Source organism: Nelumbo lutea, chromosome 8 (genome assembly GCF_056320005.1).
Source record: "Nelumbo lutea isolate HS-2025 chromosome 8, American lotus-T2T, whole genome shotgun sequence".
NCBI lineage: Eukaryota > Viridiplantae > Streptophyta > Magnoliopsida > Proteales > Nelumbonaceae > Nelumbo > Nelumbo lutea.
In genome coordinates this window covers 14,506,900-14,567,847 of record NC_142691.1, presented here as the reverse complement: position 1 = coordinate 14,567,847, position 60,948 = coordinate 14,506,900, and the positions used below count along the sequence as shown (strand labels likewise).

The 60,948-nt window shown below is 37.6% G+C and overlaps 2 protein-coding genes across 12 annotated transcripts; one reads left to right on the top strand and one right to left on the bottom strand.

Moving 5' to 3' along the window:
* The first annotated feature begins 2,873 nt into the window (after positions 1–2,873).
* Positions 2,874–50,576, top strand: EMB1967 (Forkhead-associated (FHA) domain-containing protein). Of its 9 annotated transcripts, none has more exons than XM_088959849.1 (8): positions 2,874–3,333; positions 4,226–4,373; positions 15,466–17,682; positions 17,801–17,855; positions 19,268–19,416; positions 33,287–33,373; positions 48,182–48,310; positions 50,149–50,576. In XM_088959849.1, exons 2-8 carry the CDS (start codon positions 4,305–4,307, stop codon positions 50,281–50,283), a joined length of 2,841 nt encoding a protein of 946 aa, XP_088815975.1. In that variant the 5' UTR covers positions 2,874–3,333; positions 4,226–4,304; the 3' UTR covers positions 50,284–50,576. The 9 variants fall into 9 exon arrangements, 8 of the variants coding, with proteins under 8 accessions (XP_088815975.1, XP_088815976.1, XP_088815980.1 ...); XR_016103809.1 differs by having other exon boundaries at positions 3,083–3,333; positions 33,279–33,373; XM_088959850.1 differs by having other exon boundaries at positions 3,083–3,727.
* Positions 50,577–55,736: 5,160 nt separating this feature from the next.
* On the bottom strand, positions 55,737–60,270 carry LOC148842903 (O-fucosyltransferase family protein). 3 transcript variants are annotated; one of them, XM_088958192.1, is made up of 6 exons: positions 59,887–60,270; positions 59,688–59,782; positions 59,477–59,556; positions 59,293–59,381; positions 57,237–57,458; positions 55,737–56,626 (listed from the first exon to the last, which is right to left on the bottom strand). In XM_088958192.1, the coding sequence occupies exons 1-6, from the start codon at positions 60,012–60,014 to the stop codon at positions 55,894–55,896; spliced, it is 1,347 nt and encodes a 448-aa protein (XP_088814318.1). In that variant the 5' UTR covers positions 60,015–60,270; the 3' UTR covers positions 55,737–55,893. The 3 variants fall into 3 exon arrangements, with proteins under 3 accessions (XP_088814318.1, XP_088814319.1, XP_088814320.1); XM_088958193.1 differs by having other exon boundaries at positions 59,486–59,556; XM_088958194.1 differs by lacking the exon at positions 59,887–60,270 and having other exon boundaries at positions 59,486–59,590.
* Between the last annotated feature and the right edge of the window lie 678 nt (positions 60,271–60,948).

The following is a 60,948-nucleotide window of genomic DNA, read 5'->3' as shown; positions in this document are numbered from 1 at the left end:
TTTCAAGTGTAAAAGATAATGAGAGAGGCAGCCTCATAAGACTGGCTTTTCCATTCTCTTTTCTCTCATCTTCTTCTATTCTCAATAGACTTTGTTCTTCTTTCTCTTCTTTCTTGAATTCTTTTATTGAAGCATAGGGTTATTCATTAAAGTAGTTGTGTTTACACTATTCAATAAAATGGAATGACAAAAATGAAGAACAAACACATTGTAGAGGTGGCAAGGACTCTTATGGTTTATGCTTCTGTTTCCTCGTGTTTTTGGGGTGCTGTTGATCTTATTGATGTTTACTTATTAATTATATGCCTTCTTTTGTTTTAGGATATCAGATACCATTTAATCTTCTTTAGGGGGATATTTTGTATTCCTTTGAGGGGCTTTAGGTGTATTTGTTTTGTCCATATTCATATTCTTGGTTCTCATTGTTTTAATTTTAACCCTAAAGCCAAAAAGTGTTTTCCTTGAATGTGTTCAAACTTTAAGAGGTATTGTTGTTATAATCTATTGCAAGTGAGTTAGTATGTTACCATGGATGTCTCTTCCTTTAAACTCACACATTTCTTTGATAGTGGTTCTCCTCATGAGAATGTCTTTGAGGGAGAAGGTGAGCATCCAATTCCTATTCCTTTTGCCACCTCTAGTTTCTTTACCTACTCCATTACATCCCACCTTACAATTTCTTTATGCGGTAGTGTGAGAGGGTTGGTTCTACTTATGCACTTACATGGGAATCCGTACCACTTTCAATTATTTATCTAAGATTCTAGGTTTGATTTACATAGATCCAAGTATGCCTCTTGTAACTGTAGATGCTTTTGTTTCTAATGATGATACTCATGTACGTAACACTATTGATGCAGATGACCTTGACCTTCGTATTGCTTTCTCATAACATCTCTCTTATATTAGCTTTTCTCCTTTATATTGTGCCTCCTTTTCTTTTCTTTGTTGTTTGTACCTAGGAATATTAGTGAAGTTCTTTTTATGCTTGAGTGGATGACACTATGCAAGAGGAAATTAAAGCCTTGAATAAAAATCAAACATGAGAGATTATTGATCCAAAGTGAACCTTTATACTCATGTACATAGATCCATTGCTTTCTCATATCATCTCTCTTATATTAACTTTTCTCCTTTATATTGTGCCTCCTTTTCTTCTCTTTGTTGTTTGTACCTAGGAATAGTAGTGAAGTTCTTTCTATACTTCAGTGGAGGATGCCTATGCAAGAGGAAATTAAAGCCTTGAATAAAAATCAAACATAGGAGATTATTGATCTAACAACTAAGAAAGAGAAAGTTAGGTGTAGATGGGTGTTCATCGTAAAGTATAAGGTTGATGGGAATAGAAAAGTACAAGGTGAGGCTTGTTAAACAAATGTATAAAGACATATAACGTAGATTACATAGATGCTTTTTGCCTCTGTAGCCAAAATGAGTTCATTCCTAATTCTCTTGTCTCTAGCGTCCACTTATTGTTGACCACTTTTTCAATGTGATGTAAAGAATGTATTTCTTAATGAAGATAGGAGGTGTATATAAATCTTCTAAGTAAGTTTTTATGATGATGTAGGTGAAGGAAAAGTGTGAAGATTAAAGAATTTCTCATGTGGCTTGAAGCAATCATCTAGAGCATATTTTGATAGGAGAGCATTGATTCACTTTGGATACACATAGACTCGGGCAAATCATACTCTTTATGAATAGATGAATGTAATCAATTGTATAGTGTTGATAATATATATTGATGATATTGTAATTATAGAGTGCAACTTAAAAAATAGACAAGCCTAAACTTTTGGGTCTAAACCTTGGTCCAACTTGAGGACAAAAAATCCAAGTCAATCCAGTTAACAAGTTGGGTTGGTCTAGGCGCAAATTGAGCCCGCTTAATTTGCACTCATACGGGTCATTGACCACTAATTAATTAGAAAAAATAGTTTTCTTTTCAACTTGGTATAATTTTTTTTTTTTACTTCCATCATTAACAAAAACAACTCTTATTTATCACATTTATTTTTGTTTAATATGATAAAATACATAATACTAGAGATGTACCTAATGTTTTGTACATTTTTTTTTGTAGTTTTTAATAATTTATCTCTATCTTTTTTAAATTTTTTGTTATTTAATTATGACAATGTCATTTGATTGATTTAACCTAAAAGGTTGAACCACTGGTCCACTGCTGGAATAGGAAAGTGGTTTTGTTTTTAGATCGATTTTAGATTTTGTATTTTATTTTCATCATTAATAAAGAATACTTCTTCTTTATCATACTTATTTTTGTCTATCAAGATAAATATATAATTTTAGAGACATACCTAATTTGTTTGTTACTTTTATACTTTAATCTGTTTTTAAACCTTTATTATTTAGCAGTGAAATCATTTATTGATCCATTTGATTCATATAGTTGAACTATGTACCCCGACATAAACAAAAGGTCTGTTTAGTTTTGATGTTGGATTTGAACACAGATTTGAACACAAGTTTTATATTGTCAAAATTATTGAGCATATATTTAATTAGTAAAATTTGTTTATAGAAAACAAAAATACCTCAAATAGAAAAAAAATCAAGAAGGGAGAATTAATAAAAGGAAATTGACTTTTTGCTTTCTTCAAATAGCGACCGAATGAACAATGACAACTAGTGCACATGGATGGCGTTTGGCGACTGGGCAACAACGTTCAACGATTTGGTGGCAAAAGCTAAGGAGTTAGCTCGGCAATTGCAGCCAAACATATTGGCTTTCTATTTCATCCATCAATCCATGGTGGGTAAATTAGAAGGGCGGAAGGGCCCCCAATCACTATTGATTCATAGATTCTATTTTCTATCTTTAAACCATTTTCTAAATTTTTAAAGATTTTATTGTTCATTTACGACATCACGGATCAACATTTCGACGCAGACGGTTGAACCGATGGCCCGCGACCCGGAGGAAAAGCGGTTTTTTTCGGATCGTTTTTTGAAACACTGCTTTGGATCATTTTTAGAAACAGGGGAGGTTAATGATTTTTTTTCTGAAAACACAGGGTGTTGTTGTGTAATTAAAACTCAAAAGGGATTTTCGTTTTTCATTCACTCGGAGTGCAGGGACAAGGGTTTTTCATTCACTCGGAAAACCTCTTCAACCGGGTATCGAAGTTCAAACTGATAGCTTGTTTGCTGTAAGCTGTAACTCTGGGAGGCGGGAAGCTACCGGCACAGCTCCGTTCTTCCTATCTCTCCTGACATGTTTAACAAACACTGATAACGACCATATAGATCGTTCCTACTCGACGGAGAAGTTTCTTGTGCGTCATCTTGCCGGAACTATTCGAAAAGCCGGTAAGCTCCCTCCTCCCTCCCTTTGTTTCTCTTTCTTCCTTGGTGAGTAACCGAAAGTGAATTGCTATATAAAGCAATATACAGCATTAGAACCATGCACGGATTGTTGCCACAAGGAGAATCAACCATTCTGAGACAAGAACAACACTAACAATCAGCGGCCATGGGGAAATCCACCACGACTGGAATGTCACAAAAGAAACAGACAACCCAGACAAAACAAAAGATAACCAACTATCCGAGAGGTTCTAGATGCTGATAAGGAAGCCAGAAAGAAGAATCCGTACGAGATTTTAGTAATAATGCAGTTAGTCTTAAAGGACATCTTGAATTTAATGCTTTCACAAGTTGTGGTCTTCCCAGATCGTTTGGCATTTCTATCAAGCCAAATATGGTATATAGTACATCAAAAATGCAAATATGGGGATTAAGGCAGGGCTGAGATTACCTTAGAAGTTCCATTTGGCCATTGCCTTTTCAATAGCATTAGTGCTTCATTTCTGTAGCATCTCTCTCCATGGTTGTCAAGGCGACACCGACACCTAGTGTGTATGCTTTCTTTTGTATCTACATGACATCTCTGTCCTGGCATGCATATGCATGTTTTCTTTTGTACCCACCTAACATCTCTCTTCATTTCTGTAGAGCATCTGTATATTGAATCAATCCCTATGGGAAAAATGTTTTGATTATATGATATTTGTATGGTATTTAAACTCTACAGCCCTATCTGGGTCTTCTCCAGCATAAACACATATAAAAGTATATGCATGCCAGGACAGACTCAATGACACAATCTCAGAAAATGCCAAGTTTTTTGTGTTTCAAAAAATTTTCAGAATTTTCATCAATCTTTTTGGATTTTTCTGAATTTTGAATTCCAATGTTTTAGGGCTTGGCTTGATTTTGCCTTTGTATTTGGTGGTTGAGCTGGGGGTGAGATACATAGAGCGAGAATTCAGGTTTTGGACATGGGAGTGCTTGCTCCCATTTCTCATTGGATCCCTGAAGATGATCTATTGTTGAAGAATGCTGTCGAGGTACTTTTCATTGCCTTCTCTTTGGTTTGACTTAAGCATTTCTGTCTTTGTATCCCTAGGAAAGGAAGAAAAGAAAAAGAAAAAAAAGGAAAAGAACAGTCAAAGAAAATAAGATTACGCATTAGCACAAGTATTATGATTTATCCTTAATCTGGGAAAATTGTTTAACTAATGTGGATTTTGTTTTGCAATTCACAAGGGGAAAAAATGCAAAGACAGTGGCATTCATAAGGATTTTTGGAATTGGATTATGGCAACTATTTGTTGTCTAATCAGGCAAGCCTTCTTTGTCCGACAGTGTCAGGACTAGGAGTGAAGGAGAGCCGATGGCTACACAATTTGGTTTTCCTTTTTTTTGTTTGTTTCCATGTGTTTCTGGGGTGTTGAGATACATGTGTATTTCTGGCATCTACACATGTACTGTTTATGTAGGGTTATTGTTCTCTTTTTTCTACTATTAGATAGGGGTGCAACATGGGTTGGCCTGCATTCGACTTTCGTAAATTTTGAATGGGCCCATCCTGAAATCTGGTCCCTGTGTAGTGGAAATTCTCCAAATATTTTGAGAAATTAATAAAATTCTCTTCTTCAGGTTGGGCTCCTGCTATTAGAATATTGATAAAATTCTTTCGGGGTGGTGGAACATTATATGCACAAATCGCTTCCATTTGTGCAACATAAATTTCTCTTCTTCTTAGCATATTACTTAACCTTAACACATTAAACTATGTTACTGATAAAAACACGTCAACTGTATTTCTTAGTAGCAGAGCATAGAAAACAAGAGATCATGTTAAAAGTGTTCTAATGGTTTTGGTGAAGAGGGCTTTCTAGCATCATTAGGCCATATGGATGATCTCAGCAATTGTATGGCCTAACTCCATAAGAGGGTGAAAGAATTGAACTGCCTGACATAGCTCCATCTGTGGAGTTTTCTTTTTTTTGTGCAACTGTTTGAAGCTCTTTAATATTTTTTTGAAGATTTTCTTTGGTGAAATTCAGAAAAATTTCAATCTGATGTTTTGTGATTGCTTCTTAGATTGGAGGTGGCCCTTGATGATTCTATTGGGGATGACCATCTGTGGTCTATTGATTTTGCTGGTAGTTATTCCTGCAAATCCTTTTTTATTTCCCTAGCGGCCACAGTGATTTAAAAGGTGCACCTTAGGCATGCCTGGGCGCTCAGGCAAGGAACATTTTAGGGTATGTGCCTCACCTAGGTCCTGGCACAACATTTTCAAAGGGCGCGTGCCTGGTGCGCCTTGCACTTCAGCCCAGGTGTGTGCCTTTTGAAAATCTGTGCATTTTTTCTGTTTTTCTTTTTTTTTGTTGTGTGTGTGTGTTTAGCAGCTGGGTACTGGAGTGGAGAGAACCTCATATTTGCTAATGTTGCTCATTCATTCATCCTAATAAAAGATATTTTTAAAAGACACTTAAAGTTATAAAACCATTTTCTTATGGGGATTAAGAATTTAAGACCCTGATATGGACTTGTTTGGGCTTTCCTTGAGGGGCTTGATACAAGGGCTGCTTGTAGAATCAAGAATGCATAATGTTTAACATCACGTTAGCTATTTGAAGTAATGTAATTGGGAAAAAAAAATAAAGAGATTAAGAGTTCGCATGCTTAAATATGTTATGCTTGATTTTATTTTTAAATATGTTTTGCATGTTATGTTTATGTATTTAAATTTGCGATAATAGGTTTTAAAAGCATTTATTTTAAAATTTAAGTTTATATTTTTAGTGAATAATGTGTTTAATATTTTTAATATTTTGCATTTTTTATTTTTTGGCAGTTTTTTATTTTTTATTATTTTGCATTTTTGCGCCTTGCTTCAAAAAGGTGCACCCCACCTTGCACCTTGTTCCTTGGGCAAAAAATGACCCTTGTGCTTTTTTTGCGCTTTGCTCTTTTAAAACACTGTGGTCACTGCTTCTTCGCCATCTTTTCTCGTGAAGGAAGTTAGGTGTTCTTCTATTTCCCCAAAAGTTAGTGCCTTCTGTTGGAAGTTTTTCATAGATGCATCACCACATGTGATTTGTTACAAAGGAAAGGACCGTACTGTCTTTTGTTCCCTAGTTGTATCATGTGCAGATTGACTGCCTACCACCTCTTAATCTCCTGCTCATTTGTTTGCTGTATTTGGGAATGGTTTTCTATTCTTTTTGGATGTAGGTGGAACCCCCCTTGATTCATCTATGATGAGATGCATAAATAGATGGGCTGACATGTGGAAATGCATAAAGGGCAGCGGTGATTTGGATAATTTAGGAGGAACGGAATGCAAGAATTTTTTATGAGAAAGAAAGTAGGGAGGTACTAATTGAAACCATCACTTTGCAAGTAGCACAATGGGTGAAGACCCTGGTATTGTTCTTGGATTTCATTGTGGAAGATATCTTTAGATATTAGGGAGTAATAGCACGGTCATCCTCTAAAGAAGATTAGAGTCTTCCAAACTGGGATTGGAGGAGTGATAAGGGATGAGAATGGATACATTTGTGCAATGTTTTCAGGTCCAATAGAAGAAGGTGGTTCAGTAAGAGCAGAACTTTTGGCAGTAGTGTTTCGGGTGCAAAAAGCAAAAGAAATGGGGGTTGAGAGGTTGTTCATTGAAGGTGGTAGTGGGGTGGTTAATGACGGAAAAGATTGTGGTGTGGAATTTCAGGAATAACTTTAGACTGTTCAAATGGCTTTCAAAAGACATGCAATTACAAATCAGATGGGTATGTAGGTTTGCGAATTGTTTGGCTGATGGTTTGGCTAAACAAGGGGTGAATAGACAACAAATATTTTGGGCTCAAATGTAAAAAGGATGATGGGTTGTATCTATAGTGTATATGTTTTCTTTTGTACCCACAACCTCTTGTTGTATCTTTCTTAAATTTAATGAATGAATTACTTCTTTGTTTCTGATAAAAAATGTTTCTTTTTTATTTGTTGATATTAAATATAAAATTTATTAAAGTAGAAATAGAATACACACTGGTGATAAGATGTCCTTGAGGAGAGAAACAGGTACTAAAACAACAATCATCCCCACCCTGAGGAAATATTGTCCATCACATATGACATTCCAAACCATCTAATGGAAGAGACATCCAACATCCTACAAAGGAAGAAGCAGAGAACCCTATTCTTACATTTTACAAACAAAATAACAGAAGCACATAGATGATCCTAAATCACATATACAACATTCCCCAGCTTCAAATAAGACTTATGGTAAACATTTTCACACAACAAGCTCCTCCCAAAAATTGATGAGCATGATGGTAATGAGGGATGCAGAGGTGGAGGAGACTGTAAAACTATATCTTCCGGATGAGTTCATCACAAGAGGAGATCCCTTGGAAGTTCAGGCTGCTGGTCAGACAGGCAAAATTTCTAGGGACCAACTTGAATAGCTCATTCAAATGGGTACTCAAATGCTTTGGCAGACTCATTAATGAGGATAGGGGTTGCAAGGGAACAAATGGTGTGGGGATGTCCAAGGCCAGTTTGTAATTTGTAACGGATCTGTACCTGTATTTTCTGCTCCATGTTTTTTGGAGTCTGCTCTGTTCTCTCTTGGTCTTCTGTCACATATTTGGGTAGTGTGGAGTTTTTAATTAATGAAATATCTGTTATTTATCCAAAAAAAAAAAGAAAAAAAGAAGAAGCTCCTCCCAGAAATAATACTGAAATTCTGCACCTCCTTACCATCTCAAAAAAAAAAAAAAAAGCCCTAAAACTAAACAACCATTCTTGTCCTAAAGGAAATGGGCCTGGGATAAATGTGGACTTTTCCCTGTCTGTTCTTTCTATAACAGACTAACTTAGAATCGTAATACCTCCTTCCCATGGAAAAAAAATCTGGTGTTCTCGTGTTCCCTCTAAGGTTGCCTTTCTGGTATGGACTACTACCCTTGGATGCTTAACCACTGATTTGCTGCTTAGAAGAGGCATGAATGGGATCAAAATGTAGTGAACTTTTTTTTTTTTTTTGAGCAAGAAGAGATTTAGAGATTGGTCTTTAGCTCTACCAGATTTTAAGGGGATCATCAAGTAAGATTTTGATTGTAACTTTTGGGTTTTATTTATCCATAATTGGAACTGAAATCTTTGTAATTTTGTTTCTCACCTTTTGTCTTTTTTTTTTTGTGGTGATTCCTTATCACCCTTTGGATGTACCTTTTGTTTTTATTAATAAACTTTCCTTTTTATTTTATTACTAAAAATGAATGGGATCAGTGAAAGGTGCTGTTTGTGTAGTGAGTATTCTGAATCATCAAATTATATCTTCATTCACTGCAACTTTACTTTTCAGCTTTGGGTGATGGCCCTGCCCGGTTTTGGTTTCAAACTTGCATGCCCAAGCCCAAGTCCTTTCTAGATTTATTCCAGGGGTGGAGGATGAAAGGCTAAGTCATAGAGGAAAAGTTCTGTGGAGCATATTTCCTGCAGCTATTATCTGGACTGTGTGTAGGGATGGCAATTTTCCTCATAAAACCAGGGCCCTGCCCTGCCCCGGATGGGGCAGGTTTTCCCCAATCTTAAACAAAGACAAGGGAAACACTTTTGCCCCAAATCAGGGACGGGATGGGGACGGGGTTTGCATATAATTCCCCGAACCCGCCCTGAACCCGGTGGTAAATTATTAAAATATTCCTAGGTTTAATATTAATTTTTAAAATACCCTCAAATCTATCAAAAAAAAATTTAAAATACGCTCAAATATCCCCAAATTTGAAAAACATAGGATTTCATAATCACATTTCTAAAATACCCCAAAATTCCCATAATCCTATATCTAAAATACCCTTGGAATTTGATGTATTTTAGGTAATTTCTTCAGGGCAGGGAAAATTCGGGGATTCCCTATCCCTAATGGGGGAAGGGTCCCTTACTGCAAACTGATCCTGCAATTGGGGATGGGGCAAAGGATTTTGGCTACGAGGCAGGGACGAGGAGGGGGTGCCCCACCCTGAACCTGCCCTATTGCCATTCTTGTGTGGAAAGAAAGAAACCAAAGAATTTTTGAAAACAAATGTAATGATATAGGAATTGTCAAAAAGAATATTACAGGTCTTTTGTATTCATGGTTAAGCATACCATATGAATTCCAAGGTGTCCAATTGTAGTATATTTTTTGTCCTAAGTAGGCAAGTGGGTGTCTGAAGGGAGAGACATTGAAGAGTGTTATTGAAGATAATAAGTTGGAATGTTAGAGGTCTAGGGAGTGCTAGGAAAAGGAGGGTAATAAAAGATTTGCTCAGGAAAGAAAGTCTAGACATAGTGTTTACAAGAAACAAAAGTAGCAGATGTGGATAGCAGACAGGTGAGAAGTTTGTGGAGCTCAAGAGGGATAGGCTGGTCTTATCTGCCCTCATGGGGGATATTTGGGGATTGGGGGTCTAATGGCAATGTGGAAAAAAGAGGTGGTGGAGCCTATGAAAGAATTAATTGGTCGCTTTTCAATCTCGTTTGAAATTCAAAAGCCTAGGAGATGGCTTTATTTGGGTGTTGTCGAATGTTTATGGCCCTAATAGATATAGAGAGAGGACAACTGTGGGAAGAGCTCTTTGATGTAAGGGGATTATGGAATGGTCTGTGGTGCTTAGGTGGGGATTTTAATATGATTAGATTCATAAACGAGACAGATAATCCCAATCAGTCAGTAATGACTAGCATAGTAGCATGAGGAAGTTTAATGATTTTATTGAAGAATATGTGAGCTTTTGGAGATTCCCTTGCAGCAGGCAGTGTTTACTTGGTCAAACCTACAATTTCCTCCAAGATGCTCTAAATTGGACAAATTAATTTTCAATGCTGTCTGGAATGAACATTGGATAGGATTGTCGACGAGAGCTTTGCCCAGAGTTACATCTGATAATTTGGCCAATTAGTATTGGAACTAAGGATTTCTTGAACGGTTCCAAACCCATTCAGTTCGAAAATATGTGGCTAACATGCCAGATTTCATAAGGAAGATGGAATGAAGTAGTGGATGTTCAATGGAAATGAGTGAAATTCCATAGGAAGTTAAAAAGGCTCAAAGGTAAAATTAAGGGATAGAACAAGGAGCACTTCGGAAAAGTGGAAGAGAGGAAGCTTAGAGTTCTATCTCAAATTGAATATGTGGATGAAAAGGAGGCACATGGTGTGATGACAGAGGAAGATAGGAACTTAAGGTGGTCCCTAAAGGAGTTGGAAGAAATCTTGCTTAGGGAAGAAGATTAGTTGGAAGCAGAAATGGATCAAGGAGGGAGATGACAAAACTGAATTCCTCCATGTAATAGCTAATGGCAGAAGAAGGAAGAACTTTGTGGAGAAAGTAGAAGTGAACGGAAAGGTGGTTGTAGACCAAGAAGAGATAGCTAATTGTTTTGTTTAACCATTTCAGATCAGTTTACAGAAGGCATGACGAAACCAGCTTCATAGTGGCCAAGATTGGACTCTGAAAAGGTAAGATGGCTCGAAAGGGACTTTGAAATGGAAGAAATCAGGGGAGATGTGTTCTCAATGGAAAGATGTAAAGAACCAAGACCAGATGGGTTCACTTTGGCTTTTTTTTTTTTCCAAGATTGTTGGGAAATAATCAAATCTGAATTGTGGGAGGTCTTTGTGGAATTTGCTGAGGATCATTTCATTAGTACCAAGATAAATTCTACTTTTCTAGCCCTATTACCTAAAAAGGAAATGCTATCCAACCTAAAGATTTTAGGCCCATCAATCTAGTGATGAGCATCCACAAAATTGAGGCCCAAGTGCTGTCTTTGAGGTTAAGAGCAGCCCTTCTAAATTTAATAAATCAATCATCGGGAGCTTTCATCCAAAGTAGACAGATTACTGACCAGATTCGAATAGCTAATGAGAGTGTGGAGGACTTCAAGAGAAGGGGAGAGAAAGGATTTGTGTGTAAACTGGACCCAGAAAAAGCTTATGACATGGTTGATTGGCCTTTCTTGTTGGAAACCTTGAGGAATTATGGATTTGGTGAGAGATGGTGTAGCTGGACAGAAGGGTGTCTGGAAACTTGTCATTATTCGGTTTTAGTTAATGGTATGGTTAGAAACTTCTTTCCAGCTACCAGAGGTTTAAGACAAAGTGACTCCTTATCCCTCTTCCTCTTTACCTTGATAGCTGATGTGTTTAGCAAACTTATTGAGAAAGTATATAGGTTGGACCTAATAAGAGGGTGGAGGATAGGAAGAGAGGGCATAGTTGTAACCCATTTGCAATTTGTGGATGATATGATCATTTTTTGTGGGACAGGGAACACACATAAGGCAATAAATTTGAAATGGGTGATAAAGCTATTTGAACTTGTTTCTAAGATGAAAATCAACTTTGAGAAGAGTTGCATTGTGGGGGTAAATTTGGAAGAGGAGTTGATTGGAGTAGCAAAGTCTTTAGGTTGTTTTACCTCTAGTTGGCCTTTGAAATACCTAGGAGTGCCTTTAGGAGCGAGGCCAAGGGAGAGTAGGTTTTGGAATCCAATAGTAGAAAATTGTGCAAAGAAATTGGCAGCTTGGAAGTGGAGTTATGTGTATCTTGGGGATCTTATCACTTTGATAAAAGCTACCTTAGCGAACCTTCCATTTTACTTTCTCTCTGTTTTTAGGATGCCACAACAGGAGGTGTTGAAAGTAGAAAAGATCATGAGGAACTTCCTATCAGAGCCTAGTGAAGATATAAAGGATCATCTGGTTAAATGGGAACAAATGTGCAAGAGGAAGCAGCAGGGGGGGTTGGGCTTGGTAACCTAATAAGAATACAACTTTGTTTTTTTTTGTTTTTTTTTGTTTTTGATCAATAACAAAGGATTTCATTAATTAGAAAAAAAAGGATACAAAGGAAGGAGATATAACCTCGCTTACCTCCCCCAAACAATAAAAAAACCAGAAAAATTACAGTTGAGCCCAAAACAAGTTATCCCTGTTCACCCCTTGCTTTGCTAACCCATCAGCAAAGGAGTTTGCACATCTCTTAACCCAATTTACTTACTTTAACTTCCATGTTACAAGATTTGAACCCATGACCTCTTATTTTCTTATATTGCTTAATTACCATTAGTCCACCTCTTAACTTGTGGAATACAACTTTGTTGGGAAAATGACTGTGGAGGTGGCCATTGGAAGGGGATAGATATGCTTTGGCATAAAGTTGTGAAGAGCATTCATGGAGTTGCAGGAAATGGTTGGGACGTTGGTGTATCTCGGCGGGCTACTTTGAATTCTCCGTGGAAGACAATACATAGCATTCTTCTCCAGTTCCTTAGCCTGGTCAGGTATGATGTGTGCTTTGGTGACAAGGTTCTGTTTTGGGAGGATGTTTGGATTGGTAACTCTATCCTCAAGGATCACTTTCCTTCTTTGTTTTCTGTTTCCCTCCTTGAAAATGAACCTGTTCAAAGGTTTGTGACTTCTTCTCACTCTTCTGGTTTCAGTTGGAATTTGGGTTTTAAGAGACTTGAGCAACTCTAAACTCCAACTTGTTGCTCAGTTTCTTAAAATTCTCGACCCCTTTTGCTTGGACCCTTCTAAGCCCGATGCTTGTGTTTGGACCCCAAACCCTTGGGGCTCTTTTTCGTGCGCTTCTTTCTTTTCCTTTTAGTGCTCTGTCCCTTCCCCTCATCCTTTTCATTGGAAGGAGAATTGGTCCAAACCTATCCCCCCTAAAGTGGGAGCTTTGTGCTGGGAAGTGACTCTTGAGAAATTAGACACCTTGGAGTCTTGGACATGTTGTAAAAAAGAAGACCTAAGCTAAACCTCTCCCTAAACTGATGTATTCCCTGCAAAGCTAATGGGGAAAGCTGGTACTACCTAGTAATCTCCTGCCCTTTTATTATAGGTCTTTGGCAGAAACTTTTTGATCCCTTTGGTTGCAGGTGGCTAGAGCCGTTGCAGATTAGTAGTCTATTTGATCCTACAACCTTCAGGTGGCCAAAGAGAAGAGGTAGTAGAGTCTTGTGGAGGCATGTCAGGGCTGCTTTGGTTTGGACTGTTTGGGAGGAAAGAAATGCCAAAAATATTCACAGAGAAAGTGAGGGATGTGGGGACGTGACTGGTGTTTGGGATTGTCTCATTAACAAGGACATTATGTTGGCCAAATCTCTAGATCTCTTTTCTTCTTTCTCCTATGAGGATATTTGGGGGAATTGGGATTTGGTGGCCAATAGCTCAATTGCAAGAGTTAAGCCTGCGGTGGAATGGAAACCCCCTGAAGAAGGTGTCATCAAGTTAAATTTTGATAGTAGCAGTCTAGGCAATCCAGGCCCATCAGGGATTGAAGGAGTCTTTAGAGATGCACAGGGGCAGATTATTGCTTTATTTTCTGGTCCTATTGGAGAGGCGGAGTCAGTTAGTGTGGAAGTCCAAGCATTTTCCCAAATGCCTTTCACCCCTGAGACATCCCTGCTTGATTTTGAGAGAGACTGATAAAAAGGATTTAATTGAAAAGAAACCATTTTTTGATTTTTTCCACCATCTTAAGTCTTTTCTTTCCACCTGAGGCTCCACTGATTGTAATATGCCAGAAGATCTGACACTGTTGAATTTCCCAATCAAGTAGAACTCTCCTAAATTTCCTTTGATTAAAGAAGGGAGGAAGTACTTTGATAAAATCGAAATAAACTCCCCTTCGACAATCGATGCATACTTTGACAAGATTTCATGTTTACATCGATTTAGGGTGTATTTTCACAATTTCACCCTCCAACCAAATGATTGCAAGATTGGACTGGAATGCATTATAGCACTGATCCGGTTTTTGCATTGCAACCAAATGCAGCTTCAGGCACATAATGATGAGAGGGGATTCGAAGGTGGTAGTGAGGTGCCTAAGAAATTGTAGCTAGTCTTCATGGCACTATAGGAATATAATGAGAGAAACTAGATATCTGACCAAGGAATCGGTCAACCATCCCTGGGTTCATAAATCAGCTAATAGTTTGACTAATCGGTACAGAGAGGCTGTTTCCAAAACCAACTTTCCTAGAGGTAATTGTAAATGTAAAAAAGGGGGAAGTGTGAGGTGGCAACTGCTATCCTTAATTTAGGGGGTCCTTGCCTGCTTGGCACTTCCATGAAGTTTATCTATACTTACCAATTGCAATAAAAGGTTGTCAATTCTTTTGAACTTTTCATCTTTCCACAGGTTGAGTTGGAATCCAAATATCCTCACCCAGATCATTCTTGAAAAGTTCTCCTATGACACTCAATTAGTTACCTGGCACCCTCTAGCTACATGCAATTGCCCTTTCACCAACTGCAGTACCTTCACTTCCAAGTCTGGCACATTGTGTGGCAGGACATAGAGGTCTCTCCCCATTCAAAATGTTTCAACAGATAGCCTTGTTGAATATGAAAGCTAGGCATTTTCTCTTTTCTCCAATCTTTGATTTCCTTCTTCACTGTAATCACCCAAGCATTTTCAATTTTAAGGAGCTCCCCTCTATCATGTCCTTTGGGAAGATTGACATTACTGACATGGAGATGGTTTCTTCTTTTTTGATCTTGTGGGTTGGTTTTTCTTTCATTACAATAGAACTCTTCCCTTATGCACTTAATCCTTCCATTTCCAAATACTTTTTCATAGAAGATTAGAAAATGACACCTGCCCAACCAGTCATTTCCCTTCTGACACAGAGATTATCTGTTTTTTGTTCATGACAAAGAACTCCATTAAGCAAGCATAGTGACCTTTTCATTCTTTTTTCTCTCCACCACATAGCAGTAATCCTGGTATTTAAGTTTGTTCCTCCACATTCTCTGCTTATCAGTGAAACTGGCACCATCCACTTCCTTTAAACCATTACACTGTCTCTGCTCCCTGAAACATGCATTGCTTTGTAATCTCTCTTACTTTCCATACCACATTCTTGTTTCACACTATCTCTTTGATTTTGAAATTTCTTATCTTGATATTGATGTCTTTTCTGAACTTTCCCCACTTGGGTCATCACTGTAAACTCCATTGGTCAAATTTTATGTTTATTCCCGAATAAACAGGTTGCTGTTTATGCTGTCAAAACTATGATGCATGTTATTGTTTTTTTTTTTTTTTTACTTCTATTAATATGTATCTTTCTCCTTTTGTTTGCAGGCCGGTGCTTCTTTAGAATCACTTGCTAAAGGTGCAGTGCGATTCTCCCGCAGATTTACTATTCGAGAACTGCAAGATCGGTGGTACTCTCTTCTCTATGATGCAGATATTGCAGCTGAAGCTTCTGCTCGCATGGTTGAGTTTGAACTCTCTGTCGAAAATCTTTCATCAAAATCTAACAGATCTGGCAATATCAAAGGAAATCAATGTGCTCCTGGGAAAAGAAAAACTGAAAGTATTCGTAGTCATTACTATGCCATGAGAAAGAGAATTTGCAATGAACCTTGTAACTCTGTGGACATGAATTTTTTGGTTGCACCCAATGTTCATGCTGGTAATGGAGGTGGGTGTCAAGAGCAGTTAACACTTCCTAGTGAGCCTCCATTTGGAAATTGCATGCTTGGAAATCCCATCTCAAATCATCTTGGCCTTCAGGAAACAGACTTTGATATTGTATGCCATGCTTTTCCACAAATTGTGGGGGATAACACTGATGTTGCTGGCTACGTTGAGGGTACTGCCCATGTATTCCATAGTGGGAATGCTGATGCATTTGACAATCATCCGGATTTATATGGTGGAGCAGTGAGGAATGGAAATGGGCATTCATTTGAGCATGATGATGTACATAGAGATATTCCTCATATTCTTGGTGAGAATCCTTCCGTCTTTGGGAATTGCACAGGTCCCCAGCATGTAGGGCCATCCCAAGAACCACCAGTGAACAACCTTTTTGAAACTGAAAATATAGAGGGAAAACCTTCATCAACTTTTGGTTCAGTTAATACTAACCCTAGAAGTGTTTGCTCTGGATTTGGACATAGTCAAGGCTTCAGTTCTCCAGTTCCAGATTGTGGTGCTGCATTTCAGCAGTTGGGATGTTCATCTCCACTAGCCAGGATGCCCATCTGGGAAACAATTCAGGATGCTCCTACATCAGCTGTGCCAATTGATGTGAGTCTTGGAGACAAAGATCAGGTTACAGGAGACACATTGACATGCCCTGATAATGCTGGTGCTGCTAAAGTAAGCACATTGGGATATGAGGTCAAATCAGAGCCTAAGTTGGAAGAAATTGCATGTGCAGATGTTTTGCCTACTAAAACTACTATTTTAGATGGTGATTTTATGGACCTTTCAGATTCTCTTTTGAACTTTGGGAATGATGAAGAGCTCCTCTTCATTGATGCAGATGGAAAAGACATAATGGATACCTCTTGTCTTGATGGCCTTGACTCAATTTTGTTAAGTTCTCCTAGTGATATTCATCAAGGTCATATGCCTAGTATAACTGAGCCCAAAGCATCTGTTTTGCCAGATACGTGCTTGTCAACTGCTGAAGGTGGTTGTCCTAGAGAATCATCTGATATTGGTTATGCATTGCATCCTGGCTCTGTTAGTGGGAACAAGTTATGTGAATTTGAGAGCACCATGCCAACCTCAACACCAGTAGAAAATATTGATTCCCTTGAACTTCATAATGGGGTTATTTGCTGCAGGCTGAACATGGAAGACCCTGAAATCCCATGCAATGATGACATTTTTATACCTAATCAAATGGAGTCTTTATCTGCTTCCTCTGAAATGCAGCATGAATATAAAGGTTCTAAAAATCCAATTTCTGCCAAGGACTTGTCTGATAATAGAAAGGCTAGTGAACAAGGACTACACTTTATAAAGGAAGAAGAAGGTGAAACCCCTGCTCGACCTCTTCAAGCCCCTAGAATGGAGTTGGAGGTGTTGCCAGACAGAGGTCCGGGTCATCCTGTTTCTTGTTGTGGGGTCAAATCTGAGTTGCATGAGAGTGGTTCTCTTGGTATGGCCTTCAGGCATGTGGGCACTGTTTGTGGGGACCCAAGCCAATGCAGACCACTGCCAGATTCTGTCCAGGCTAGGTCACTGAAGGAAGTGATAACAAAAGCTGAAATTGGAAAACATCATGATTTTAATAGTTTAGTTGATCCTTTTCTGGAGAAACAAGTGCATGCTTCTGATCACACTAAAAGCTGCCCCCGAAACATTGTTAGGGGATGTAAAGTGGAAGAAGATGTGCCAATTTCCATTGCTGCTCAAAAGAATTTGTCATCAAATGCAGAACCTTGTTCGGTAGAAATGGCTTCTTCAAAACCAGATATAAACCCTTTGACATCAGATCAGGAAGAGCAGCTCTCTGAAAGCGATGGTGATGTACCTTATTTTTCTGATGTTGAAGCTATGGTAAATGTTTAGATTTTTTGACAATCATTGATTGTTTTTTCTTGAATTGTGGTAACTGATTTATTGATCACTTTTTTAGAGAATTGTCTTGGTCTCATTTGTCTATGTTTGCTCTCAGATACTTGATATGGATTTGGGTCCAGATGATCAAGATTCATATTTCAGCAGGGAAGGTAATTTCTTTAAGGTTAGCTTGAATTTGTTGAATATTCTGCTTTCCATTTTTATTTCACACTGCAAATAAGTGTTTCATATGCAAGGATGAGTTTTCTTTTTTTCTTTTTATTTTTTGATAAGTAACTGAAACATTTTATTAAGATCTATCAGAAGTATTGCAAAGCATTACAATCATTCCTTGGGTAGGGTAACGATTACTACCCTACCACAGCATAATCATACAAATTACTAGAAAGCCAAAAACAATTGATTTCCATTAACCCCTTGCTTAGCTAAAGCATCAGCTGACCCGTTTGTAGATCTCTGTACCCATTGTGTCTTTATATTCATGCTCCTTGCCAGCCAATCAATCTGTTTAAGTTCATTCCTGTAATTCCTCCCCCATACTGCATCCTCACTATTTTTTAGCCACCCAGTTACAATTTTAGAGTCACCTTCTATTACTAAATTAGTGAGATTCATTTCTCTTGCCCGCTGTAAAGCAATGAGGGATGAAATTCATAATGACTTAATACTTGCTTTTGAAGGACTAATAGTAAGATTTGGGGGATAAAGTCATAAATGGTGGCGCTAAGGGGTAGGGGTGCAACTTGGGTGGGTCCAACCTGAGCCCGGCCCTACCCAACCCGAGTTTTTGCATGGGTTGGGCTTGAGTTTTGAGGCTGCAATGCTTGTACTAATCAAAGGCATTTATGTAATTATGAATCATCTTATATATACTATGAAATAGGACCTGCAATTCAAGAAAGATTACACACCCATAGTAATGACTGTAAAAGAGAACTCTCCTTCTCTTTGTCTACTCTTCTAAATCTCCTCATTCTTTCTCTACAAGTACAAACTCAATCTAAATCTGCAAGTGTATCAGAGCACACCATTCTGATCTCCTTTTTTAGGTATTGTAATGTCATGTTGCATTTACAATGATTCTTTCCTCCTAGGTATCAGTTTATCACATTCTGTATTGAACATGGCAAGGATTCAGGTCAATTGAGTATGAGTCACATACAATGTTCTTATTATGGATGGTGGGGGTTTTTAGTTTGATGCAAGTATTTTGTCTTGGTTATATACTCAAACCTATATGTATTTGGTTTCATTTAGTCCAGCCAAATCTTGGTGCTCAATGCTTGATGACCAACTCTTAAGTTGGTCAATTTTTGCTACATGTTCAATTTTATTGATGGACTTGGCTAGCATGATTGTCACTTTAATATTCATATATTTATGGCCAAATAGTATTCTCAGTCATCATCAAGAATAAAGGCTCCTGATAAAATAACAATTTATTTTATCCACCCTGTCACATTAGATTGCTTGTTTGGTGACATAGGTATCACATGTATATTTTGTCATAGTATAATCTAGTAAGTAATTTAAAATTGGTTCTGTTCCCTGTCAATTCCAGTCTCTAGATATCAGTGTGAGGATGCTAAGAGGGCAATCATAAGGCTGGAACAGGGTTTCCAGTCCTACATGGAAAGAGATATTATCTCCCATGGAGCATTTGCTGTTTTGTATGGCCGCCATTTAAAGCATTATATCAGGAAACCTGAGGTACTTATCCCATATTTGATTTTCACAGAAGTTCCCTTATTTGCTAAAGTACTATGTTATTTAAAGTTGTTTGACTGTTCTTCAACTACACTGTTCTGATATTATTACATTCTTCTTCTACCTTGTAAATCTTAGCTTTTAAGAAGGGTTCATTTTGTTGTCTTTATGCTTTACTTTTTTTCTTTAAATTTTGATAATTTGCAGATTGTAGCTTGGTTCTGTATATAGTCTCAAACAAATTTGTTTGTTATACAGACATATGAATGAATTACTTATTTTGATACCAAAATTACATCATTATCCTACTGAGACAAGAATCAATACTTAGTTTAGAAGGCATGGTGTAGTAAGAAGACCATCCAAGGTACAAGGCCATAAAAAGCAAGACACGTCTTTTTTTTTTTTTTAATTAAAGAGTAAATAAAAAAACATTAATACATACAATTATGGCGACCTGATTTAAAAAAATGAGATGATTTAAAAAGCTTATAAGCTCAAATCAAAATACATAAGCATTACATCATCATCATCCAAGCCTTATCCTAACTGTATCACTGTATGGCAGCTACATGAATCCTGCTTCACCATTTTGTTCTGTTTAAGGCCATATCCATTGTTAAATTATCAGTGCTTAAATCGTTTCTTAATTCTTACTACTTTGATCCATGTCCTTTTTGGTCGACCACTACCTCTTCTAGCCCCTTCAACTTGCAATAAATTTAGCGAAAGTTAAAGCAAACAAGTGTGGAATTGAGGACAGTATCAAAGTGCTTTAAGCACTCAATAATTCAAATGTGTGGAACTCCTAGTTGTGTCATTTAAAGTGGATAGTGTGGTGTCAGATGTCTTGTGTTCCTATTCCTGGGAGGTTGGAGCCTTTACATTGATACCTCTTCAAGCCCCCTTGAGGGGAGTCCCCATATGAGGTATTTGGAGGCAATGCCACCAACCCAAATTTCTATCCATTATATATAAGAGGGTTGGTTTTATGATTTTGATCACAGGTAATTCTATTTTAGGGTTATGCATCAAAGATCCATTGTTTTGTTGTTTCTTTTGTGAAAACTTACGAGATCCTATATGCAACAACTTGGGATTCAGTTATTAATTTTTTTTTTCCTTTTAAATGTTAGTAGACCATTACTAGTGCAAAGAGGGAGAAAAAGGAATGTATAAACTAACAACGATGGAAAAACTATTTCGAGAAATTATTAAATGAACAATAGGGAGAGTGTGCTTTAATGGAGAAGCTAGCAATCCTAATAGTGTTAAAAATAATACATACCTTCGTACAGTTAAGACTTATTGAAGTAAAAGAAGCACTAAATAAGATGAAGAAGTGAAAAGTGTTAGGACCTGACGAGATTCCAATAGAAGTGTGGAAAGGTATAGGAGAGGTAGGCTTGCTGTTGGTAACTAAGATATTTAAGAACAATGGTGATATGCAAAGTTGTAATAACTATCAGGGGATTAAACTCATGAGCCACACTATGAAACTTTGGGAGAGAATAATTGAACAAAAATTATGACTTGAGGCAAGATTGGCAAGTGTATTAGAACCAATTTGGCTTTATGGCAGTGAGGTCAACCATAGAAGCTATATTTCTTTTGAGGCGATTGATAGAAAAGTTTAGATAGAAGAAGAAAGATCTTCATATTGATCTAGAAAAGGCTTATGATAGAATTCTTAGAGAGATAATATGGTGGGTCTTGGAAAAGAAAAAGGTTCAAAATAGGTATATAGACCTAATCAAGGACATGTATGAGGGGGCAACAACCAATGTTGGAACACTAGTGGGAGAGACTGCGGATTTTACAGTTATGATGGGTCTTCACCAAGATTCAGCACTTAGCCCTTATCTATCTGCACTCATCATAGATGAATTGACTAAACATATTCAGGAATAAGTTCCATGGTGCATGTTGTTTGCGGATGGCATTATTTTAATTGATGAAGCTAATGAAGGATTAAATGCAAATTAAGCTTATAGACAAATGCCTAGAAATAAAAGGTTTTAAAATAAGTAGAACTAACACAAAGTATATGATATGTAAATTTAGTAATAATAGGAGTGTAAATCAGAATACACTTAGGAATGGAGATCAAGAGATAACTCAAGGTGACCACTTTTCAATACCTTTGTTCAATAATTCATAACAAGGGAGAGATTGAGGAGGATGTCACCCAAAGAATTAGAGCAGGTTGGGAAAAATGGGTGGGTGCATCTAGATTTTTGTGTGATAGGCAAATACCACTTAGATTAAAAGGAAGATTCTATAAGCACTTGTAAGGCCAGGTATGTTGTATGGAGCAAAGTGTCAGACAGTCAAGAAACATGTCCAGAAAATGAGTGTGGCAGAAATGTGGATGCTCAGATGGATGGGTGGAAAACCTAGAAGGATAGGATAAGGAATGAAGTCATCCTTAGGAACCTAGGAATAGCTCCAATAGGTGATAAAATGAGAGAGTAGACTTAGATGGTTTGGTCACGTGCATAGAAGACCACCAACAGCTCCAGTTAGAAGAAATGATTTGTTACAAGTGGAAGGGGCTAGAAGAGCTAGGGGTAGACCAAAAAGGACATGGGTAGAAGTCATAAGAAATTATTTAAGCACTAATAATTTTTTTTGATAATTTGTTTAAGCACTAGTAATTTAGCACTGGGTATGCTTTTCAATAGAACGGTTTGGCAAAACAGGACCCATGTAGCCAACCACATATAGTTGGGATAAGGTATGGATGATGATGATGAGACCATTACTAGTGCACAAGCTCCAATGAAAGGTAATTTAGAAGTTAATAGTCCATTACAAAGGTGTAAAATACGTAAGAATGTATAAAAAGTAATAAAAATGAAAACTTGTAAAAGAGACGTGCTTGGGACAAGGCACAAGGCACAAGGCAATCGAGGTGTGCATTTTCTGAAAGGGGCTATGCCTAGGTCGAAGCAAGGCACATGCCTTAAAATGTGCTTCACTTGTGTGCCTAGACATGCTTGAAGTATGCCTTAAATACTATATTGTGGATAAGTTGTAAGATGAGCCTCTCCATCAACCAAGATAGAAGTGTTACCAATTACCAAGAAGGATTTTCATGTCCAACTCATAAGGTTGAATGATATATAGGAAATCCTCCATACAAACATTAAAACATGGGCAACAACAGAGAAAACCCCATTTTATTAAAAAAAAAACACTTTGAGTTAGCGTTGAGGTCACTGTATCCATAATTGATAATATTCATAGGAATAACAGAATTTAAATTGAAAACAGTTTCCTACTCTACTGTAAAGTCCTTTCAAATTCTTAAATACCCAAAAATAATTAAAACATGGGTTGGTGATTTAGGCATTCCATTTTTTATAAATGGGGCATTCTCCTGATTAATACCCAATTGATAAAAAAAAGGAGCATTTTGTCAAAATGATAATGATGCTTGGTTTTCCATGCAGGGATTTTGATATAGGCTCATGCCCACAATGCCTTTTTATGTTACCTAGGGACCAAGTGTTCATCATCATCATCATCCAAGCTTTACCCCAACCATATGGGTTTGGCTAAATGAATCCTATTTTGCCAGTCCATTCTGTTTAATATCCATTGTTAAATTATTGGTGCTTAAATCATTTCTTACTACTTCTACTCATGTCCTCTTTGGTCCATCTCTTGCCCTTTTAGCCCCTTTAATTGTAAGAAATCACCTCTTCCAATGTGGGAGAAATACCATCCATGTCCTCTCCAGTTTGGAAGCAAATTTTAACCCTTGTAGTACAGCTAATATTTCCACTCTCAATGAATTTCCAACCCCTTCTGTAGTGATTTAAAAGGCGTCCCTAGGCACATAGCCGAGGTGTATTTGAAGGCATGCATCCGGTGTGCCTTGTGCCTCAATTCAAATTGAGGCGGCATGAGGTGTAAGCCTCTAAGTAAGTGTGTGTGTGTGTGTGTGTGTGTTCCTTTTAATACAAATTACACATATATTCATTTTCATATGAATACTATGCTTTTGAATTTTTATTTTGCATTCATTTTATGTTTATAACCAATCTCTATCTAAATTATTACAATTTATTTTGTAATATCTTGTGCATTTAAGTATAGAATATTTTTATTTCATATCAATTTTTTTATTTACTTTCATGTATGCTTTTTTAATGTTAATCACACTTATTTGAAGTTTTATTTTTTAGTTTGTAATCCTCCAGGCTTTGCCTCCCATGCCTTTTAAAACATTGCTCTCATGTGTCATGGGTGAATATGTGAACGGATATGTTTTGGAAAAAGTAAGGTAATTTTATTAGAAAAAAAATCAGCCACCTACAAAAGGGGATTTCAAACAACTGAACCACACCCCAAAACAACTAAAAATCACAAACACCACACAGAAACAGAATGCAGGACATTACAACTAGGCTGTTGGGGGTACTCCCTGGCAGCCGCAACCCAAGAACTCAACCTCCCCATTGCAGCATTAGTCATCTCCTCAGGTTGCTGGTGAAGCCACTGAAAATTTCTTTTGTTTGGTTCTTTATCCCCCTGTATACTCCATGTCTTTGTATAAAAGGAACCAATGCTGAAATTCCTTTCTCCTCCTTGCTCCCCTTGAACCTTAATTGGGATTTTGGTTTTAGAAGGGGGTTGAAGGATGGTGAGTTTGCAGTTTGCTTCAGTCACATCTCTCTTGCAAACCCTGAACAAAGTTTGTTTGGACACCTCTAGATCCAACTGGCATGTGTAGATACCTAAGCGCAGAGGTCTTTTCTATTGGTGTTGGCCTATCCCCCCTAAGATTGGCCTTTTGTTGGGATGTCTTAATGGGAAAGTAAACACAATGTATAATTTGCAAGAAAGAAAACCTTTTCTTTGCATTTCCCCGATTTGGTGCATCATCTGTAAATCCAATGGAGAGAGTTGTTACCACCTACTGATCTCTTGTCAATTTGTTGTAGGCATTTGGGAGTGGTTTCTCTTTGTTTGGATGTGGGTGTAACTTGCCAACAGAATTGAATAGGCTATTTAATTTATCCACATTCTCATGGCCCAAGAGAAGGGGAAGAAATATGTGGAGATGCACAAGGGCAGTAGTGATTTGGGCTATTTGTGAAGAAAGGAATGCGAGAATTTTCTTGAGAAAAACTTGGTGACTAAATTAGAGATCAATGGGCAGGAAATCCTCTCTCAGGATGAAATAGCCAGGACCTTTGTGGAGCATTTTAAGTCAATTTTCAGAAAACCTTTGAGTGATAGGTTGAGGATGGAAGGTGTTGACTGGCCATGGTTGACTCAAGATAACCTATGTCGGTTAGAAGGGAATTTTGAAGAAGAGGAAATAAAACATGCAGTTTACTTAATGGATAGATCAAAAGCCCCACGCCCAGATGGTTTCACCATGACTTTTTGTCAAGACTGTTAGGATGTAATTAAAGATGATCTCGTGAAGGTTTTTAGAGAGTTTGAGGACAAGCATATAATCATCCATGGAGTTAATGCAACCTTTTTAGCCCTAATTCCTAAAAAAGTAGGGGCTTGCCAACCTAGGGATTTCAGATCTATTAGCTTAGTGACTAGTATTTACAAAATTCTGGCTAAAGTCCCTTCCCTAAGAATTAGAGAAGTCATCCCCTCTCTAGTTAGCCAAGCTCAAGGGGCCTTTGTGCAGGGTGAACAAATAAGTGACCAAATTTTAATAGCCAATGAATGTGTAGAGGAAATGAGGAGGTTTGGCCGTCAAGGGTTTGTATGCAAATTGGATATTGAAAAGGCCTACGATATGGTGGATTGGGGTTTCCTTCTTGAGGTGCTCCACAATTGTGGTTTTGGAGATAGATGGTGCAAGTGGATATGTTGATGCCTAAGTTCTTGTCACTACTTGGTTTTAGTTAACAGGGTAGTTAAGGATTTTTTCTAGCTTGTAGAAGCCTTAAACAAGGCAATCCACTCTTCCCCTTTTTATTCACACTCGTGGCTAATGTCTTCAGTAGGTTGATTACAAAATCCGATAGGGTAGAGGTGATAAGCGGTTAGAGGATAGGCAAAAATGGTGTATCAGTGACCCACTTACAGTTTGCAGATGATATCATAATTTTTTTGTAAAGGAAGCGACCGACTGAAGATGAGAAACCTCAAAGATTTAATTGGCTATTTCCAAAACATTTCTAATTTGAAGATTAATCTGGACAAGAGTTGCGTGGTGGGTCTCAATTTGGATATTGGGGTTATCGAATCTATTGCGGATTGCCTAGGTTGTTCCGTTTCCTCTTGGCCACTGAAGTACTTATGTCTTCCCTTGGGAGCCAACCGAAGGGAGAGTAGGTTTTGGGAATTGGGGTCCAATGGTTGAAAAGTTTGAAAAGAGACTGGCATCATGGAAAAAGAACTACATTTCCATAGGGAGTAGGGTCACCTTGATCAAAGCCCCCTTAGCCAATCTACCTGTTTACTACCTTTTTTTATCAATAACAACATTTCATTAATCACAGAACCTGTTTACTACCTATTGGTCTTTAGAATTCCCTCTAGAGAGGCTAAAGCTAGAGAAACTTATGAAGGAATTTTTATGGGAACCAAGGGAAGGAAAAAAGGGCCATCTAGTCAGCTGGGAAATAGTGTGTTGGAGTAAGGAAGAAGGTGGTTTGGATTTAGGGAATTTGTGGAGTAGGAACTTTGCATTGTTAGGGTCTCTCATCAGGATACTATGGCAACATCCTGGAAAGCTATTCATAGTGAAAGCTATTCATAGTATCCTTCCTCTTTTTCTCAACTTTGTTAGGTATGACGTTTGTACTGGTGACTCTCTACTCTTTTGGGAGGCCATTTGGGTGGGTAATCAGTCTCTAAAGGATCTCTTCCCATCTCTTTACTCCATTTCTTTGATTAGGAAAGAGGTTGTTTCCAACTTACCCTTCTCACCTACTCTTCCTTTGCAAGGTTTAAAATGTCAATGTCGATGGAAATGTCTCTTACCAAAATATAGGACATATGTTGGAAATGTCGGAAATGTCAAAGGGGAATATTGTAAAAGTTAGAGACATTGTGGAAATATTATGAAATATGTGGAAATATGCAAAGATATTTTGTAAAATGATAAAAGAAGCATTAATACATATTTCTAGACTATTATCTTATTCCCAACCATTATATAAAGCTAAGAAACTATGATCAATAACAAATTAGTAAATGACGATTTACTGATTTATTATGCATTTTGATGTTTTTACAAGGTTATGTGATATTTTCTTTTCTTATTTTTAATTCTGGTTTATTATAAATTTTAATATATTTATTTCACACTAGTAAATAGAAATACATTTATTCTGATTTTTTTAAATATTAAAGTTATAATACATTATGTTTTATTATAAATTTAATGAAGTGATCCTCCTTTTTGTAGTATTAAGATTATGATAAATTCTGATTTCTTATAAAACTTAATGAATTTATTAAGATTTTTAATACTAAATTTATAATAAATTATGATTTAGTATAAAATTTATTAAATTTATTCTGATTTTTTATATTAAATGTAAAATATGGTTTATTATAAAATTTAATAAACATTTTCTGATTTTAATAAATATTTTAAAAAATACTAACTAGTTAATATTTTAGTACTTGAAAAATATTTTATGTTTTATATTATAAAGTACTTAATTTATTCTTTCGATTTTATATTTTGTTAATTCTTTTTATAAATATTTTATTTGAAATATTAAATAGAAATTATTAATGGAATAATCTATATTAATATACTGTATTATATTAATATATTATATTTTTAATGTACATTAGTCGACATCTTGTTGACATAATAGGAAAAACTGTATTTGTTTTGGTTATTTGGACCAATTTGGTCGACATTTCCGAAATATAGGAAATGTCGGCCGACATAATGTAATTTTTATATTACCATCCACTTTCATGTCGGTGAGCCTCGACATCGACATATGTCGGGCGACGTTAGCGACATTTGGCAACATTTGAAACCATGTTCCTTTGTCCTTGACTTGGCATTTCGGCTTTAGGAGGGGGTTGAGGGATGATGAGGCCTCTTGTGCTTCTGATCTTTTGCTTCTTCTTGATAGTGTTTGTTTGGACCCTTCCAAGCCTAATAGTAGGCTTTGGTTACCCAGCCCAAAAGGTACCTTTTCTTGTGCGTCCTTTTTCAAAGAGGTCCCACCCAAAATTGCTATTTTTTTTTGTTGGGAAGTGTTTCATGGAAAGATTAACACTTTGGACAACCTGCAAAAGAGAAGACCTTTCATGTGTCTATCCCCTAACTGGTGCTTTTTGTGCAAAGCTAGTGGGGATACTTGCTCTCACTTGTTTCTATCTTGTCTTTTGGTTGCAGCTATTTGGAGTTGGATTTTCTCTTTGTTTGGGTTTAGGTGGAGCCTACCAGCAGAAATAAGCTTATTCTTTTATCCGGCTCTATTTGTTTGGCCCACAAAGAGGGGGAAAATTATGTGGAAGAGTATTAGAGCAGCCATCTTTTGGACAATTTGGGAAGAAAGAACAGCAGAATCATCCATGAGAAAGAAAGAAGTCTCTCTGAATTAAAGGAGTGCATTTTGACAAGGGCAATACATTGGTTGAGAACCCTTCTCTCATGCCACTCTTATACATTTGATGATCTATGGAGGAACTGGTTGGCAGTGGCTAATAGCTCCACAAGAAGCAATAGAAGTATTTCAGATTGGTCTCCACCAGTGATGGGTTCATAAAATTGAACTTTGATTAAAGCAGTCAAGGAAATCCAGGGCACTCAGGTGTGGGTGGGGTTTTGAGGAATGAGGCTGGCAATTTATCATCTCTTTTTCTCAGGCCCAGTGGGATTAGGAGACTCTACTAGAGCTGAACTACTAGCTGTGGTACAAGGAATTCAGATTGCAAGCCAACTGGGTGTCAACAGACTATGTATTGAAGGAGACTTTAAGGTGGTGGTAGGGTGGTTACAGGGTCGAGATTCTGCTATTTGGAAATACAGGGACTTACTAAGGAAAGTTAAGTGGCTAATAAGGAATATGACAATTAGAATACAATGGGTGAGCAGGTTATCCAATGCTATGGCTGATGTTTTGGCTAAACAAGGGGCTGTTAGGGAGTTTCTGTTTGTACCTGAGTTGTAATACTTAATTTTTCAGTACAACTTTCAGTTGTTTTGGGCTCAAGGGTGTGGCTGCATCTCGTGCCCCCCAAGGGGAGCTTGTAACTGCTTTAATTTCTGGTCAAGAAAATCTATTCATTTATTAAAAAAAATTCTTGAGAAGAAAAGAATATGGGAAGTGGTGGAGTGTGCTATGACAAGGATGATACATTGGGTTAGAACATTGGACATTTTCTAACTGTTCTCCTTTGATGATATTTGGAGAAATTGGGGTGGGGGGGGGCACAAAGCTCATCTAAAAAGAAGTCGGTTAATTTGGTGTAGTTACCTCCTTCTAAAGGTTACATGAAGCTCAATTTTGATGGGAGCATCCATGGAAATTTGGGCCCTTCAGGCATAGGGGGACATTTTAGGGATGAGAGTGGTAATGTTATTGCTTTGTTCTCAGGATCAGTTGGTGTGGGAGATTCCATTAGAGCTGAATTCCTTTTTGCTATTCAGAGAGTTCAGATTGCAAAATATTTGAATATGGAGAAATTGATTATGGAAGGTGATTCCATGTTAGTAGTGTGATGGTTGGAAAAGTTGGAGCCTGTTATTTGGGCTTTAGGGAGGAAATGAAGAGGTTTAAATGGCCAACAGGCACCATGAAGTTAGTAGGTTATAAGATCAGATAATGGGATGGAGGATACTTTATCTAAGCAAGTGGTTAATAGGGATTCTTGAGTTTGATAGGGATATAAGGGACTCTAAACTTCCTGCTGTTATTACTCTTTTACACTCCCTTGAGGAGATCTATCTTGACCCCTCTAAGTCGGATAGGCGAATTTGGACCCCTTCACCCTCTGGCTCCTTCTCCTATGCCTCATTTTACCAGCCTTAACTCTTCCTCTCACTAGCTCTCTTTAATCTTTTCCTATTAACGAGGTATGGTGCAAGTTTGTTCCTCCTAGGTTCGGAGCTTTTTGTTGGAAAGTTGTGCATGGGAGAATTAATACTTGTGACCTTCTCCAAAAGAAGAGACTTAAGTGGTACTTATCCCTTCATTGATGTGTCCTTTGTAAAGCTAATGGTAAGACTTTCTACCACTTATCGATCACCTGTCTTTTTATTGTGTATATCTGGGAATGGTTCTTCTCTTTGTTTGGGTGCAGGTAGAGATTCTTGCTGATGTGCCAAGCCTCTTTGCTTCTTCCAACATTTGCTTGGCATAGAAGAAGGGGAAGAATTATGTGGAGGTGCACAAGGGCGGCAATAATTTGAATAATATGGGAAGGAAGGAACTCAATAATCTTTTTGGAAAAGGAAATTAATAGAAAGCATTTTGATGAGAAATGTACAATGGCTGAAATCCTTGGAAACTTCCTCACTTGTTTAAGCAGATGATATTCTTAGAAATTGGCAGGAAGTGGTAGAGTCATCCTCCAAAAAGATTACTAGCATTCCTTCTTGGACCCCACCTGAAAGAGGTTTCATTAAACTTAATTTTGATGGAAACAGTTTGGGGAACCCAAGTTTGTTAGGATTTGGAGGAGTACTTAGAGATGATGAGGGTAAAATAATTGCTCTATACTCAGGGCCAATAGGAATGGGAGATTCTCTAAGGGCTAAAGTTTTGGCTATGTTGAAAGGAGTACAAAGTACAAGGAATTTGAATATAATTGAAGGAGATTTCAAACTGATTATGGTTTGGTTACAGGATGAGGAGGAAAAGATGTGGAGCTACAACGATGAGAAGAAGAAATTTAGATGGTTGGCGAAAGACATGGAGGTGAAATTTCAATGGTTCAAGAGAAAGCGCTCTCTAGTAGATTCACTAGCCAAACAAGGGATGGGGAGGGACCAAGTATGTTGGGCTCAATTGTAACTAAAAGAAAGGAAAAGTTGAGGAGAGATAAGAGCATGGTTTCTAAAACCGACCCAGGGACTGAACTGGTCAGGGGTCTGGTTACTGGGTCGAACGAACTGACCATTCGAACCGTTCTGACAAAAAAAAGTAAAAAAGTTTAATAAAATAAAAAACGGTCAAAACAGTTTGAACGGTTAACCGCATGGGTCAGCAGTTTGTTGACCAAAATCAACGGTTTTTTGAGCCAGTTCGACCGTCCGGTCCGATCCGATTTTGAAAACCATGGATAAGAAAGTTTATTTCTCATTGACTTTCTTCTGTAGTTCTGTTGATGTTCCCTTAACTTATTAATCTCTTGCTTTTTTGTTTTTATCAAAGAAAGGGATTTGCTGTATTGGTCTTGGTTGTGAATTTAGACTTTGCTTTTGTCTTGGGGCCTTGGGGGGTGCACCTTGCATCTCTCCATGGGTTGCATGCAAGCACCTTGCATCTCTCCATTGGATACACGTGTATCAGAGAAAAACTAAGATACACTTAGAAACACTATAAATACTTTAATAAATCATAAAAATACATCAATAACACTAAATATAAGGTCTCAATGAGGTATATATACATTAAATTAATATATTTTAATGGTTTTATGAAGAAATATATTGTAGTTAATTATAATTTCATTAAAAATCCTATGCTTAACTATAATTTATAAATTATACTTCTTAAGTTTTAATGTTTTATGGGATGGGAAAAACCCAACTCTCCTTTCCAACCATAGAACATGCATTAGCACAACTTCTAAGTGAAAATAGAATTAATAATTATTTATTATTTATTTCTAAAAATTATAAAAAATAAATGAACATTATATAATATATTCAAAAAATAGTTATTAAAGAAGAAATTCCAATTGCTTTGTGGATATAATAGATCATCCATAGAATTATAATATATTCAGTCATTGTGATCAAATGATAAAATTTAATTAATTAATTAATTATTTTTTTATTCTAAAAATAAAAAACATAAAAAAATAAAAAAAATATAATTATTAAATAAGAAATTTCAATTGGTTTGTGGATATGTTAGATCATCCATAGAGTTATAATATATTCAGTTGGTGTGATCAAATGATAAAATATAATTAATTATTATTTATTTTTTATATCTAAAAATAAAAAAAATAAAAAAATACTAAAGAAGAAATTTCAATTGCTCTATGGATATGATAGACAAATCCATAGATCTAAAACATATTTAGTCTTTATAGGCAGAGAAAAATTACATTTTCAAATTTTTTATTAATTTATATTTTCCCCAAATATCTTCATGAAATTTCCATAAATTTATTAATAACACAAAAAATTATGATTTTGAATGTAGGAAATGTAGATCAACATAAATTTAAACATTCAAGAAAAATAAATCACAAGATATTATAAAAATTTGAAAAAACTTATCGATTTTTTCCATATTTTTTCAAAATTTGAAAAAAAAAAAAACAATTCACACCTGTTTCTTGCAAATTTTTGTAAATCTAGCACTCTAGGAATGAGGTTTGGAGTTTTAGAGTCATTTGGGGGTGAAAAATGGCTTATTTCAGGGAAAACAACCTTGCTTTTCCCCTTTTTTTTTTTTTTTTTTTTCAGTTTTTGGCCATATCTTTTTCGTCGATACACTACCGTTACGCCCCGATACACCCCTGGTACGCCCCCGATACAGTTCGATATGGGTCCGAGACGCATGAAAAAAAGACGAGACGTCCGATTTCCATGCGTATCCCATATCTGTTTTTCAAAGATTTGGTACGATACGCCCCGTATCGGGTGTATCATATCAAAATTTTAAACCTTGGTTGCATGTAGTGTTTCATGTTTATTGATGCCTCTTTAATAAATTTATAATTTACTTATAAAAAAATGTGAATAGAGATGCCATTCTCACATGTGGTACATTAAGAAATATAATGGAAATGTAATTCAAATGTGCATTTAGTAAGAAAAAACTAAAGGGAGATTTTTAGGGTTAAAAGAGTGATTTTTGAGTTCAAATTGTTTTGCTTTATTTATAGCTAACTAAATAATCAAATTTTCTTGAATTTTGAGGAGATATTTTAATTAATATATTTTAAATTTTCATTTTTTTCAAGAGCAATACCTCACCAATTTGAGGTGGTGAGCTGTACACCTTATATAAATTGAGGTGGTAGCCTCCCAGTCTGCTGGTAACGTATATTATACTAGGTGTTTTGGTTCCTCCTTGCCTTGAGGTGTATGCATTAATGCCTCGTCTCATAGCCTTTTTTTCTGGGGCAACAGACTGTGGGGACAATTCAAACGTGTTGTATGGGCCACTTGGCCCTTGGGCTAATTTTACAATTTTGCCTTGTGCTGTGAACTTTCACTGTAGAAGTTTCATTTCAATCAATAGTTCAACATTAAAAATGATTCTTTAATTGATATTAGAGTATGATCTTCCTAGGTTTACAACTACTTGATAACCTGTAATCTCTATCCATGCTTACTTTGAGTGCCATGAATTGGAGAAAAGAATTGTTTCTTTGGGTAAATTCAGTTTTCAAATGTTTTATAGGCTATTTAGCTTACCATTGCTTCTGTACCTGAACCCAAATAGTTTGAGTACCATCGTTCTCAAGGATGGCGTACCTAATATCCTAAACATTATCGAAGTTCTAGTTTTTGGAATTTGTATTTTCTGAAGTTTTAATTCAATGTAAATTAATGGCTGGTACAAATTCAGTGCTAAGCAAATTTAGATGTATAATGCCTAATGTTGCTGTGAATGTTATTTGCAATCATGTCAATGTTTAAGCTTACATGATTTCCAGGTTCTTAGTTGACAAGGATAATTGATCTTTCCAACTTGAATGGTTCTACTGAATGAATGCTCTAGTCATGTAGGTTTTACTTGGAAGAGCAACAGATGATATTAATGTTGACATTGACCTTGGAAGAGAGGGGCGTGCTAATAAAATTTCTCGGCGTCAGGTGCAATTTTCTTTGAAATCCTCTATTTTTTTTTTCTTTTGCTCAATCGGATGGATACTATTGTTTTAGAAATATAAAATTCAAGTTTTTATTGCTCACCTTTTCTATATATTTTTTCTTTTCCTTTAGCAATCCAATCTACAAATAATACTTCTGGTTGGGGTTCATCCTGAAGGTATTCAGCCCTAGGTTAGGGAAGAGAAGAAGAAAAGGAAGAATAAAAAGAATGGGTGGCAATCCCTTCTGCCCAGCCTAGGAATGTTATTTATAAGTGAGTTTGAATATTACATAAAGAAACAAAATCGCCCCTGCTTAGGTGGCAGTAAGTAGAGATAAGAAATACATAATAAGTCCAGGCCCATACACTTAACAAAAAGGGAAAAAAAAAACATAACAGAGAACTGAAAGCCCAAGCCTACCTCTTTATGTCTCACAAGACTTCCCCCTCGAGCTAAGCATATTGCCAACTTGCTTAGAAGCTCCACAAGTTGTGATTTGGTAAGGCCTTTGGTGAACACATCAGCTAGTTGTTTTGTGGTAAGCATGTAAGGAATACAGAGGTCTTCGGAAGCAATCCTTTCTCTCACAAAGTGTATCGATTTCAATATGTTTAGTTTTATCATGCTGAATTGGATTATTTGCAATGTTAATAGCTGCATAGAAGAAGTAGAGCTTTAGAGGTCCATTCATATTTATCCCCAATTTATTTAAAAGAATGTGAAGCTAGAATAACTCAGCAACCCCATGTGCCATGGCTTTGCATTCAGCTTTAGCACTCGATCTAGCTACAACAATTTGTTTCTTACTTCTCCAAGTAAAAGATTACCACCTACAAAGGAACAATATCCAAATGTAGTTCTATCTCCACGAGATCCAACCCAATTAGTATCAGTATAAGTCTCTACCTCAATTCTATCCTGTTTCTTGAATAATAATCCTTTTCCCAGGCATGTCTTGAGGTATCTCAAAATCATTCTACCACTTTCATGTGTGAAACTCGAGGTGCATGCATAAACTAGCTGACCTCATGAACTGAATATGCTATGTTTGTCAATTAACATAAAGCAGAACAGCAAATCAAGAAAAATATAAGAAGAAATAGAGAAAACACCAAGATTTAACGTGGTTTGTCTCAGTAGCCTACATCCATGGAAAGAGAGGGAAAATCTCTACTATGAGAACAAGAGATACATGGCTGACCTCTCTACAGATGCACAACAAAATATCCACTCTTACTCAACTCTAATCCCACACAACCAATGGTTTAGATAAGCAAGAGGCCAAATTATATCAGAATTTCATGCAGGTCCCTCTTCCTCCCATTAATACATGCAAGTCCCCAAAATTTATCAACATTACAAACATGTTTTTTTTTATGTATTTTTTGTGTTTTCTGTATTTTCTGTATGGAGAGGCAGCACCTCGCGCCTCTCTAAGGGGATTCTCATGTAACTGATCTTTGAATTAATGGAATATGACTCTTTACTTATCAAAAAAAAAACCCTGTAACCTCCAAAAACCCAAATACAATATATCTCTCTACAATGTTAGGTTTGGTGAGAGAGAGGTGGAGCAGCTTACCAACAAGTCTTTGTTTTAGCAAGTTTAGTACCTACTCCCTTGTCTCCTTCAAGAGATCCAATGCATATTTCCCTTGACAAATATATATCCCTTCACTGGATCTTGCTACCTCTATTCTCAAAAATATCATAGAGGCCCCAAATCTTTAATTTCAAATTATGTGGCTAAGAAGGATTTCAACCTCTGAATCTGTATTGGATAGTTACTAGTGACTACCATGTCAATAACATATATAATTAGTGTTGTTAGGCTTCCTTCAGTTCTTTTAGGTAACAATGTGTGATCGACACTACTTTGCTTGTATGTTTTAGTCTTCATTACCTTGCACAATCTCTCAAACTAGGCCCTTGGAGATTGTTTAAGCCCATACAAGGCCCTTTTCAATTTACACTTTCTTTCATGTCATACATTGGGGGAGGATCCATGTATACTTCCTCCTGCAGCAAGGTTCAAAGTATATACCCATGTGTATCAGCAGAGGCGTATCGGTACTAAAAAAGGTTTGGAATGTTGATGCCAGTGGAAATCTTTGTCAAATATAAGAAACATGTCGGAAATGTCAGAAATATTATACAGAAATATTGTAAAAATTATAGATATGGTGGAAACATTGTAAAATGTGCAAAATATAGAATGGTATTTTATGAAATGATAAAAGAAGCATAGGCACACCTTTTTAAATTATTATCTTATTCTAAATCATTAAACAAAGCTAAGAACCTAAGGTTAAAGACAAAAGAATATGTTCTAAAGTTGCCCTATAAACCTTAAGATTTAGATCTTCATGATAGAATGAGTTAAAGCAAAATTTAAACTCATAGAAAATGCAAATGGTTCTAATAGATTAACCAAATAATCTATTACACAAACAAAAAACTAATATTTAACTTCATATTTGAAACGAATAATGAGTTAGCTCAAAGTGGTAATCATATAAGTTAGGTGGACAATAACTTGCTACTTCACATACCTACAATATTGTCACCATAGTTTTCAAGGCACCAAGGCGAGGCTAGGTGACTGGGAGGTGCCTTATCGCCTAGTCGCCTAGGCACCTAGGCAATGGTTTTCTTATGTTAAAAACATAGATCCTAGGGTAGTTCCCTAGGTACCATAACCATATTTCTTTAATAATTATTCATGATTTTCATAAGAAAAGTATAAATTTCATATTAAAGTATAGAAAATCAACACATTCATGAGAAGAAAAGGAAGAAGGAAAATAAAATTCAAAAAATATAGGGGCTGAACCCTTATTTTTGTTATAGGAAAAGAAGAAAATAAAAAGTATTGGTAGTAGTAGTAGTAGTAGTAGTAGTAGAAGAAGAAGAAGAAGAAGAAGAAGAAGAAGAAGAAGAAGAATATATGGAAGAGGAAAATGTGCTGATTAGATAAATTTTATGTTCTGCCTTATTGGTTCAGGTTTTTAAGTCTTTGAGGGTTCAATACAGCATTTAGCAATGTTTGTGTTGATTAAACCCTAATAAATAAGAAAATAATAAAAAGAAATTAATATATAAACACACAAAATGATTATTTTAGTTTAATAATGTCTATTTTATAATTATAATCTAAAAAAAGAATGAATAAAATAGTATTTTATAGTAGGAAGTAGAAAACTGTTAGGCGATTAGGCGAGGCGAGCCTCAAAGGGTGCCTTGTCGCCTAGGCGTCACCAAATTATGTTATAATACAATCTCTTGTACTCCCCATAGTATTGGTAGTGTTCAATTGGAAATGTGTCAATTCCAGTAAATTTCATGTTGCTAACCATGAAAGTGGAAATGGAAGTATGTCGTGGAAACTATCTCTTGTACACCACATGGTGTTGGTAGTGTTCATTGGGGAAATGTCGATTCCATTAAATTTTCGTGTCGTTCCCATGGAAATGGAAATATTAGGGAAATTAGGGACATTTTAAACCATAAAAAGCATGTGCGTTTATATCTGTTGGAATCAGTTGGCCTCTTCTCTTAGGCTTTTTATTTATGTTTTTCTGTTCTTTAGTGCCACAGGGGCACACTTGTTATTTCTTTTCTTTTATTTATTAGTTGGGTCGCCCCAATGTATAAGCTAATAGCTGGTGCCTAACTACAAGTTTGAATCCAGTTTTGTCTCTCTTCTCTCTTCCTCCTTTCTCTCCTCCTCTCCTCTGATATCTCTCGTCTGAAAACATGGTATCAGAGTGGGTCTTCTGAGATTAGAAGCCACGAGATCTCTCTCTTCTCTCAGTTTTTTTTCTCAGATTCTTCTTGCTGTGGATCGAACCTGTCAAGGAAGTGCATTGGACTGATCTGAAGTTTTCTATGCCCTTTCTTCCCTTCTCTCTTGGTCGTGTGCCAAGAAACAAATTAAAGAGAGGGAAGTTTGATGCTGTGAAGGTTCTTTCACCTGTTTTCTGTGGATCGTGTGTTCCTTTTTCTGTACCCAGGTAAGGGGGTTATGGAGGTCTGAATGACCTGTAAGTGCTGTGAGTTTTTTGTTGTGGATTGTGTGATCCATTTCTGTGCCCAAATAGCTGGGTGATATAGGTCAAAATGACCTGTAACTATAAAACAGTGGTTGACTAATTCTTGGAAAATTTTCCAGTAGATGTGTGAGATCCAAAAAAAATTATACCTGACTAAGACTTAACTGAACTGAACCGTGGCTGAACTGGGGATTGAACTGTGTCTGAACTGAATTGGCGATTGAACTGTGACTGAACTGGATGAACTGAAATTGAACAGTGGCTGAACTTGGTCTGGGGTCTGAACTAGATGAACTGAAATGGAATAGTAACTGAACAGTGGCTGAACTTGGCTGAACTGAAGTTTTAATAAATCGTGGCTGAACTGTGATTGTTTTTTTAACAGAACTATCCTTTGACATGTCATCTGAGGATTCTATCCTGTCTAGTGGGTCCTCCAATAAAAGTGGAGTGAGTGGGGGTTTTGCCATGAGTTTCCCCATGGCCGTGATGCCTTTTGATGGTCTTAACTACCTAGAATGGTCAAGGGGAATCAAATTATACATAACAGCCAGGGGGAAGGTAGGCTATATTAATGGTAAAACTAAAGAACCAAAGTCTCAGGGGGTGGAGCATGATAGGTGGGATAAGGAAAACAACATGGTGATGTCATGGCTGTTACTTTCTATGTTGCCTCCAGTTAGGAAGACCTTCATGTGGGCTAAAACAGTTGTTGAGATTTGGGAGCAGGCAAAATCTACCTATTCAAAGCAACGTCGTTATGCCAAAATATACTAGTTGCAAGATGCGTCCTTTACTTGTAAGCAGGGGGAGAGGACCCTCTCATCCTATTATTCAAATTTGACCTCAATTTGGAAAGAACTAGATCACTATCAGAACATTGACTGGAAGTATGACACTAATGCTAAGGCCTACAAGTCTCTAGTTTCCCAACAACGGGGTTTTGCCTTCCTCTTGGGGTTGAACCCTGTATATGAGTCCCTTAGAGTTCAGATATTAGGAAGTAAAGATCTTCCTTCAATACAATAAGTGTATGCTCTAGTTCAATCCGAAGAGAGCAGGCCCAAGTGTGATGAATAGCTCCGAGGGGGAGCAGATTGCCTTAGTGGCTAAAGGGAGTATGGGTGTAGGAGGCAATAATTCCTTTAAGAAGGGTGACTTCCAGAAGAGAGTGGATGATAAAGATAAGTTATGGTGTACTCACTACCAGAAGGCCAAGCATACTCGAGATACTTGTTGAGACCTCCATGGAAAGCCAAGTGGGCCCAGGAGTTGAGTAAGAAATCAAATCAGAATAAGAAGTCGGGACAGCAGAGTCAGAAAAAGTTTAATATAGCAAACTTGGCCTCTTAGGAGTCTTAGTCATCTACTGCTATTCACCAGGACTGCCCATCCGTTGCCAATCCCCGGGAAGATATCATTAATTCTTTTCGTGACCACTTGGATCTGTATGGGAGAGCAATTCGCCAGATGGATTCTACTTCTCCTGCCTCGACTTCTTTTGCATCTACTTAAGGTAATGGTAGTCTTTCCATAGCCTTTCATGTGTCTTCCCATTCATTTGATTCCCCTTGGATAATCGACTCTGGAGCCTCAAACCATATGACGGGTAAGTCAAATTGTTTCCAATCCTATCAACTTTTATCTAGTAGGGACAAAGTGAGATTAGCTGATGGTTCTTTTTCCACCATAGTTGGTCAAGGAACCATAACCCTTCCTTTTGGACTTACCCTTTCTAATGTATTACATGTTCTGAAATTACCTATAAATTTGTTTTCTGTCAGTAACATTACAAATTCTTTAAACTGTTCAATGACCTTTTTCCCTTCTTCTTGTGTTCTATAGGATTTGGACTCAGGGAAGATGATTGGTAGAGGTCATATGATGGATGGTCTCTACATGCTGGAGAACAAATCTAATCTTGCGGTCATCAAATCTACGAGTCAGTCTAGTATGAGTCAAGTTTACTTATGGCATAGTCATTTGGGTCATTTATCATTTGAGTCATTAAAGGTCTTACTTCCAAATTTATTTAAATCAATGTTAGTGTCTGAGTTCAAATGTCAAACTTGTTAGTTGAGCAAACATTGTAGAAATCATTTTTCTTCAAGAAATAATAAATCCGATTTTCCTTTCTATATTGTTTATTTTGATATTTGGGGCCCCACTGCTTTACCATCTGAGCTTGGCTATAAATATTTCATTACTTTTATTGATGATTATTCCAAATATACATGGGTGTACCCCATGCGGCCCAAGGGTGAAGTACCAAAGATTGTGAAAGATTTCCAAGACATGATATTCACCCAAATTTTAGACAGAGATCCAATTTTCCTATCTGACAATGCTAAAGAATACTTCCACAGTGATCTCGCGGAGTTTTTTGCTTTGTGTGGGTCTATTCATCGTAGCTCTTGTGCCAAAACTCGTGAGCTACTCATCCATATGAGTGTTCCAAAACGTTTTTGGTTGGATGATGTGTTATGTGCTACATATGTCATCAACTGTATGCCATCTCGGGTGTTAGGGTACAAGGGCCCTCATCAGCTCCTTTTCCCTAAAGCTCCCCTCTTTTCTATTCCCATTTGTGTGTTTGGTTGTCGTTGTTTTTTCAAAACATATCCCCTACCCATGGTAAACTTAACCCCCGTGCTCTTCTTTGTGTATTCTTGGGCTATCCTTCTTCTCAAAAGGGTTACCGTTGTTTCGATCCCATCTCTCGGAAATACTATGTTTCTATGGATGTATCTTTCTTTGAGGATGATCCCTTCTTCCCTATTTCTCCTCAGGGGGAGAATAGGGTGAAGGAGAAACAATTTCAAGTACTACCTCCCCTACTTGACCCTCCTTCATTTTGTGTCTTTCTCTGTCACTGCAAGGGCCAACTAGGTTCAAAAGTTGTGGAGCAACTTGAAACTATACGACCACCATTGTCAGATTCATTGGGGACAGATCACATTCCACCAGGTACTATTATTCCAATTGACATTCCTAACCTATTGCTATTGATTCTTCTTCTGCCAATGACCTTGACATCCCAATTGCACAAAGGAAGGGAGTTAGGTCCTATACCACCAGACATCCTATCTCCCACTTTATCTCATGAGAATATCTCATCCTCCTTTCGTGCTTTTCTTTCTTCCATTGATAGTATGCCTATTTCCAAAAATGTGGCAGAAGCTCTTTCAGTACTTGAATGGACAGATGCAATGAAAGAAGAGATTGATGCTTTACATAAAAATGGTACATGGGAATTAGTGGGTCTCCCTGTGGGAAAGGAACCAATAGGATACAAGTGGGTTTTTACAGTAAAGCACAAGGCTTATGTACAGTGGAAAGGTACAAAGCTTGGTCGGTGGCGAAAGGGTTTACTCAGGTGTATGGAGTACACTATGCAGAGACATTTGCTCTAGTTGCTAAGATGAATTCTATCAGAGTTCTTTTTTCTCTTGTTGCTAACCTTGATTTGGATCTCCGTCAGTTAGATATTAAAAATGCCTTCTTGAATAGTGATCTTGAAGAAGAAGTGTACATGGTGCAACCTCCTGGTTTGTACAGACTAAAACAATCACCGAGAGCTTGGTTCAGCAAGTTTCACCTAGTTGTACAATAGATTGGTTATAAACAATGTTAGATTGATCATACACTATTTGTGAAAAAAGGAGAAGGAAAAATTGCAACCTTGATGGTGTATGTTGATGACATAGTGATCACAGGCGACTGGAAGGTGGAAATTCAAAGACTAAAGCAGTTCCTAGCCACTCAATTTGAGGTGAAGGATCTAGGTTCCTTAAAGTATTTTCTTGGAATTGAAGTGGCCCGTTCAAAAAAGGGGATCTTCATTTTGCAAAGAAAACACACCCTAGATTTATTACAGGATACAGGAAAACTTGAAGTCAAGCCTGTTGATTCCCTCATTGATCCAAACCACAGATTATCAAGGATGTGAAACAATTTTAGAGACTTGTTGGTAGATTATTATATTTGTCTATGACATGGCCTTTATTGCTTATGTTGTAAGTGTTCTTAGCCAATTCATGCATGCTCCTAAGACTACTCACTTAGAGGCAGCTTATAGAATTCTCAGGTACCTGAAGAAGTTCCCAGGGGTTGGTTTACTTTTCCAAAAGAATGGCCACTTGAAGGTTGAGGTGTATACAGATGCTGATTGAGCTGGATCAATTGATGACAAAGTCTACTAGTGGGTATTGCAACTTTGTGGGAGGAAACCTAATCACGTGGAGAAGCAAGAAACAAAATGTTGTGGCGAGGTCTAGTGTCGAAGCTGAATATAGAGCAATGTCCCTTGGAGTGGCTGAAGTTATGTGGATAAAGAACTTGTTGAATGAGTTGGGGCTTCCTATTGATGGCCCCATATCCTTGTATTGTGATAACAAAGTTGTTATCAACATTGCTGCCAACCCAATGCTCCATGATAGAATTAAACATATTGAGGTTGACAAGCATTTTATTGGGGAGAAAATTATAAATGGGGAAGTTTGCACTCCATATGTCAGTTCCACATATCAACTTGCAGACATCTTTACCAAGGGATTATATCATCTGCAGCACAATGATTTATTACACAAGTTGGGCATGATTGATATCTATGTCCCAACTTGAGGAGTGTTGGAATCAGTTAGTCTCTTCTCGTAGGCTTTTTATTTATGTTTTTATGTTCTTTAGTGCCGCAGGGGCACTCTTGTAATTTCTTTTCTTTTTATTATTAGTTGGGTCGCCCTAATATATAAGCTAATAGTTGGTGCCGCCAGCTACAAGTTTGAATCCAGTTTTTGTTTCTCTTCTCTCTTCCTCTCCTCCTCTCCTTCTTTGATATCACTTGCCTGAAAACAACAATATCTTTTTTTTTGTTTTTTTTCAAAATTGGTTTTTGGGGAGGTTTTTAATAATATTTTTTATTAAAAAAAGAGGGTTCTTGAAACACCTGTAAATAGGTGTATCAGGACCCCAAAGATACAATATGATATGCCTGATACGGTGCGTATCGTATCAAAACTTTGATCCTTATCCTGAAGTTCTTCATTCAAAAAGGTGTTCTTAACATCCAACTAATGTAGCTCCCACAAAAAATTTGCTACTAAGGAGAGTAATACCCATATGTTATTAAGCCTAGCCATTGTAGGAAATGCCTCTTGTAGTCCACACCTTCCTTTTGAGTGAACCGCTTTGTGACCAATGTAGCTTTGGATCACTTAATGGAGCCATCAGCCTTGTGTTTTATTGTATAGATCCACTTCTTCCCATAGTGCTTTTTCCATCTGGTAGATCCACTAGTTCCGAAGTATTTCCTTCAATAAGGCTCTCATGTCCTTATTATAACTTCCCTTCATTGTGAATCAACAAAAACCTTTGAGTACCTGGAAGGAGTAGATATAGAGGACAAGGCTGAAATAAAAGTATGATAGGCAAGAGACAATTGAGAATATGACACAAATTTATTTATAAGATGAAGAGTAGAACAGACAAGTTTCTGCAAGGCAATAGGGAGACAGAGATCTGAATCAGAACTAGTGGAAGTAGTAGGATGAACAATACCTTGGCTGGGTTCAGAAGCTCCCAATTGGTTGCAGTCATCAATTGCCATGTCTCTCTTTCTTTTCTTGTGCTAAACACTTGGCTCTCTTTCCTTACCAAGGCTAGGCACAGCTACCTTAGTGCTAGGTGCATCACCAATAGTAGTCCCATTTGAATTAGCAGAATTTGAGGAAGTAGGATCAAAGGGAGTAGTTAGAAGAGAGATCAACAGCAGAAACAAAAGTATAAACCTCTAAAGAAATCTCTTCCACCCCACTATCTCCCCCTAAAGAGAATTCTAAGGATCCAAAAAGGACTGACTCACAAAATGTGATATCTTTAGCAAGGAACTATTTCCCAATAGTTGGATCAAGACACTTGTACCCCTTTTGTGTAGGAGTGTATCCCAAAAACACCCCATGAATTTCCTTAGGATCCAACTTTGTCCTTTTAAAATCTGGGACATGTATAAATCACACTCAACCAAAGACTTTTGGAGGTAAGGGAAACACAGGTTGATCTGGACAAAGAGTAGAGAAGGGGACTTTCATACCCAATACCCCAGATGGCATCCTGTTAATCAAATAAGAGGCTGTAAGCACTGCATGAGACCAAAACTTCTTGGGAAAGCAACCTTGTTTGATTAAAAAATATCTACCTCCTCTACAATGAACTCAGGAAAGCAATTAGAGGGAGTAGTGGTCTGTCCCATATGAGGAGAAGCACTAGTGGTTGCAGTCTTATGTACTCCATCAGCCATATTTGAACTAGCAACATGTCCATGAGACCCCTAGCCCTTATTAGGCTTCTTCTCTTTCCTAAGGGCTGCTGTATTCTTAGTGTGTCTCTCTCCTCCACAGTGTGTACACTTCAAACTCTTCTTATCTCCCCCATTCCCCCCTTTGTGTGTAGCTGAAACTAAAGCTGAATGTTCAATTTGTTGTGAAGGAATATCAACCTTCATCTCTTTCCTTATACTCTCTTCATTTCTGATCAAGTAAAACACATGTTGCAGGTCCGGAAGTTCATCCCTTCCAAAATCTGAGATCGAATCTCATCATGTGAAAGAGTCTAGGCCAGCAAGAAACTTGAACACCCTTCTTTCTTCAATCCGTTTTTGATACAGAATCTTTCCATTCTATGATTAAATGATGATCAAGCTCTTCCCACAACCCATCAAGAGTAGCAAAAAAGGTAGCAACTGGCATACTTCCTTGAGTCAGCTGATATACTCTAGCATTGTTCTTCCTTTGTCCATATGTATTTGACAAATTTTCCCATATCTTTTGAGCTGTAGGATAATGCTAAACTGTCCTAGCTATCTTAGGTGTCATGGAGGACAGTAGCCATGACATAATTGTAGCATTTTTCCTACACCATTTTTCATATCCTTGTGCCTCCATCTTTGGTTCTTTCACCTGGCTCTTAATATATCCCAGCATTCCACGACTAGTAATATGGAGTTTTACTGAAATAAACCATTCTTTAAAGTTGTACTCATCCAACTTCACACTTGTGATTTGAAGACTAGGGAGACTAGTGTTTTCATTGTTGAAGAAACCCTCATCTGACCTGTTTTCTTTGGATGACATTTCACTTGAATCTGAAGACATCTTAACTTACAGTACTTCACAAAAAGCAAGGAAGAGTCTACCCCTTTGGTCCAAGTATTAGCAGAATATCTGGCTCACATTGAGAGGAAAGAGATGTTAAAGAGACCCTTGAATAGCAACCTTCTCTGGTTCAAATAAAAAAACATAAAAATATTAAAAGAAAACTGTGAGTTTGAAGGAACTCACAGAAAATAAAAGAAAATGAGGAAGAAAGGAGGAATGAAATAGAAACAGCATGTCCTAGGACAGATTTAATGCTCTGATACCATGAAGGTATTCAGCCCTAGGTTAGGAAAGAGGAGGAGAAGAATGGGCGTTAATCCCTTCTGTCCAGCCCAGGTATTTATGAGTTTGAATATTATATAAAGAGATAAAACTGCCCCTGCTTAGGTAGCAGCAAGTAAAAACATAACAGTCTATGATTACGATTCAATTTAATTCAACTTTCTCTACAATTTACAATACGATTACAATTTTCAAAATATTGCTCACAACACATCCAATACTGGCAACCCATTTATACTTAGCCATTGGAAGTTTGTGGAATGAGTTATTAAATATCTAGGTCTTTATTATGGGCCCAGGAATAGGATCTCGTCACGGGTCGGTCCACGAGAAAACCCTCTTGTTTTCCCTTGTCCCTTCCTTTTCTTGAGGTACCTATCTTGGTGCCCTAATGGTGATTTGTCCAAGAGATCACCAACTCTCCTTACTCTCTTCTTGACTGAATATTCGATATCTTTATTAAATAATAGTGGCTTCTTAAATAGGAGATTACAAGAGTCCTACTCTTAGGGAGACTCCTTGCTGAATAGGGAGACCTCCAACTCTATCTTGATAAGATAAGACTGATAAGATAAGATAAGTCTCTCTTAATCCTAATCTAATAAGATAAGATAATCTAATCTACTAACTTAATAAGATAAGATAAGAATAACAAGATGGTCTAATCTAATATGCCGAATGGATAAGACTGTTGCTGCCGAATTGGATTGGATGAGAACATCGGATCATTGCTGCTCCCAATACACGCCCACATCATTACTCCCCTCTTGGACTACGAGCTTGTCCTCAAGCTCGAATTCAAGATGGGTGTCTTGAAACATAGTCAAAGGAATACCGGATAGGTGGAATGACTTTGCCCTCCCGAATCGGGTTCCAATGAAGAGGGCTCATCCTCATCTTCCTCTTGTTTTACCAGGAGGCAGAAAAGTCTCTTGCACTTGTGCCCTGCTGAGTAGAGTTCATCACAATTAAAACATTGTTCCCTCGCCTTGCGTTTCGCCATCTCAGCCCTGGACAAGTGCCTAATAGGGGGTGCAACAACGTTGCTCCCCACACTGGATGCTGATCTGGAATTGTTGCTCGTCTGTGGCTTCCATTCTTGGCTGGTTGCTGAATATGGAGCCATTCCGAGTGGTTCCGGGGATGCCCATGCTGAAAGAGGTCGCCCCATACTAAAGGTTCCGAGGCTGAGTTGTACCTTGCGTTCGAAGGCGCGAGCTATATTCATGGTTGTGACTAGGTTGGGGGGATTCTGCATCTCCACGTCCACCTGTAGGGGTTCTGCTAACCTAGCAGTGAACATGTCTACCTGCTGGTCCGGTCACACTGAAGATGCCCTCACGAGGAGGGTCTGGAACTGGTGCTGGTATATTCATAATAAAAAACGGGCGCTGGTATTCTACCACCGTGCCGGTTTGTTTAAGGTTAATCAGCTCGCCTAAGGGGTTGCTTGTCAGTGGGGGCCCAAATCTAAGAGGTAGTAGGACTTGAACTGGGTCCAACTAAGCTCGGGTTCTTCTTGTTCTAACCGATAGAACCAAAGTTGTGCTTCGTCTATTAAGTGAAAGGCGGCTAGACTTACCTTATCTCGGTCGTCTGTCCGTTGATTCCAAAAAAACTGCTCACACCGGTACAGCCAGCCCAAGGGGTCTCCGTTGCCGTTGTACGACGGAAATTCTAACCTGTTGTACTTGGGGATGATTGCGGCTCCTTGGCTAACAAATTGTTGTTCGCCGAAAGACTCCGGCAGATCTGGTTGGCGGCCGCTGGTGGCTGTCCCTTCTTCAGTGTTCCTTTCCTTGCTAGAAAGGAATAACTCCATCAGGCGTCGCAGCTCTCTGACTTCGTCTTTGATCTCACGTACTTCTGAGATGGTCTCCATGAGCTAGTGCTCGAGTTCGTGGACCCTGGACGGCAGTTGCTCCATATCACCCATGACGCCTTGCTCTGATACCAAAATGTTATGGGCCCAGGAATAGAATCTCGTCACGGGTCGGTCCACGGGAAAACCCTCTTGTTTTCCCTTGTCCCTTCCTTTTCTTGAGGTACCTATCTTGGCGCCCTAATGGTGATTTGTCCAAGAGATCACCAACTCTCCTTACTCTCTTCTTGACTGAATATTCGATATCTTTATTAAATAGGGAAAAGTACGGAGACACGATACAGAATTCTGAATTCCAGCCCCCCCCCCAACTAGCCCTGTCCCCCCCTATAAACCACATCCTGCACGCCTTGCTCTGATACCAAAATGTTATGGGCCTAGGAATAGAATCTCGTCACGGGTCGGTCCACGGGAAAACCCTCTTGTTTTCCCTTGTCCCTTCCTTTTCTTGAGGTACCTATCTTGGCGCCCTAATGGTGATTTGTCCAAGAGATTACCAACTCTCCTTACTCTCTTCTTGACTGAATATTCGATATCTTTATTAAATAGGGAAAAGTACGGAGACACGATGCAGAATTCTGAATTCCAGCCCCCCCCCCCCAACTAGCCCTGTCCCCCCCTATAAACCACATCCTGCCCGTGAATTTGGCATCAATTCACAGTCAGGATGCATTCCCCCTGTACTTTGGGCCTAGTAAATTCTGAGCTGGGCTGATTTGTACTTCTCCCTATTAAATAATAGTGGCTCCTTAAATAGGAGATTACAAGAGTCCTGCTCTTAGGGAGACTCCTTGCTGAATAGGGAGACCTCCAACTCTATCTTGATAAGATAAGACTGATAAGATAAGATAAGTCTCTCTTAATCCTAATCTAATAAGATAATCTAATCTACTAACTTAATAAGATAAGATAAGAATAGCAAGATAGTCTAATCTAATCTGCCGAATTGGATTGGATGAAAACACCGGATCATTGCTGCTGCTTCTCCCAATACGCGTCCACATCAGTCTTCCTCTTAGGATTTGGGAAACCCTAGAGGATTTTTCTTGAACTCTGTAACTGAGTGATTCTCAAACAAACTAGCAGTGTGGAAGAACCATATCTTTCTAGGTTATTCATTTAGTTTAATCAAAGTATCAATCCTATCTTCTTGAACATGCTTGCCTGCTAGTTAGTTTTTTTCTTTGTTTTTAGTATCCAAGTAAAAATAATCAAAATAGTGGAAAAGATAATTAGTTTGTTCAAATAAAATCATTTGGGTTTGTGGGAGACGATAGGACTAGGAGAGAATAATGTTCAATTGGGTTGCCAATGTGAATTGATGGCAACTCTCATGTGAACATCTGTTTGTGTGCACACATTTATTAATCTTCAAAGTAAATATCTCCCTCTGAATAATTGATGCGAGTAACAAAGTATAACATTTCCTTCTATTTTTTTAGGCAATAATAAAGATGGATGAAGATGGAGTATTCTTTATGAAGAATCTTGGCAAGTCTTCAATCTTAGTCAATGGCAAGGAGGTGGCAACTGCCCAGTGTACAAGTCTCAGTTCAAGTAGTTTGATTGAGGTATTGTGCCTACTTCAACAATGAATTATTGCTTGGATGTATCACATTGTTTTTATGAGCCAAATGTATCAGTCATGGTTTTAGAAGGTAAGTTCTCAAGGTTATGTAGAAGGATTCTGCCTCAAGGCTTTAACCTCAAATTGTCTTGGGGGAGGTTTATGCCTCCAAGTATAAGAAGCTTAAATGTAAATACTAAGAGTCAAGGCAATGAGAGGTATACACCTCTTATGCTGCTTGTGTCATGAGAAAAAGGAAAAAAAAAAAGTCCATTTTCTTGACGTTATTTCTTTGGTTGTCTAAATGTGTAGAATGAGAGGTTTGTGTATTTGTTAGAAAATAACATAACAAAGTTGGGGGGAAATGGACAAAAGGCCAAGATTCTACGGTTCTTAAAGATGCTGTTGGCCAAGAGACTTGTTCTTAAGCACAATTATTTCCAGTTTTTTCTGAGTTTTATATACTTGGACCACTATACATCAAGTGGAAACTGTTAAAATATTTTGGTTTGGTTCATTTGTAGTTGATTTTAAGTGTTCTATATGTTGTTTAAGTGTTCTATATATATGTTGTTTCTTCATTTTCATGTTTGTTCTTTATAGATTTCTCTTTGTATTGTGTTCCTCTTCATTCTATTACTACAAATATTTCAAAATATATTGGTTTTACTAGATTTTGTGATTGTTTCATCATGCTATTGATTTTGCTATTTTTATTATTTCTTTGGTTTTATTGCATATTTAAACAGATTTTATTGCATCTTAGAAATTTCATTAATCGAATCTAGGATTTGGAATTTTCTGAATCCAATTCATTTACAGCCTTATGAACCTTATGAAGTAAAATTTTATATGTTATTACAACTTGGCTCTTTAGATCTCAAAGAGCTCCAAAAAATGGTTCCAGATTTTTTTTTTTCTTTTTGATTGGAAACGATAATAAATGGTTCCAGATTTGAGACAAAAGGATTCTGTCTTCTGAAGATGATATCCAATGATTTCCTTGTTTCTTTGTATAGTCAATACATACTTTTGGCATTCTTATTATCTGCCTGCCAACAGAGGGCCCGGATTAAAGAAGGGGCCAGGATTTCCTTATAACACAATACAAGGATAAGGCTTTTGATTGGCTACTTTGAATAAGTCAATTGAAGGTGGATGAAGAGAGGTTTCCATTAGATTTCAATAAACCCTCCTAATTCTCGAATGAAGGTTGATTCTGGAAGTCTTTGTAATATGTTTGACTTCCTCCACAACATGATTTGCATGGTCATTCAAATGTTGTTTCCATGTCCAGGTTCGAAGACTTAAACTTTTAGTGTAGATTCAGTAGCTGAACCAAGTTAGTTTAATGCTTAAGAGCACTCTTTTAAAAGTTCATTATAGGACCTCAAGCAAAAGACTTCACTGTTCAGTGTTCTTCCTGACATTACATGCCTGTAGATTTTATTTCTTTGAAATAGCTTATGGTTTAAAGGTGTCATTGATTGGTGTAATAATGGTAAAATCTTAGGCTGACAAGCATGAGAACATGGGTTCAAGTTCAAGTCCAAGAGCAGCCACTTTGTTACCCCCAGCAGCCACTTTGTAATCCCCCCCCCTCCGCACCACAAAAAAAAAATGTCAGGTCAATATCCAGTCCACAAGACCCCAAACATCTAGTAAATGACCTTTTAAGTTTTCATGGTTTAAAATTTTGATAGACAACTTTGGTTTTTAAATTATGTTGGCTGATTGGGACTCCCATGTACTATTTTTCTATATTTCTGCTATTGTCATGTCTTTCCACCTGCTAGACTCATTGAAAAGCAACTAATTCACTGAAAATTGGTGAATTTGCAGATACGAGGAATGAGGCTCATGTTTGAGACAAGTCAGAGTAGTATGAGGCAATATCTGACGAACATTTCCAGAAAGAAGTGCCAAGACAAGAACACAAAATTCCAATGGCCCCCTGAGGCTGAGGAGGTCCTGTAGATTGGGTAAGCAATTGTTAGAGCCTGTTGTACTGGTTTACCATTAGGGACATAAGAGCCTGATCCTCCCACTTATATTATGTATATTATATTTTCTAATGTATGATAACCCATCTGCTTTTCTTAAGTAAAAGCACATCTTGAATTAAATACACCATTATCAAGGAGAGATGAATTCATGTCTTCCCAATACCAGGTAGATGGGAGATGAATTAGATTGGCTAGTGGTTAAATGTGTTAACTTGGCCAAGCCAAAGATATGGGATTTTAGTATTCCGTATTTCATCACGCCCACATTTGTTGTCTGAAACTGAGTTGGCCAAAATTTGATTAATTTAAAAAAAAATAATGTTTAAAATTTTTTAATGGTTATCTACTACTTTGCAGTGTGTCCACAGCAACACATAACCAGATAATAATTAAATCAATAATGCATTTGCCTGTCAAATGGCACACACCACATCAACAAAAGCAAAATCCAGCTCCTTGACAAAATCAACAATTGTGCAGCAGTCTGAAAGGCAAAACACAAACGGATGAAAGTTCTTTAGCAAATTGAAGATTTGCTAAAGGACCATGGTGCATTATAAGTTATGCTTTATTCTACATAAAAGATGTGTATAACTTAAAATAAGTAATATACCAGGAAATAACCAAGATAATCTGGATCTACTAACCTTTGTGAAAGTCCTTTAGCAAATTGGAGATTACCGGTCAGGCAAAGTTTACAGTTGAAAACGGAAAATCATTATGCCTTGAAAACATGATTCTTTTTTTTTTTTTTTATTAATAACACTTTCATTAACTCATCAATAGAAAAATTACATTAGGAAGACAAACACGCTTATCTTCCAAGAACAACAAAGAGCCTCAAGAAAAGGAAAAAAAGAAAGAAAACACACTAAAGGTACAGTTTAGCCCAAAAAAGCGAATCCCTTTCTACCCCTTGTTTAGCTAAATCGTCAGTTATGAAATTAGCCGATCTTTTAACCCAACGTATCTTAACTTCCATCTCTTGCACCAGCCACTTGAATTTCCTCATCTCATTATTGTACTTCCAAGTCATTGTAATCTTTAATCAGCCACTCTATCACCACTTTCGAATCCCCTTCAATTAAAAGTTTTCTGATGTTCAATTCCTTAGCTTTTTGGATTCCTTCCATAACTGCAAAGATCTCAATTCTAAGTGAGTCACCCACTCCAATTGGGTCTGAGAACATGGTAGAAATGACCCCATTTTCATCCCTAAAAACACCATCAATCCTTGATTGTCCCAGATTTCCCCTGTTACACCCATCAAAGTTTAGTTTCATGAATCCACCAGGTGGAGGGGTTTAAGCCACACATCACCGACTTAGTCTGTGTGTAACTTGCAATTTCACCCCACTTTTTCAACATGTCATCCACAGTGTAATCTGTGAAAAGCTCCAAAGATTTCAGCCACTATACCGCCTTAATATGAATGATAGCCCTTAGATCTACTGTTCCTCTCTGAGCTTCTGAGAATATCCTAGAGTTTCTTTCTTTCCAAAGTGTTCAACATATTGCAGCTCTTAGTTTTCTCTACATTGTCCTTCCCCTTTTTATCTGCCACCTGAACAGAGAAGGGGAAAAAAGGCCATGCAAGTCTAATGGGGGATTCTAGGTACATCCAAATAGGTACAGAGTTCATTCCCACATTGGCCTCACAAAATGGCAAGACACCAGTAGGTGAAAACCAGTCTCCCCATTCGCTTTACAAAGAACACACCACTGAGGTGACAAGCAAGTATTGGGTTTCTTCTTTTAGAGTAGATCATTAGTGTTGATTCTTTCCAGATAGACTTCCCAACAAAAACTACCAACCTTAGGAGGTATTGCTCTGCACCAAACCTCATCAATAGGAAAATGAGGGAATGTAGGACCGGTGAACTGACTTAAGACTTTGAAGAAAGAATGTCGTTGGAAGAAGTGTCCAAATTCTAGAATCCTCCCTAATGGGGTCTAAGACAACGTTATCAAGAATTGTAATAAGGCTCAAAATATTTTCAAAGTCTAAGTCCCTCAAATCCCTTCATATACCCAAGTTCCACCCAATCTCTGAAGTAGAAGAGGACAAGGTGGTAAAAGACGATATTGGCTCATTTTTCAAAACAGAAAGAGCATAAAAAGAAGGAAACTGATCCTTTAGAGGGGCACTCTCCACTCAGGTTTGTTCCCAAAATTTTATGGATTTACCGGAATTCAAATCATGCTTGGTGTTAGGGGAGAAAACTGATAGCAGGTCATGAATGGCTTTCCAAGGAGAATTGCTTGTGGTCCTAGCTCTGATTCTAGTGTCCCATCCATTATGTTCCATCCCATGAATACTTGCCACTATTCTAGCCCATAGCTTCCCCTTCTCCAAAGGGAATCTCCACAATCACTTTTCCAACAGAGTAATATTCCTTCTCTTAATATTCCCAAACCCCAAACCTCCACATGTCTTATTCCTACAAATTATCTCCCAACTAACTCTATGATCATTCTTTTCCTCTCCCGGTTCCCATAGGAAATCTTTCATTAACTTTTCCAATCTATTAGCAACTTTCATTGGGATTTTAAACACCGACAGGAAAAAGATAGGTAAATTAGCACTTCAGCACTCTCCATCCTCCAAATTCACCCCCACAACACAATTTTTCCCAAGGTTAACCTTCAAGTTGGATATTTGCTCAAACAGATGTATCACAAACTTCAAATTCCTTATAAAACTCACATTACTGCATTCACAAAACATAATCGTGTCGTCAGCAAACTGCAAGTGAGTAGGGGGATTTCCACCCTCCCTACTCTCCAGCCTCTAATAAGCCCCCTAGAGTTTGCTCTGTGAATCAGTTTTCCCAAAACCTCCGCAATTAGAATGAACAAGAAAGGAGAAAGGGGGTCTCCTTGTCTTATACCCCTACTAATTGGAAAGAAATCTACCACTGTTCCATTCACTAGCACTGAGTAATGACAATTCCGGACACAACCCATGATCCACTTACACCATTTGGCCCCAAACCCAAATTTAATCAAAACTTTCCTCAAAAAATTCCAGTCCACTAAGTCATAAGCCTTCTCCAAGTCCAATTTATAGACCACTCCCTTCTTCTTATCCCTCTTAAAGTTCTCCATACTCTCATTAGCAATTAAAATCTTATCAGTGATTTGTCTTCCATTCACAATAGCTCATGGTAAAGATTTTGAACCTAAAAGAGATCTAAGGCCAAGTAATGAAAAAAATGAGTGACTTAATGACGTTGCTTAGGATACTGACAGAATTATGATACGAGCTCAGTTAGGGGTGGCAATTTTTAACCCAACCCACCTAGTATCTAACCCACCCATTTTACTTGGTGGGTTATGTGATTAACCCATCACCCTAACCCACCCATTTAAATGGGTTGGGTTGTGGATAACCATTGGGTTAACTATTATAGACATAAGTATTAATTCTTTAGCATTTTTTTTTATTTTCTTCATTTGAATTAAATAATTTATAATTAATACATTAATTTTCTATTAATTATTGATTAAATTTAGTTTTGTTTTGAATCAATGCATTTCACCCAACATAAATCCAAATCAATTTGACCCGAGTCTGAACGAGTTCAATGCAGTCTGACTCAATTCAACATATGCTGATCCAGGTCAACTCGAATCCGAAATAGACCCCGGGTGGGATGGTTCAGTGCCGCTTGCTCTAGCCAATTTGGGTCGTTCAGTCCAACCAATATTCACACAGCCCAACCCGACTCAGTACAAGTTTATCTAGGCCCACCCGAATCCGAATTGGATGATTCGGCCTCTGTGTGCTTTGCCCAAACTAGCCCGTCTGCACGACCCGACCCGAATATGGACTGATCCGAATTAGTTACAATGACTCGGCTCATGTCAATCGGTCCAGTCCAAGTCAATCCACCATTGACTGAACCGGTCTAGTCCAATCCAATCGGATTGATCCAAATCTAAACGGTTCAACCACCCTTGAACCTAAGTGGTTTTGTCAAACCCAAAATCTGAACATAGTCAAATGGCTTCGCCACTTGTGTAAAAATAATATGCATGTAATGTGATTTGAACCTTCACCACTTATGTAAATAGTAAGTATAATAACCACAAAGCTACAAACAACTTATTTGTTAAGAGAGTTTCTTTTCTAAGTCCATAAATATAAGATTAATGGGTTTGGGCGGGTGGATTGAGTTAAAGCGGGTTTGAGTTGAATCCAACCTATTTAATTTTATATAATTGGGTTATTAATGGGTTGGCAAGTTAGATGGATTGGGTTGAAACTCAACTGAAACCAAACCCAACCCAACCCAACCCAACCTGCCCAATTGCCACCCCTAAGCTCAATCACTCACAGATCAACTCATCTGAAGATTTGGCCTTGGCCAAAAGTTATGGAAACATAAATATGGCCGTGAACTCGGCTGAAATCTGCCTAGAAAGTTGACCTTCTTAGGAAGCATGTTGACTAAGTTGAATCATAATAAACATAAGTATGATCATGACACTTCGACCTGCACACACATACACACAAGGCTTCCTAATTCGGTCAAACATGGCTCCCTATACGACCTGTCATATTTCTGCCATGTGGAATGCATAATGTGAACAAGTAGGAGACCCTTTGGATTGCCCACTTAATTCAATCCTCCAGTCAACATCAGCCCTGTACCCTATTTTTCATTAGTGTTTTCCACACGTAGCATTGGCTGTTGATTTTTTTTTAGGCGAAGTAAACTTGTTCAAAAAAAGGAACTTATTCTGACCATGTTGTGGAGATTTCGGCACTGATATTTCAGCTAATATAGGGTAAAAGCAGGAAGTCCCGATGCAACAGTTAGATACTACTGAGGCAAAAACAAAGCTATCATGCTTAATAAACAACCAAGGACCAGGCAAATAATTGTGCTGATCATATTCATTGTAGGAACTGGAAAATCTCACACATGACAACGAATGTGGTTATTGAACAATGCTTCATGTGTTGGCCGTAGCACTTCTTACGTGGATTAGAAGTTTTAGCTATGATGTAATTATGTAAATGTAATTCCCCATCATGTAGACTGTAGCAAAAGATGGGCCTTGTTTCGTTATTTTAATATATAATCAAAATATTCAAATATGCGTTCCTCTCTGCATACTAGACTGTGTTTTCACTCCTTTTCTTTTCAGATGAGTTACATTCCTACACCGGACATTTACATTATATGAACCCAATTACCCAAAATGAAAAAGATTTTTGTGCTCTATTAAAATTGAACTCCCCTGGATGTCCTCTGCTTTGGCAAAATCCATGGTGTACGAGCTGCACTTTAGGCAAAAAAATTAAACCAATGATAAAGCTATACATTATAGTTGGACATTTAATGTTGTTAAAGTCTTTAATGTGGATACACCTTTTGAAACATTAACCAAATGAAAAGCAAATAACAGACATGATTGATTAAAATTTTGATTTCAAATGCAAAAAGCCAAAAAATATTTGAAATACATGGTAATTGGGCTTCTCTGTTTTCTATAAACATCAAGGGAAAAATTCATCATAAATCAAGGCAAAAAAAATAGCAACACAGTTTGACAACACTCGGGGCATAAATTACAATTTAAATTCACAAAAGCAATCAGGCAAGGCAGATCCCCGTCCAATAACAAAATCATCTCTGTGAACCTTCCAGAGGGCTTCAACTAACTCCTTCCCTCTCAGTTCCTGGGAGGTGAATTGGGCAAACGCTCTCCTGCTTAGGAAGAGAGTCTTATATAATCCATTAAATGCTCTCATTGCAGCTACCATCTTATCCATATTCCCGAAATATGTAGCTATATATGAGTCGCTGTTGATGGACACATAATAATCTAGGGCAGCTTTTGTGTTCCCATGCATGCTTGTAAAATCTTCACCACTAAGAAGGCCAGATTTTGTGTACACATTGTTGTAGACAGATGTTAACCCTTCCATTTCCATCAAGCCATCGCCAGCAGCTAGATAAATGGTTGTGTTTGTTGGGATAGAAAGTGCCTGAAGGATGAAAGCTGTCTCCTTTGGGGTGAGGGGACACTTCCCACGTCTTCTCCAAATGCGGGCTGCATCTCCAGTCCAGGGTTTTCGATCCCCCTGTGCAGCTTCAATGGCTTCTAAGGATGCAGGAGAAAGGCCTTGATACTCACACTGACTATAAGCTACCATGTCAGGTTCGAACCGTAGGTGAAGAGATAGAAAAGGTTTAGGTATTGCATCCAGAAGCTCAGAAGCTTTCTTCTCCAAGACTTTGGTAAGGTGCAAAGCATTATAACAAGCCTGGCAGAGAGCAGCCTTTGCATACAAAGGATATCTATAAAGTGTAGAAAGAAGAATAAGTAACAGGTGAGAGGAAAATAGCAAAGGATCCAGATAAGAAAATTTATAAGCGACAAAAGAAACTGAATTATGCATCCACTTCCCAACTAAGAAAGAAGGAATATAGCAAGATTCAAAAAACAGTGCACGGGACAGATGGATGACGGGACCTTGCCTCTTTACCCTCCATTAGTGGGAATGCCCTCGGTCTAAACCACCCAAATATGAAGTCTTGGATGGTTACAGCTAAAAAGAATGACAAGGACTGAGCAATCCCACCCAATTAAACATTCATTTTTTCAGGCAGTTAAAGCCAATCAAGCTTATGAACTAGTCTACAAAAGATTGCTCAATTGTGTGACCCTAGACATGCTACCAATTGGAACAATTCCATCTTTTGCACATTCATATACACACATGCTACTTGGCTAGAAAAGGTTTAGCAGACCTGGCATATGGTATAAAGCTCAGGTAATAATGATGAAAACAAGTCCTTTTTATCAAAGAATTACTGCACTGGAATTTGACATTTAAGCTAATCCAAATACTATATATTCTATGTATGGTTCCAAATATTATATAATTTTCCAAGGCCAGGATAGTACCTATCCCTTCTTTGGCTCATTGCCGGTGTGATTGAGATATAACGGTGCTCCACCAGCAAAGGAAGAACACTTTCAACATAATCAAATTGGCCTTTACGTTTGCTGCAGTTCACTCGAAAGGGTTCTCTTGATGCTATCTCTGCCGGCAACTCCTTGACAATTTCTATGAAACCACTCATTTTCTGAATGAAGTAATCAACATCAAATACATCTGCAAAACCACTGGATCAAAAACAATAGCATTATATCTTGATTGTGTCAAATGCAGTGCAGCAATAAAAAAGTGAACTTCTTTATAGAGTTCAGTAGGCAACTAAACTAGACATTCCAGTAGGACATACTCAAGAAACTGGTACCAACCAATATCAATCAACATATAAAATGGTAGTTGGTAAGGAAGATTATATGATATATTTTATGGCCTACATCTCAGAATATTTTAAAAGGGTTCCAACTTTCCACCTCTAAAATATTTTTAGAATCAGGGCTCACCATTAAATGGGTCCTAAGTTGAACACTGAGAATGCTAAAAACCAACATAATTATATGGATTTTAACCATCTAGTTTTCGTATTGTTTGTGGAGCTGGTTTTTATGGAAGGCTTTTTCTCAACCATCCAATTAAACGAAGTAGAACCGGAGGGTCATAATATTCTGCACATGCTGGTATTTTGCCCTACCGATCAGGTATGTAAGACCCATCCAAAGCAGTCAGGCAGGTCTCAATGCTCAAGATATGGGAAGAGAACAAGTTAAACTCCAGACCTATATGTGGATCCCATGACCCAGATCAGATCAGATGATAGAACCAGTGGCCACTGGCCACTGAGCTATCCTATTCAATCTGGGTTTGATAATATTGCCTAAGACCCATGATTTAGCCATTTCACTGAAAAACATTTTCCATTTGATGTCTTTTCACAAATCAACTGCACAGAGACTGGTTGTATATGTGTTGCTTTGTATATGCCCTTACAGTTTGAATATAATTCAAATTATACATTCGAAGGAGAACAAAAAAAGTAGTGGACAAAAAACTTCAAATTGCATTGGCCTTGGAAAACTAATCTCTACTTCCATGTTATAATTTTTTTCTTATCAGTCCACATAATGACTTTTTCTTTTATAAGTATGCAAGTATATATAAATGAACAGTTTAATAAAATTATGCAAACAGAAGTCAGAAATCAGTTCCTGTACACAAAGGTTGTCTACAACATCTTTTTCCAGCTAGTTGCCATCCTCATTAGGTAAATAAAACATATGTATTAACGCTTGGGGCTTACAAGGAATAAACCTCTAACCTTTTCAAAAAGGCAGCATGTAAGGGATGATACCATCACACATCACAAAAAGAACCAAGTGTGTATGAATTATGATCTATTTGGACTGCTTCTCTCTTACACAAAAAGAATACTGGATAGGTACATAATGATCTCCTATAAACTCAAAAACTCCTGCATTACTGGATAAATTGCATTTCACACTTCACAAGAAATTTAACTTTCACCAATAGTGCTCCTATAGATGGTCTCCAAAACTTTTCACCACATTAACACACCAAAGCATCGAATTTACTTCACCCACTTAAGCTACAACCCTGCCTGTTGTTCAATCTCTATGATTTTGGAAGAACAAAAATCTATTACTTTTTTGCACAATGAATTACCAGGTTCCAATTTGACCGGACAAATTTATGTTTGACTCTTCCAGCTCACTTACAAAGTTCATGATAGATGATGGACCGGGTTATTCATATTTACAGAGTTTTGAACGATTTTTATTCTTTAACCATTACGCTTAGCAACGTCCCATTCTTGTACTGGTAAAACTCGGGAAAAATTATATGAAAGAACATATTTCTTATCATATTCTTGGGTGAGAAGAAACTGCCTTAGCACCTGCATTTGAATCCCTATGCAACAACTCAATTTGAAGTTACTTTTTTTCTCTTTTTAGTAAACCTCTTGGAAGTTACTTGAAAAGAAGTAATTGATCATTAAGAGATTACACTGTACTGTCACACAATTAAAGGTTTAAAACAGCCAAGCAGTACCTTGTCTCGTTCCAGTATGCGGCCACTTCAAACCTTGGCAAAACCAGAGTTGCATTCAACAAACGAGCAATACCAACTCCATCACACAACTGCACTCCCCACAGAACACCAGAAAGAAAAATGAATATTGAAACGTTGTCACAACTGAGAGAAGTAAAAATGACTAAAATTCGAGGAACTCAACGAAACACACATCACGTCTCATCTGATTAAGTCCACCATAGCAATCCACTCTGATATATCCATTACTCTTCGCCGATAGAGCTGCAGTAATTTCAACAAAAACCAATGCAATTGTCTGCAATGAAGCCAATTACGAAGAATCCATGTTAAAAGAAAAATTAAAAGATAGCTAGCCCTAGTCCAAATTTAAACCCTGAGACCTGAGCACTAACCGGCAAGATCTCCTTCTAGCCACCATTTACAAGGCCTCCATTCTAAGACTCTGTGAACACTCCATATGTCCAGCTTCCCACGACGAGAAGTAGACCTGTTTCGTGATGAGAACAATATATCAGGGAAAAAACCACCTAGTCAATGAGCCAAAGCGGAAACTTGGTGCAGAGTGCAGACTAAAGAGATCAGAATACATACCGTTGTAAACTCTGTGCAATTAAGCTTTCAGAAAATGGGACCGAAGGAAATAAGACTACCACAGCAATAAGTAGAGAGAGGACGACCAGTAAAACGCTGAAAAGAGGCTTTACAGAGAAAACGACCATTGATATGTTTGTCTTGAAACCCTAAACCTTGGCACAATTGAGATGAGCCAATCAAAGAGAACGAGAGTAATGGATGATGAGAAACAAGGTTAAGTTAGGATTTCGAAACAGAGTAACAATAGATCGAGAACCAGAACCAGAACCAGGATTAGGCTTTTGTTTTCGGGGAGAGAAGAGAAGAGTAGTAGATCTATTTTAGTTACCGACCCGAAGGTTTTCTCAGAGGAGATGACTCGATGGATGATCTACATTTACTACTCGCGGGAGGCGCCAGGCGGAGAAAATTAAAGGACGGTCCAGATAGGATACTCCCGGTGCTACCATATTTTTCTTGTACGACTACGATGGTACCACGTCTTATCAATATCATTCGTTCAAAAGGTACATCTATGGCTCTATTGATCCCCACCCCGAACTGGATGTCCGGGTGATCATTTTCAGCCTGGTCTGCCCTAGGCCCTAGCCCGCAAGTTTGGGCCTGGGCTGCATCAAGTCCAGAAACTTTTGGGCAAAGCCTAGGCTTAAAACTTTAGGCTCAAACCAACCCACTATATCTTATCTTATGTTATATTTTATTTTTTATACATAAATATTATAATATAAAACTATAATCCATAGATTATTATATATTTATATTTTAAACATATATTTAAATATCATTTAATATAAAATATTTCATATTTAAAGACATAGGCCCAAAGTCCAACTCAGGCTCATATAGTCCAATACCCAGCTATAACCCTTATCATAGGTTTAGGTGCTAAACATGATTCAATCCGGGCCCATGTTCACCCCTACTGGATTCTGTGTTGTTCTTCAATCCTCATTCCATCTAATATTATTACATGTTTAGTGCCTATCTGGGATAAAGGTGTAAAACGGGCCGTGTTGCGTTAATACGATATGGCTCGTGCAAAGTATGGGGCCTGTTGTG

Excerpts from the sequence above, each read along its gene's own strand:
- EMB1967 (XM_088959849.1), top strand. The coding sequence starts at position 4,305 with ATGGGAGTGCTTGCTCCCATTTCTCATTGGATCCCTGAAGATGATCTA. Across the intron at positions 17,856-19,267 it reads TTCATATTTCAGCAGGGAAG|TCTCTAGATATCAGTGTGAG; the intron begins GTAATTTCTTTA and ends TGTCAATTCCAG. Across the intron at positions 19,417-33,286 it reads ATTATATCAGGAAACCTGAG|GTTTTACTTGGAAGAGCAAC; the intron begins GTACTTATCCCA and ends CTAGTCATGTAG.
- LOC148842903 (XM_088958192.1), bottom strand. The coding sequence starts at position 60,014 with ATGGTCGTTTTCTCTGTAAAGCCTCTTTTCAGCGTTTTACTGGTCGTC. Across the intron at positions 59,382-59,476 it reads TGAGACGTGATGTGTGTTTC|TTGTGTGATGGAGTTGGTAT; the intron begins GTTGAGTTCCTC and ends TGGGGAGTGCAG. Across the intron at positions 56,627-57,236 it reads ATGAGCCAAAGAAGGGATAG|ATATCCTTTGTATGCAAAGG; the intron begins GTACTATCCTGG and ends TACACTTTATAG.